This window comes from Perissodus microlepis, chromosome 7 (assembly GCF_051167445.1).
Source record: "Perissodus microlepis isolate ML-2025 ecotype Zambia chromosome 7, ASM5116744v1, whole genome shotgun sequence".
Taxonomy (NCBI): Eukaryota; Metazoa; Chordata; class Actinopteri; order Cichliformes; family Cichlidae; genus Perissodus; species Perissodus microlepis.
The window spans coordinates 14,788,738-14,849,685 of record NC_140467.1 but is presented as its reverse complement, the minus strand read 5'-3'; the positions used below and the strand labels follow the sequence as shown (position 1 = coordinate 14,849,685).

Sequence of the window (60,948 nt, the reverse complement as noted above, 5' to 3'; positions counted from 1 at the left end):
GCATTGCTACACACAAGTGAAAAGGTGTGGAAAGCATTCAAACACCTCAGAAACTTGTTTGATAAAGAAGTAAAATCTCTTTTTGTTGTTATTTTTGCTTTTATCTGTTGATTGCAATGTACATTCATGCCTACTTCATTAGGTATACTTGTTCAGCTGCTCGTTAACACCAATATCTAATCAGCCAGTCACATGACACCAACCACATGGAGCAGGTCGTCTTTACCCTGCTTGGTCAAGATGACCTGCTGAAGTTCAAATCAAGCGTTAGAAGGAGGAAGTGAATTTGCTCTGAGTATTTCAGCGCTCATATGGTAGGGTCAAAATTTGGCATAAACCGCACAAATGAATCATGAATCCATCCTGAGTTGGATCAACAGTTGAAGCTGGTGGTGATTTGATGTTTTCTCAGCACACTTTGAGCATTTTTAAATGCCATAGCCTACCAGGTACTCCTGCTGCTCATGTCCATCCCTTTATAATCACAGTGCACCAATCTCCTGATGGCTCTTCCCAAAATAATAAAGCTCCATTTCAGAAACCTCACATCATCTCAAACTGCTTAAGAGCATGACAATGAGTTCAGGAATAATTGCAGCATCTTGTCAAATCTGTGCTATAAAGAATTAAATTGGTATTAACTAAAAGTGGGTCCAAAGCAGTATTAGTATAGTGTACCTAATAAAGTGGCTGGTCAGTATATTTTATGGCAGTAGACTGACTGATACAGATCTATCAGATGTTTGTGGGCTCTTTTTATGCAGTGGATTTACTGGTCTGGCCAAAAACTGCAGGTTGTTTGTAAAGTATTGTGTTAGTTTGTGTTTTATAAATAATGTGTTTACTGCATTTGTATTTTATAGCTGAAACTGTAAGAATATGGATTAGAATAGTCATTCACTGGTAATGATATCCAGTAATTTGAGATCTAATTAAATAATTGACACACAGGTGACAGAGAGAATCTGACATATGTTTACTTAGCAGGTAGGTTTTCATGTTGTGGTACATGAATTAAACATTTATGGTGACACACAAGTTCATATAAGATACAAGAAAACACGTAAAAACAAACAGTGATTATGCCAACTGTCCAATGTCATATAAAGCAATGCACATCACTTGATAGCATTAATTAACAGCTAGAGTAGTGCAGATCCAGCCTGGTAATCCCCATAAATAAATAGAGCAAAGTCAATACATGATGGTATAGAATTTAAAAAAGTAGAAGGTTTTAATCTTGATTTAAATTGCAGGGGGCGAAAAGTAATTGTTGATTAAGTAGTTTTAAGATATTCACAGGGTTTAAACATAGCTGCCTTTCTTCACATTTTGCTACAAGTGTTCCTCTTGGTTTCTTCTTAGCTGGATGAGCTCGGACAGTCCGGGATCAAGCACACAAAATGCCCCTCGCAGTTACTCTGCAAAGAGAAAAAAGACCGTGTTGGATTCAGAGCGCAATGAAGAAAAGAAGAAAAAAAGAAAAAACAGGGAGAAGTTTGGTTTTTATTATTATTATTTTTCCTTACCTGTAGGTTGTTGTGGCATATGGGACTGTGAGGTGCAGTCAGGTGATTGTGCACACACTTCCCAAAGTGTTGCAGACAGGTGGAATCGGACGGGGCGCAGGTCTGAGAGCACGATGGACGCTTCAGCAGCAGACAGCTGGAGCAGGACGTGTGCTGGCAGGAGCCCTGGCACTCTTTATTCTGCAGAGATGTAGACCTACAGACGAGGAAATTCTGATTATTGCTAAAAACAACAAAAACAACGTGGCATTAAGAGGATGGAGAGGGGGCTCACCTGGCAGAGCAGATTGCAGAGGGGTTGGCCTGGCAGTACTCCTTGGTGCACTCTGGTTGGCAGCTCTCTGCATCCAGCTGTTCAATCACTGCACAGATTTAAAGAAATTACGAATGAGAGTCCCGCATTGTGGAGTCAGACTTTAAAAAAAGACAGGAAAACTGTAAAAGGTCTGATATCGTATTGATAACGGTGACACTTCTTTTCATCGGGGACAGATAAGATGAGTAATTATGGCTGAGGAACCTTTGATTCAAAGGAAGCCTTGACCACACTATCAGTCTTCACAGCTCATAAACCAGATTTTACCGCACCGGCACCATTCCCACTACACAGACTTACAGTCAAAGAATCTCACCAAGTGCATTTTTACGCGTTTAGAGAAGATTTTAGCGCCTTTGTAGTTCCCGCCAACTTTATTTCCAGAAGGAAGAGTTAAATATTGCATTTTTGCTTACAGAGCCTTCTTTTAATTAGCATGATGGTTTCTGTACATGTGAATAAATCAGAACAACTCGATAACTTTTTTGTGCTGCTGTAAAACTTTTCATTTCCCCACTATTGCATTTCACGAGTGATTAAAGCATCACCCGTGGATCTGATGCGCAGTGGCTGCTTGTCATCATTTTAGAGTAATGGTTACAATCTCACCTGCTTTGCAGATCCCTTTGCGCTCTGCGTCTGGTTTGGCAGCTGCTGTGTCCTGAAAAACGCACACCAGCCCCTCGTCGCACTTCCCCAGGTAGTCCCACGTCCCCCCGCAGGTTTCCCCCTCCGTCTTGGCGCACACGGGGCAGCATCCACAGACACCCGTCGTCACGCCCCCTTTACACTGGAGCTTCAGCGCACGCCGGGAAGAGCAGTGTATCCGCTCGCAGGGCGGGCACTGAAGGGCCCGAAGCTGCTGGGTGTCCACGGGGGACGCTTTCTCCAACCCGAACACCCCCAACAGCGCACTGAGAAATAGCAGCATCCGCATCGTTGATAGACCTGACGTTATCCTGAGGGGAGAGCACCTGTCTGCACCTTTTATATCCCCGGGCACCCCGGCATTGTCACACCACATGCTTCGTAGTTTATGAGCCACAACCTCCTCCCACCAGCAGCAGCCAATAGATGGATGGATTTAGTCTAAAATATACGGTTAATTATCCCCACGTCTTATCTCCACGCTATCAACAGTGCGATTTTGTTTTGAAACAAGTCTTCCGTCCGAACATTGTTAGATAAACTCGGATGAAGGTGAATTCGGAGTCACATGACCTCTGAAAGGGGCAATTCGGTGTGCACCTGTAATCAGATAATGTCCCATTTCCCAAAAGAACAAAAGGTTTAACACATCAGAAGGTTATCTCATCCGGACGCCTCACAAGGTTCTTAGCTGAATGAAAAATCTCGCAGGTTGTGTGCATGCCAGTAAAATGTGGCCGCGCTCACTGGGTGTCTGTCAGTTGACATTGCAGCTGCTGTATGTCATTTCTTTCCTTTTGAAGAGGGAAACATCTGCTTAAAAGTAGGATAAACTGCTGCAGAAACATACTTAGTCCTCGGCAAGTCACAAAAAGGTAAATTGTTTTGTTTTATTGTAGTTTATGCTGCAGTTAACATATTAAAATTAGCCGCTTTGGATATTAAACACTTTTTGCATTACTTTTTATTCAATTTTTGAATGAAAAAAAGGCCCACAATAACCCCAGCCACAAGAGATATTTAATGACTTTACTTTGAGGAAGTGTTCTGTGTAAAATCCTGGAGGACAGAAAAGGATTTCTTTAGCTTTGGCTCTTAATATGCTCTATGTTCATTTGGATCCATACGAACTGTTAGTATGATGGTCCACAAACGAGAAACATAGCGAATTGGAAACACGTCCAGGTTTACTGAGTGCAGAGAAACAATTTAACAAAGGAAGATAAAACTACAATAAAAAAAAATATGAAGAGGCTAGACATAATGCACACAAGGTGCATTACATAGGAAGGTAAAGACCCTACAGTAATGCAGATAAAACCCCAGCAATCAGATGACCCCCCCCCCCCCCCCCCCATGAGCAAGCATTTGGAGACAGTGGGAAGGAAAAAAATCCCTTCTAACAGGAAGAAACCTCTGGCAGAACCAGGATCGGGGAGGGGTGGCCATCTGAGAGACCAGTTGGGGACGAGGGGAGGAAGACAGGACAAAAGTGAAAGAGAGCCACAGGTTTATTATTTTTAATAATACTAATAATTTTATAATTATTAACCTCTCACTTAATTTTAATTATTCAATTAAATCTTTTTACACATTAGTCCTCATGTCCTACTGCTTAGTCGTTGACATAGCCAAAGAAGAGAAGCCCATATAGGATAAATATGCCCCGTCTAGTCCCCATAACCTTCAATGTTTTTGAAGGTTATGTCATCTGATGAGGTCTAGGAAACAAAATAAAGTTAAAAAAAGAAAAAGAAAAAAAAGACAGTTTCAAGTATCAAAATGATGCTTTGATCAGAAAAAGCAAACCAAAGAACTCCTGCTCCTCTTTCCTGTTGCACTGATCCCAGAGGAGCATCTCCACATTCACTCGTCCACCTCTGTATCAATTTGCATAATCCTGCAAGCTGTCTTCACTTTAAAAATAAAACTATAATGACACTCCCGAAACATCAGCTTCTGTTCTATGGGAAGCAGGGAAAGCTGTGATGAGAGGTAAAATAATTTCTTTCTCATCACATAAAAAGAAAAAAGAAAACAAAAATATTCAGGAATTAGAAAAAAACATCAAATCACTAGAAGAAGCCTACGCGTCCCACCAAGATCAGGAAACATTGAACAAAATACGCAAAACAAAACTAGAATTAAATGAGATAATTGATAAAAAAAAACAAAATTCTTAGTACAAAGACTACGCTTACAAAATTATGAACATGGTAATAAATCCGGTCAATTTCTAGCAAACCAGCTAAAAAAAAATAAAGAAAAAACAACTATATGTGCTGTTCAAGATTCATCTGGGAACACAATATATGAACCGATACAAATAAACAACATTTTCAGGGATTTCTATAAAACGTTGTATTCACCACAAATAAACCCATCTAAAAAAGAAATTGATCAGTTTTTGGACAACATAACTCTTCCAAAATTATTAGACACTCAAGCAATGGCACTGGATTCACCACTGACATCAGGTGAACTCCAGGAAGCCCTGATAAGTATGCCCAATAATAAGGCTCCAGGTCCAGACGGCTTTCCTGCAGAATTCTACAAAGAATTCTGGTCGATTCTAGCACCAGTTTTCTACAGAACGTTGTTGGAAATCAAAGAAAAGGGCAGACTTCCATCAAACATGAATTCTGCAAACATTAATCTCCTGCTAAAACCAGGCAAAGACCCTGTATATCCCTCAAGCTATCGTCCAATATCCCTTATAAATGTAGACCTTAAAATAATCTGCAAAGCTCTCTCAAAGAGACTGGAGAAAATAACCCCCCTCTTAATTCATCCTGACCAAACTGGTTTCATAAAAGGTAGGCACTCATCAACAAATACACGTAGATTACTTAATTTGATAGACTACTCATACAGTAAAAACCTAGAAACTACAATATTCTCTTTAGACGCAGAAAAAGCATTTGACAGAGTTAACTGGAAATTTCTATTTGCAACTTTACACAAATTTGGTTTTGGATCCTCTTTCATAAACTGGTTAAAAATATTATATAATTCCCCAACAGCTTGTGTCAGAACAAATGACCAGACATCCTCCAGCTTCTGTCTCTTGAGGGGCACCAGGCAGGGATGCCCACTCTCCCCTTCACTGTTTGCAATTTTTATTGAACCACTAGCAGCAGCAATTAGACAGAATTCAGTAATTAAGGGCATAAAATGCAAGAACGTGGAACATAAAATCAGCCTTTATGCGGATGATGTGTTACTCTTTCTCCAAAATTCACAAACCAATATCTGTGGGGTGATTGAATTGATAAACTCCTTTGCAAGAATATCAGATTACTCAATTAACTGGTCAAAATCTACAGTCCTACCGATTAATTGCTCCCTCCATAATTCCTCTTCTACACCACTGCAATCGGGAAATATAAAATATTTAGGTATTAATGTTTCTCCCAAGCTTGCAGATCTAACTAAATTAAACCATATCCCACTTTTAAAGAAGGTAGAAGGTGATCTGGCTAGGTGGAAATGTATACCCATATCACTCATGGGAAGGGTTGCCGCTATAAAAATGATGGTCTTACCAAAAATAAATTATTTATTCTCAATGATCCCAACTAAACCGCCACAAGATTGGTTCAGATCTCTAGATTCATGTATGTCCAAATTCCTTTGGAAAAATAAACCCCCACGTATAAGCTTAAAAACACTACAAAAGACCAAGGATAAAGGAGGATTAGAACTACCTAACTTTCAGCACTACTTCTTAGCCAACAGGCTTCAGTTTATCTCAGGATGGCTAAAACATACCCTCTTAGATGAACCTTGGCTAGATGTAGAACAAGCACTTTGCAATAATCTAGAGATTTCAGATCTACCATTTATCAGCTCAAACAGCCAACGACATGAATGCTTCAAAAGCGTCAACATCAGCTCTTCTCTGACAGCATGGTGGGAGTTTCTAAAATTGACGGAGTCTTCATTAATCCCATGCAAACGTACACCTATCTGGAACAACCCTGACATATTACAAAACAATAATATGATAAACTTTTCAGATTGGAGTGGTAAAGGAATCAAATATTTAGAACATATACTAGAAGGAACAGAATTTATTTCATTTGACGGACTAGTTACACAATATGGGATCAACAAGAAAAGATTTTTAGAATATCAACAAATTAAATCCATAGTAAAAAAGAAATTTAAACCGGGTCAAGTTGAACTACAAACACCACCAAGTGTGGTTCAATTTCTTACTCTTAAAACCCCCAAATTACTATCCAAAATATACAGAATGTTTTCTAAAACAGATGAATCAATATCACTTCCTATTGCAAAATGGGAAGCAGATTTATCAGTTAACTTAGACCAAAACTTCTGGTCTCAGACTTGCTTAAAAACCTTTCATCTAATCAGAAATCCCAGTCTTCAATTAATTCAATACAAAATATTACATAGAGTGCACTATACAGGTCATCGGATGTTCAAGATGGGCTTTACGACTACCAACAACTGCTCACACTGCCAAACCAATTCACCGGACAATTATATCCACGCTCTTTGGTTCTGTCCACCAGTTCAGAAGTTTTGGCGCGAGATATGTGAAGACTTATCAAAGTGTCTGAAATGTAACATTCCAACTTCCCCCTTAGTGTGTTTGTTGGGCAGCTTAGATAATGTCACTTCAGAAAAGAATATAGCCCATATGGTTTTCACTGCCCTATGCATAGCCAAGAAAACAGTCCTCATGAACTGGAAAAATAAAAATAATCTTAATTCTAACCAATATAGAAATTATCTATTAGATTACATTAGTCTTGATACAGCCTCTGCCACCACATCAGATCAATTGCTCTGGTCTCCTTTGATCAGCTCCATCACCTAGTGGGGGTGGGGGGTCATAGTTTGGTCCCGCCTTCACTGTTGTGATTGGTGTGGGGGTAGGGACAGGCTTAGGGCGTCGGGGGGTTCCCCGGGGGCATCTTTCTTGGGGGGCTCAACCCGGGGTAGCGGTCATGTCCAATTAGGGGCTCTGTTGGCTCTCAGGTGACGGTTTCCTCGTGGCTGCGTGCAGCGGGGCTAGGGGAGGGTCTGTGCTGACGGACGTGGGTTACTGACCTGGTAGCCTGGCTGCCCCTGGGTGGGTCCGGGATGGGCGTGAGGTTCTGGGGGCGCTCCGTCTCTGGGCTGGGGCCCTGGCCGGGCCTCAGGGGCTTGGGTCCTGGTTGGTGTGTTGCCGGGGTTGTGGGCGGGTGGGTGCATGGGGGCCCGGCCCTGGCGCAGGATGCCGCCGGTGCGTCAAGCCACCTGGGGGGCTCTTCAACTGGTGAGGGGGGTTGTCACATCTTGCAGGAGCTTTCCTCTCTTCGGGAACTCTCTCTGCAGGAGGGGGAGATACAGGAGAGGTGGAGGAAGATCTCAGCCTGGGCGTCTATTGTCTTATGTAGTCTGGAAGATGAGTGGATGGTGGGGTGGGTGCAGTTTTCTCTGTGGTGGGGTTGGGTGGACTGTCCCGGGCTCTGTGGGGCCGGGCGGCGCTGCTGCACTGGCCCCGGTCTGGATGGGCCTGGGCCCCCTTTCCCTGGCGGGTCGCGGAGTATGGGGGTGCCTACTGGGGTCAGCGGGGGAGCTGGCCCCAGGGAGGGGTCACTTGCCCCTCCCTTCCTTCCCTCCCCATCTCCAGCTGCCTCCCTCTTCCCGCTCCACCACAACCACCCACACATGCAGGGCCTTGGAGTAGGGGTGTGTCACCAGGGTGCAGAGGAGGCTACCCCCCCCTCTGTCCCCTTCTGGCTGCCTCTGCCTCAATTTTATCCCACAACTTAGACATTCACATTACTCACACTCTCATTACACATACATATAGGATCTTGGGGGTGGGCACGCTACACGGATTCCAAAAGACCATCAGGGTGTACACCTCACCCCTGGCGTCGTTGCCCACCTCTCAATTTTAAATACACGTAGACATTGAGGGCTAGCAGGAGGGACTATGCGCTTACCTGCTGCTCTCTGGCAGGTAGCTCCATGCCCTCCTGGGTTTTAAATGCACCTTAGAACACACATGCATCAACACTACAATGAGCGGGTGGAGGGAGGTTTGGAGTCTTCTCTCACCCCCGTTCTCTGCGGCCTGCTGGAGCGGGGGGCTAGGAGGAGGAGTTGGCCGTCCGACTGCGGTCTGGAATGTGGGGCCTCCCTGCTGCTGCGGAGTCGGGGCGGTCTGCCTCTCCCCACCGCAGGGAAAAGGGTTACACCACCTGGGTCTGGGTGCAGTTCCCCCCTCCAGGGGCAAGGGTACCTAGACCCGGTTCGTAGAGTACGCTTGGGGAGTGTGATCGTGTGTACAGCGTCTCTTTATGTTTGTCTCCACGTTGGTTGAGTGTGGAGTAAGTGCATATGAGAGCATGAGGGTGGGAATGGATGTTTGTATCTGTGTGTGCCTGTATGTCTGTGTCTATATGTCAGGTTGGGTATCAGACGCCACCTCTCTGGGGACATCTCAGGCCCTCCAAGGTTTGGAGGCCTATCTCCCCCCACCACTTCCCCTGCCAGTGGCAGACGCCCTCAGACATCGGTGCATTGGTGGTTCTTTGTGTCCGGGGGTGGGCGTCCAGGTACACACCGGCTCACTCCTTGGTGGCTGCTTGTCGGGGCCTGGAGCATGGGGCTCGCTCGGGCCACTTCGGGGGTGGGGTGCCCTCGGCCTCTCAGCCTGGGGCTCGGTCACTCAGGCACAGCTGGCTGCCGGCGGAGCTCACGGGCGCGTCACTGCAACCCCCCCGGCTTCTGCTCCGCGGCTGCTGGGTGAGCCCTCATCTGGGACTCTCCTCAGCTCTTTCTGGGACAGTGGCGCGGCTGCCCCTCTGTTGGTCTTCCTTGGTCTCTTGTGTCCTGGGGGCCTCTGGATGTCTGGAGTTTTGATCTCCTCCATACCTGCTTCATGCCCTGGAGGACGGGGCAGTGGCTCCCCACACCCTCTAGCAGATCATTACATGAAGGAACCTTTTAAAAAAACAAGCGCGTCCATGCTCACAGGTGTACACACGGGTGCTCACACACACAAACTACACCCTTTTTGGCTCCTACCTCAAAGCACAGTGTTCTGTTGATCTTATGTGCTGCACAATAATGTTTAATATTTAGTATTTACTGTCATATTCCCATATATCATTGTGATGTTGTTTGTTCTATTACTCTTGTTCTCTTCTGCTTGTTTTCTTTTTTCTTTCTCAACAGGTGATCCAGATGATCGATAGATGCATTTTTTTTTCTGCCCATTCTGTTGGTTTTTGTTTTTTGCCCTTGTCCCTCTTCTCAGCTGTTTCTCTTTCCCTCTTTCTTTCTCCCCTTCTTTCCCCCAGTCAAGTCTGTCCCGTATTCAGCAAGTGAAAATAAAATAAACAATAAAAGGTGAATGAAATGGACCATTACGGCAAGGCTGGGATGGTCAATTTGGTAAAGTAAATCCGTTGGGCATCTTTCTTTGCCTTTAGACAATAATTCTGATGGCAAAAGAGCCAAACAGGACAGGCAAAAAATAAATAAATAAATAAAAAATAAAGCTTTAAAAAAGTGTTGCTGAACAAACTAAAATCTCAGTTACTGCTAGGAAGCCTTGTGTCGTATAAAAATGTATTTATTTTCAAGGAAACCATTGAGTAACACTGAATACACCAGGAGTGATCATTCAATAAGTCAATAAAACTCGTGACTCCTACATCAAAGATCCCACATACAAGACGTCTTGGAAAAGAAGATTCAAAGCAAACATGTTGGCAATTTGCTGGTGCTACAATTTCATTTTTCCCCCACATAACAAATTTAGGCGATACACACCTGTGTAGAAAAGTGACAAGAGTTTACATCAACTTACAAAGGGCTGGATGTCAAAGTGCAAGATGCCTGAACCCCACCCACCCCACCCCTCCTGTCAAAGAGGACGATCAAAATGTCGCAACCAGAAGCGGACTCTTAAATAAAAATCTCCAAAATTAAGATTCTGCCATTATGGGTTGGTATTCATTTGAGAACCTAGTCTATCTTACATTTCATAGCTTTAAAATATTATTTCAGAAACATTTTCCTCCCAAAGATACTCATTTCTTTTCTTCTTCTTCTTTTTTTTTTTTAAACTGCACCTTATAAGAGACGACTGCATGTAATGGAGTAAAGCATCACAGGAATTATGCAGGCATACAACAGAAAAGCAGCTGCTTATCAACAAGTTCAAACAAAACAACATTTTATCAGTTAAAAAAAGAAAAAAGCAACCGAGTCAGAGTACATACTAAAATCTGAAGTGAAACTAAAATGACTTAAAAACCTCAGAGAAAAACAAACAAACAAAAAAAACAAAACAATTATGTACATATATTTACAGGCAAATAGAGTGAATATTTTACAGGTTTGACTGGCCACTGGAGGTCAGGAGGAAACCAACAATGTCCTTATAATCCAACACTGTGTGACATTCAGTTTTGTCAAATGACAAAATACCTTCCAGGAGGCCGTCTGCAAGGTCGCACTGAAAACAAGTGAGCTAAGAAACCTCTGCTCTGAGTCTGCCTTCACTGTGTGTGTGTGTGTGTGTGTGTGTGTGTGTAGAAAAACATCCAGGACTTTTTTTTTGTGGACTCGAACATAATTTTCATTTTTTCTTTTTTTTGTATGACTTAAAAAAATTATAATAATGGCAATGTTGTGTATGCAGCATTGCCATTCAGAGCTGAATCCACTGAATACATCCTTCTATGAGTCAGTTTGTTTTTTTCCTTCTTCCACTGCGATCTTGTAAATGAACATTAGCACGTCAGTCTGGAGGGAGGAGGTCGTGCAAACGAAACCGCTCTCGGATGTGCGGTCTGACGTCTTCATTCTGGGACAAGACAGACAAGGTGAGACTGATTTAAAAACTGTAAATTATTAAAATTTCATTTTGATCACACATTCAGGATGTCTTCTTCTCTGCACGAGAAACAAGTAAAGACAAACTTTCACTAAATGCACTGTGTTTAGAGCTGGGCTGCTATGGGGGGGGGGGGGGGGGGGATCTAAGAAAAATCTACAATATTTTCTTTTCAAATCAGTCGATACTGATATCACGTTAAAATTAACATCCCTACTTCCGTAAAGCTCAAAGGTTCCCTTTTACACCTAAATGAGATGTTAAAATTTACGGTTGAGCCGTTGAACATGATAAATGCGCTGCAACATTGTACAACTGTATTTTAAATATGTAACATGGGTTTTCTGACAAGGAAAAACCTTCAAGTGTTACAGAAGAACAAAAACGAACTGCAACACTAAATTCTTTGGTCAGGTCCAAAAAAATAAAGCAGCTATTACAACAAAAAATTTAATACAGTATAGAGGTAAAGCATTTTAACTCCACAAACAGAAAATACTAAACATATCAGTACAAATTTTTAAAAACTTTCAAATATACATAAAAGGAGAACATAAGCAAAACTAACACTCAGTTGTGTTCTACTTTTGTATCACTGGGAGTCTCAGTCATGGATGTCTGTGAAGGTTCTCAGTCATCCAGGTCATTGTAGTCTAAGGAGCTTGGAAAGAAAAAAGCGTCTGGAGTTCTTTAAGTTGCTTGAAGACGTTTCACCTCTTATCCAAGAAGCTTCTTCAGTTCTAGGGTCAAATGGTGGAGAGTCCCAGATTTAAGCCCTGTGGGAGTGTCCCCCTGAAGAGGGACAATGGACCCCCTAATGAGACGCCAGACGCTTTAATGCCCACTCACAGCCTGGGCCATCTGACCTCAGTAAATCACAGGATAAGGTGGGGCTAGGTGAAACGTCTTCAAGCAACTTAAAGAAGTCCAGACACTTTTTTCTTTCCAAGCTCCTTAGACCTCAGTCATGGATCAGATGTGTGACTCGTTCCACCACTAATCCGCTGTGGTAGTAAAAAGCTGTTCATCTCTCCCTCTTCTCTCCACATGTAGCAGGATCAAGTCGTCTGAGAGAAACGTTTATAGCCACGAAGTTGGTAACAGGCTCAGTTTCTCTAATCAGCTTCTTAAATCTGACATTTTCGACTCTGCTTACTGGCATCATGCCTTGTCACCTGTCTTTGTGGAAACCTGCTTTCAACACAGTTTGCAGTGTTGGAGCGCACGCTGCTCTGCTCTGAGTTTTCATTTTCTGTTGCCATGTCGTCTTTTACCTTGCCCGAGCTTTTAGCGCAATGCGTGTAGCAGCCCAAACATAAGCTCATGTGCTGCTGCCGGCTGTCTCTCCTACCCCGTGTACGTCAACCCAACCTGTGTGGCTTTGATGTTATTCTACCCACATGACTGTCTTGGCAATACTTATTGTCAATGGCCTTTTGTGTTGTCCGTCAAAACATGGATGGAGTGAGCTCTATCGATTTTATACCGACCATGTTTGATATCACTATTGAGTAAACCTTTTGCATGATAATGTTATCGTTTTATTGCCCAGCTCTAATCATGATATTACTGAGCATGTCAATCCAGCAGAGTTAATGTTACACAGTGCTGTGTTAATAGCAATGTTTGCCTCTCACGTCCGTCTTCCTCTGCTTTACTCACATTACCTAAAACTTCTCTGCACCATTTTATTTTCTGCTCTTTTTTGGTTGCACTACCTCTCAGACCACCTTCTCTTTGCTGACTGGGTTTATACACTTACAAAGCTTTGAAAAAAAATCTAATATTAAAATGTGAGCGTTGTTGACTGAGTTGACACTTACCTTTTTTGTGGTTAAATGCATTGGTTACAAAACTAAACCTGGCACCAAATTAAGCCATCGACAGCTGACTGACAGCTGTTATCTAACCAAGAGTTAGACTACAGCTTTCTAGCCAATCAAAATTTGCGATTTCAGCAGCCATACGCAGCATTTTGTTGGTACAGTGCAGTGGTTTTCAAACCATGTGGAGCAGGAACCAATGCAGATATACAGACTGAAACTCAGTTAAATGAATCAGTAGCAAAGTAAGAAACTTAACTGGTTTGTTTAAATAATTTACACATATTTGTTTATATGTTCTCTATTAGCAAAACTAAATATAAAACTGGTAAGTTTATTACACAGCTAACTCTGTGTGTGGTGAAGAGTGGGTGGAACAGTGACAGCAGACTGCCAGCTGTGGTTATTTTCCACTGGTGTGAATGCACAGATGCAAATATTTACAAGTCCAAGTACATACCAGCTCCACAAGTTTCTCGAGGAAAGGAATAAGCTTTAGAAGCTCGTTGTCATTTCTATCCACAAACCAGCTCTCAATGGGGATTCCATTGGAAAGCTGAAAGAAACAAAAATGCGTGTTTAGATCAATGTGACACAAAATCATGGATAAAAGTGCAGTTTAAAATGAATTCATTCATTTAAAAAAACAAATAAACAACTAATAATAAAATAATTTCTGGTGCAAGAACTTTACCTGATAAGCAAAGGCTTGGGGTGAGTTGTCGATTATTACAGTTTTGGAAAGATCCCGCCCGAGAATGTTTAGGTCTTTAATGTAATTTCCTTGAACGCACACACAGTGCTCACGAAATAGTCTATGTCTAAAAGAAAGAAAGCAAAAAAGAAAAATGCAGCATGACAGATTTATTCTGAGAAAATAACACCAAAGGAAGAAGAGCTCTGGTGAAGTTAATGATGCTTACAGAAAAATTCAAAGGGTCGAAGCAAAAAATACACAAATGATTTACACTGTGCATTTGTCCCGAGGTTGGCGGTAAGGTGACAGAAGGAGAAGAAATAAATGTTTCATGAAAAAATAAAAAAAAACAAATGCAAGCGTCCCGACAGGTATTTCAGATCTGTTTGTTTGAAACAATGAAAAGGGAGTGAATGGTGCTTTCAGAATAATATATTCATGAAACTCTGGACACGCTGAGAGGACCAAATCAGTAATGCTGGTTGTGCTTGAATGAGTGAGAAAAATGATATAAGCTGCATGTTTATGTGCAAGTGATGACCTTCAAATATTAATCATAAATAAATAAATGAATGACACCCACCATCAGTTTGCCAAAATACCAATGCAAGGTGGGTATGACTGGGAAACTGCATGCTTACTGGCTAACAACTCGTGATTGACAAGACACTATTTTGATACATAATATTTGCAAAAAAGAGACTTAGTCCAAGCAAGTCCAGCAATAGCAAAATGGTGAAAAGTGCAACGCTAACTAGAATTGGAGAAAATCTTTAAAATATGATTTCTGGCTCAGTGCTACAGGCAAACTTCAAACTTTTAATTTGAAGGCAAATGATCTCAATTTCTGGTTTGTGTTACACTTTTCACAGCTTCACTACAGTCAGCAGAGCTGCTGAACAGCATTTGTAGAGAGGTCCACGACTTCCATGCAAACTACAACTGCAGCTGCCAAAGCAATCACAAAGAGGGTTTTGCCAATCAGTTGGGGAATGCACATTTATGCTAGCAACAGGTTGTTGCCAGGGAGTTACTAACCACTCTGCAAACCTGTGTGACTGGACCTTAAGCAACTGTTTTTCCAGCGACTACCAGCAACCCCAAAATCACTTGCAACTCAGTTGCGGCCAGAACACTAGTCTTGGTCTGTTGGGCGCTAGCTTCTTCCATCTTCTCGGTTTCGAGTTCGTTGCTAACATCGTCATCTGATACATCCTTTCTGGCTTTTTTAGGTTTAGGTCTATGTTTAATCAGCATCCTGACTGGCTGGGTCGGAGCAAGTGCTAATAAAAGGGTGGCTTTAGCTGCGGTGTAGGTGCAATTAGAGGATGTAAAGATCGGAGCTCAAAGTTTTGCTGCCGTTCAGATACACGAAACAGCTGGAAGCCTTACTAGTTGGGGAATACTGATTTTTTCCCCTCATGACTCTCCAGAGCTGTGCATAGGCTCTGCTTAGGAGCGACACACAACCAAGCTGGTCGCCTGATAAACTGAACCTCTTCTAACAGAGAGCCTAAACAACAACAATGGAGCTTGCTGAGAAGTCCAAACATGAATCTTCAAAGGATTTGTTTACAAAATCAACACAATCAGGAAGGGGGAGGAGCTTTATGGCTTTTCCAGTAAAGAAAACCTGCTGTTAGTTTTACTGGAAAAGGAAACACAAAGAACTTGAATACTGGATAGTACACCTGGTATAAAAAGCAAGGAAGTTCCTTTTTTTTTTCCTGTGTCAAGAGCGATATTTTAAATGTTCATCTTGGATCTTCTCCTAAGGATGACTACAGAATAAAGCTGGTGAACTCTGATGGAATGAATACAGGTTTGTATCCTGTTCATTTCCTCTCTTACTCTACAGCTACAAGACATCTTACAAAGCAGGCAGAGTTCATCTTTGGATGCACGTTCCCACTGACCTTACTAACTGTTTTTTCGGATCCAGGATGTTGAGCAACTTGTCAGCATAGACCTTCTTTGAAGCAGTGAAGAGAATAATCTGAAATTTTAATGGACAGCAATAAATGACTAATATTGAATCTGAGAGCAGGCCAGACTAAACAAACGTCGTATGCATTCTAACAAAAGATGCCTCTTACCTCGTACAACTGAGACATGCGCTCGAGAAACTCTCTGAAAAAGGGCCTCAACCGAACATACACCTGCAGGTTTAAAAAAAAAAGAAAAAAAAAAAAAAAAAAGAAGAAAAAATAGATCAAGAGACAGAAGGTTTAGGAACAGCCATAAAAACGTGAGTCTCTTAAACTGGGGAATGATGCTGAACCTGTACCTGGTATATTACATCTTGAAAAAGCACGGGGAATGTCAGAGCTGCATCTTCGAGCTCATTCAAACTACAATGAACCAGAGTTTCATCCTGGAAGCAAGAGAAGAAAAAAAACAACAATAAAATAAAAATAATTTGTCTTCAATTTGAGTCTTTTTTTATTTTATTTTATTTTGAGATGAAAGCATAAGGGACATTTCGCTGCTTACCAGATCAAGGACAAGAGAAAACTCTGGTGTGCTGCGTGTTTTTAAAGGCAGCGCCGGTTTGCGTGTTAACTGCTCTTCTGTCAGCGGAGGCACGTGCTTGATGAAGAAGTACCTCAAATTTAGAGAAACCAAAAGGAAATATATCAACAGTCAAAAATCACAAGTATTTAAATGTCCCAGTTGAACCTTTGATAGTAATATAACTCATTCACTGTTTCTTTTATAGATGTTGGATAAAAAAATAAAGTAAAACAAAGAGAATATTTAATCTTCACTGGGGGAATCGGGGATGAGCAAACAGTATCCTCCAGTGAAGTAAACACAGAGCCATGCGCAGACTTAAAAGTGTGGTTTTGCTGCCACCAGGTGGCTGAAAGTTTCACAAGAAGCTCAACACCAGCATACAAAGTCACCTTGAATGTGATTTCAAGTGGAATTACACCACAAAACTCAACAAAGACAGGGTTTGCTGCCCAAAGTGCAAGCTCAAATTTAACAACAATGCAGCACTTATTCTATTAGCACTAAGTCTATTAATGTTTACTTAATTAACACTGAAAGGAATTATATTAAATTTAGAGTTTGTTTAAAAAAAAAAAAAAATTTGATTAACTTACGGGTCGAAAACTTCCCAGTCCTCATCGTATGAGGGTTCTGCTGGAACTGCAGGTAATGAGTGTGGATAGCTGCCATCTGGCATACACCCAGGAGCTGACAGAGACACATAAGATTTAAGAGAAATTCAAATGCAATGATTCTGAGAAATAACAAGCCTCTACTGTAAAGTTGTCCTTGTTTATGTGAATTAAGTTTTAAATTCAAGGAGGATTAGGCCTAATGTGAGTGGTCGTACCTGTTAACGGGGGCATGTCAGTTTCAGTGACGATCTCTCCTTCTTCTATGGTTGTATCGGAGGTAATGTGGAGCCTCTGTGGTAAAATCGGAGCAGTGTGACACGGAGCGATGCCCTCGGTGGATGTGAGGGTGGATGTGAGAGTGCTGCTCGGCATCTCTTCAGCCTGCTCGATGTCCAGCTGTTTCATGATTTCCTCTGCCTCCATGGCTTGGCCGGGAGAATCAGAGCCAGGAGTGGCTTAACAGAGGGAATACAAATAAGATATGGCTTTCAGTCATATATCGCAGGTTCTTCAGAAAAAAAAACCCTAAAACCATTCAGTTTATGATATTTCAGCATGATTGCTTTGTTATCATTTATTTATTATTTTTTAATTCAGCCTAAATTACCTGTGGATCGGCTACAGAATACTTGTGGACTTTCTTACCAGTTTTAGTTGCTGGTGAGAAAAAGTTGAAGACTGGGGAGAAGATGGTTCCAAGGAGGGTGGTGCGTGGTGGGCTGCTTGTTGAGTCGACGGGGGCCTCCAGTTTACCGTTTGGTTTAATTGGTTTACTATGGCAGGTCATGGTGTCTTTTGAAGAAAAAGGAGGGGGAAAAAATGACATTGTTTTAGTTTGTTGACACTATTGTAAAATTTTTAGGGTTCTTAAGACAGAGCTATAAAACTGCAGTATATACATGAAAGATATGTGAATTGTTATGGTCAGCTTCTACAGACTGGTCTGTCATACCTTTATTTGGACTTTTCCGGCAAACTCTGGATACGGATTTATTAGAGAGACCTCTAGTCTGTGGTGTTGAAGTAATGAGATCACCGTCGGGATTACAATCAATACGACTCCGCTTGGCAGGAATATCCTGCTCCACCTAAAAAGAAACAACACACACACACACACAGTTACAAATGTACATAATTTCAATTTTTCCACAGCTTTAACTTCTTCAGTGTGGAAATCGCTAACATGTTGCAATGCAAAATATATTTAGCAGCACTGAAAGCAGTTGCCATGACATTACCACAGAAAGCGCATCTTTAATTTCTCAATGTGGATGTTTTACAAGCATGTGATGACATTTGATTAAAAATGCGACTTCTGTTCTGGGGCGGAACGGTGCTCAGTGGTTAGCACTGCCACCTCGTAACAAGAAGGTTCTAAGTTTGAATCCACTGGCCGCCCGGGGCCTTTTCTGTGTCTGCGTGGACTCTAGCCTCCTCCCACAATCCAAACACATTCATGTTAGGTTAAATGGTGATTCTAAATTGGCTGCAGGTTTGAGTGTGACTGTCAATGGTTGTGTGGGTCAACCCTGCAATAGACAGGCAACCTGTCGAGGGTACACTCCATCTCTACCCCATGACCTCTAGGATAGCCTCAAGTCTGTCTCACCACTATAAGTGGAAGAAAACTGAAGGATGATCTGTTAAAGGTCAGTGCACTGACATACCTCACTAACCCACTAAACTTGCTTTGTAGTACCCCTCTAAGGACATAACAATGATAACAATACTGGCATGACTGTGTATGTGACAATAAAATTTGAATTTTGGCAGCTGCCAGTGCTACCCCTCAGCTTCCTAGTAGATGCACTTATGAATCAAACTCCCAGTGACCTCTGACCTTGAGGTCGAGGTCACTGAAATTCATGCACCTATGGTATGAATGGCACATTATCAAGTTATCACTTTCACAAACCCGTGTGTGCGCATGCCACACACACAGGTTTGTCTGCAAGGTCCCCATGGACCTTTTATGGCTGAGGGGTAAAAACAGAGTGTGCAAAGTGCTTTGACTGACAGGCAAAAGGAGAACACTCAACACTCAACTCAATGCAACTTGTTAAGTCAAACTGTCCCAACACCACTAAATGAAGCCCTCCTTTGAAATGAATGTGTGACATTGTCACTGCATTTGCATGCAGCTGGTGATGCAGAAAATGTCTACATGTTTTTTTTACATTCTGTTCTACCTGTTTTACACTGCTGGAACTTCAGTTACTAGAACACAGACCAGAAAACTGATTATGGTTACATTATTAGGCCGTTTATCAAACAGGATATCTATTCAATCAATAAAATTGATTTCACTTTAATCTGGTGGCAAACTAAACTGATTTCCATGTCTAATTTATTAGGTTGTGAGACAGAGTCAAACACACAGATTAACCTCTAATGATTTAATAGATGCATTTTAAAGGTTTCAAGCTCTAACGTGTGGCTGCTTGGTCGGAAATAAAAAACAGCAAAGATATTAACATGTTTACTTTACTCCTCAGTATGCTAATAATGATCATGAACTCAGATCTGGGGATTTTCTGCAGCATTGCATTTTCTTGTATTCCTGTAAGTGGCAGTGTTGCATTTTACTGTGATATTTTCATGTTTTTTTACAGAGTAAAATGTCTCTGATTGGAACGAGTGGTGCTAAATCGAACCATTTTTGTGCAGAAGAGTCAAAGGATGTGGGCAAACGCCGCCCCTTTTACATGAGCGTGCAAGCAGAAAGCTTAAGTTTATCTCTGATTGGGGTTTAAGGTATTGTTAAGCCAGCAGACACAAAGAAAACCTGGCTGTGTTGAACTAATATACACCTTAGGATGCATAAGTGTATGTGTTTATTAAGGCTGACATGCCTGCGTAGCATGAACGCTGTGCTTGTATTATAATCCCTATTCTGAACTTTTTAGATCTTGCCCCTGACATTCATCACCTGTGTTATATTAACAAAAATTTACAATGAAAACTAAAAAAAAAACAAATAAAAACCAAGAAAACTAGCACTATGTGAAAACTGTAAAACTAAACAACGTGGAAAAAATAAACTAACCCACTGAAGCCTATAGGAGGTTATGGCAGTCTAAGACAAAAATATCTAACTTTTGTGTGGCCATCAGTAATTTGAGTCAGACTTAAAATAATTGTAAACCTGCTGTTTCGATCTCTAAAAACACTACTAACAGTTACATGCGAGACACAGCTTCCCTTTATCAGCTTTTTGGTTTGTTTTTTTAAGTAGCTGTGTGTGTTCTTGCGGCGTACTATTAGAATGAAGCACATAAAACAAAAAAAGCTGTGCCTACCTTGACTGCATTTCCACGAATGAATTTCTTGATAGTGGAGAACAGGCCTGTCTCATTCTTCTGCATTTTGCCTCGACCTCTCACCGGCGATGGCTCCACTTCACAGTGTTTCCTTTTGGCCTGGGACGGGTGGGTTTGATGGCCTACGCTCGGCTGCTGAGGAGCTTTACGCACTCTCAGCTTCATCATGTACCAACGTCACATAGAAAAATCTGACAAGGAAGGAAAACATGGAGTTAAGTCGACTGAGCGTTTTTGACACTGCACTTCAAACACAAAGGGTAGACACTCAATCCTTTGTGTAATATTATCAGATTTTCTCTGAACATTTCGCATTTTTTAAATGTAAATAAAATATTCACAGGAACAGTTTTTCCACTGTTGAGTGTAAGGGAGTGGATAATAAAAAATCTGAATAATAAAAAAATTCTAAAAAAAAAAAAAAAAAAGTGTGCATTTCAATACCTCCTGCAAGAGGTCTACTACTACAAGACATCAAGTTCCACAGATAACAGTAAACACAATCCATCCATAAATGGTAAAAAAAAAAAAAGAAAAAAAAAAAAGTGTGCTTTACCGCTCTGACAGGAATCGTGCAGTTCCCCATTACTTATGACCAAAAATGCAAGTTACACTCAAGTACATGAAACTCTCCCCCCCTCAAGAAAAAGCCCTCAAAAAACCTAGACTGTGATAAAAACGTAAAAATTATCACTATTTTAATTGTTTTTTTAATTTGTACTTTTTAAAAAAAACAAAAAAAACAAAAACAAAGTGTTTTAATTTACTTGAGTATCAAAAGGGCTTTTGATTACCAAAAGGTCAGAAACAGCAGGAAATTGCACAAGTTCCTCTCCAACCATGTGCCTAAAAATCCTGATAGGTTTTCAGATCTGCTGGGCAGCCAATATCATACAAGACAAGACTTTTTACATAAACACAAAGCACACATTTCTTATCCTGACAAGGACTTGTGCTGAGCAGGATATAGCAACTTCTCTCTTCGGCAGACAAACTGTGTCAGGGTTTTTCCTGGCTTTCAAAAAAATAAAAAATAAATAAAAAGAATTGGCCTTTGGGCGTTACTATGCAAGTACAGCAAGGGCTAAGACTCTGAGTTACCTCATCTATGTACTTTCTTGCTTATTTTATAAACAAAATAATACTAAAAACCCCAGTTAAAAAATAAAAATACACCACAAAGCTAACCATCTTTTTTTAAGCTCTACCCAAAAACCTCTTTAATGTGTTTCAGTTTGTTTTTGGTTTTTTTTTTTTTTAAATGCACGAAAAACACTGATGCAGCTTCTAAATTCCCCTCAGTTTCTAACGCAAATTCTTGTTTTATGAAATACGTGTAAATACAGGTCACATACGTTGACATGACAGTGTGTGGTTCTAGTTAACTATAGCAAAGAAGCAAGTTCCTAAAGTTGTATTTATTTATGTTTACAGTTTTCACATCCTCATTCTGTCTCCCTTCGCAGATACAGTCAAATGCGTTTTTATTGGCGTGCTAAAGCTGTGCAACGAGAACCCACGATTTATGGACACTTCACCACCAATCTAGTCAAAATGTGTGCAGACAATTGAGTAACTGTGTTAAGGAAGCTCATCAAATTAGTTCAGATGAAACTCATACCTTTGCCTTTTCTTTTAGCTGTCACGGCCACTCGACTCCGGTATAAATGAAAGAAAAGTTATGAAAACAAAAAAATCGTGTAAGCCGGACCGGTCAGCGGAGTGCGGGGTAAACACCAGAAGTTAGCAAAAATATGAAGCTTTCGGGTTATCCGAGGTTAGCTGCTGCTTAGAGGATAGGCTTTGTGTTTATATATGTTTGCTCAGTTGTTGCTGAATGAGATCTGACAGCAAACAGCACCGCTGTCTGTCGTTATGTAACATCAGACGGGCTGCCTTAACGCCGACGACGTCAGCTACCGCTAACGTTAGCCAACCGCTGACATTTAGCATCAATACTACACAGACAACACCGCTCTGACGCTGATGCCCCGCATTATTTGGCCCACCGCCGACTTTACGTAGTCAGAACTGACACCTGTAGGCTTAACAGAACTGTTGTTAATGCTAGCGTAAAACAGGCGCTGTCTGTCAGTGGGTTCTGTGGCTAACGTTAACCAAACTATAGTTAGCTTGCAAGCTAACAAAACGCCAAAGGCAGCAAAAGCCATTTCGTGACATTACTCCCTCCGCTTCAAAAAACTCCCCTAGTGTGTCTTCCGACAGCATATCTATAGGTAATATGGAAATTACTCTTTAATCCTTCAGTGAAATAAAGGTAATTAAAGCAAACTTCGCTGTGGCTAACGCGTCATTTTGTTCGCTCCCGTAACCATCTTTAGCAATTGAGACTACGCCCCCTTCGGTAGCCAACGTTAGCTGCTAGCTAGCAGGAGTCAGGCTTTCACGGGGGGACAAGCCTTTTTGTTTACATGTTGACGTTGTTCGATGCTTACCGATGATCTAGGAAGCTCTTCAAAACGTCCCGCAGCGTTGTCAGCTCTCGGCCACGACCGTGGCGGCCACGGACAAAGATCGGGCCGTGGTTGTTGCCGCCAGCTGTGTCCGTCGCTCGGTAGCTAGTCACAGATCGACCATGTCTGCGGACGCCATTTCCCGCCTCATCACAAACATAACGTTGCGGTGCGCAGAAGAATGTGACACACACGTAGGTGAACCAACGTGGCGAGCGCAGTCAACAGGAAAATGGCTTTAGTATGTGCGCAGCTGGACCCGGGCTCTCCGTCACACTTTATCCCTGCTGGTGCTGTTGTGTGACTGCAAGAATCCTGTATTAATTAAGCCGAATCTGAACGTTTGGACTGCAAATTGGCATTTTTTGTAGGACAGTGGCCAGGATGGTTCAGACGTTTTAATACTTTCAAAAATCTTGCAAGCAAAAAGCAAAAACAAAATCCCAAAACAAAACAAAAGCAGCTTCTCCACATTATACTGTATAATTTGACTAAAAGCAGGCTCAGCTTTTAGTCAAATTTAGATCATCTCTTGTTGGGGAAAAAAATCAAATAAGTCGGAAAGGAGCAAAAATGAAAGTGAATTAAACTTGGCATTTAACCAAACTCTGGACATTCACGAAATCCGAGACAGTCATTTAAATATCCCTGAAAGTTTCCGACATTTATTGATGTTTTTAACGTTGACATTAAACTGCTGCTGGAAATGTGATCACGAACTGAAGACATATTCTGCCAGTTTGCAATAAGAAGTGTAGTCCTGCTGATGACCTTTAACATGCAGAGAGAAGAATAAAGAGTAGTCCGTTTGAATCCAGTGACCCAGGTCTCTGGATTTTGCAAATTAAATCCAACTTTTATACAAGTACACATCAAAGTCTATTGATAGTGATCAGGTAAAACAGATGATTCAGATTATGCAAAAGTCCTATCAAAAGTGTCTTCATCTGAGAGCCTATCATATTCTTATTTCAGAGGACATACGGGCAATTTTACACAAGTGTGCAATTAAATTTTTGCCTCCCTCCCGTGTCTGAAAACCGCTTTTCAGATTTAACCATTTCAAATCAAAGCTGCTCATTAAAGTCCAATATTGTAATTTTATGAAGTAATAATTAATGCAATAACAAAACAATTCATTTGTTGTTTCATATTATCCTGCAATAACAGTCTGACGTGAGGTTTCATAAGCTTCAGTCATTTTAATGATTATAGGATAATTTTTTTTTGTTTTAATACAATGAAGCTAGCGTTGACTGTACAGCCACCAAGATGTTTCCACCTCAGTTGAGAACTAATAAAAAAAAAAAAATCATCATGTACAAAACTCTACTTCAGACACTGACGTCTAAATGCAAGAAAAAGCACTTGTTGTAGCCTGCATATTAATGTTCAAACACCCCAAATGGCAAATCCTACACAATGTGTGGTAGCTTGATTAGTTTAAAACTCTAAATAAAGCCAAAGACTTGAACACATCTCACGCACAATGACTAACCTGCACACATGTGCACGGTTTTAAATGTAGCAATCTGGGAAAGAGTAATATTTATATGCTGTGCTTAAAGGCTACCCTGAAATAATCTGAATTTAGAGTTGGTTTTTTAATGTCACTATATAAATTTTGCCAATGCCGACCAACTATAACTGAAAAAAACAAAACAAAAAAGCACATAACTGAAATGATCGAACTTACATTCGCATGTGAAGTTTTAATTTTATATTCTTCCACACCAGAGGTGTGGAGTAAGAGTGTTCTACAAACTTTTGTTCTCGGTCCCTATAAAAGCCCCATCTCTGGTTTATGAAAGCATCTCGACCGGCCATTCATTGGGCTGTCAAAAGTACCAATAAACCAAAAAAAAAACAACAAAAAAACCCCCCAGCTGATCTATGAGCAGTTTAGACCCACTCCATCATTCCAGTCGTTTAATTCCACAGTAATATCAAAAACGCTACTTAAATGAGCTTTTCTGTGAGACCGATTAATCATGATGTTCAAAACATTCACATTACTCCTTTATCCATGTGCGTGTCCACCCTTGGGTAGATGATTACACAATGAATTTCCTTTCAGATTCAAACTGAAGATGAGGTTTCATTTCATCCCAAGATGCATGATTTTCCTGTAAGGTCCTGGTCCGCCCCACAGCCCCCTGTCGTGAGACAAATAAAGACAAAGCTGTTGTTGTAGCGGCTTAACTGCTGCTAATTAACTGCTGTTAATTAACTGTAAACATACCTAAGAAGGCCATGCCAATAGAGGTGAGGCATCACATCTGCTTTCATGTGGTACATTAGTCGCCTCTCCTTGGCTTGGTTGAAGGGGAACGTTTCCAGCGGTTGTCCGTTGTAGTCGAACTCTGCCAGGATTACTGTGTTGTAGCTTGTGACCAAGGGACATGAAGTGTACCCATCATACTAAATAAACAAGAAAAGGACAGATTATCAGTTTGTGTGTTTTTCAGTAGACGTATTTCCTAAGAAGCAGCTTTACCATATAGAAAATTAAACACATGAATCATAGCTGTCACACTTACCTTCTTATCTGGTTTTTCTTTTTTCAATATTTTGCTGATAGTTCGGCTCAAGACGGCAGACTGTGCCGCTAAAAACAAACAAACAAAAAGAGTTTAAATTCTGCTTATATCCAACGAGTCCTTATTCGATAAACTGAATTACACCAGCATGTTTATCTTGGTCAAGTTTGCTGGAAGCTGTTGTAGGTCCTAAAATGTACACCATCATTGAGGTGACCTGCACATACAGACAATTACAAAGCTCAACCAAAAACAAAAGTCACGTTTTGTTGGACTATCTTTAGCTCTGATAAGCTTGTGCAACACCACAACATTCATTTCTATCCAGAGTTACATTCCTTTTTTTTGTAAAGAGCTTCCATTGATGATGGGATTAAACTGTTCTCCAGCACATCCTGAAAGTCTGGACTCTGTTGTGGCCAATCCAGGGCAAACAATGTCCCATGCTCCCTCAACCTCAATTTGAGCCAAATAAATTGTTTCCATTTGTAAGTATGTAGAAGAAAATATGCCATTGATGGAAAAGCCTGGTCATTCAGTCTTTACTTTTGGACACACAATGTTGCTGAAACTGACCAACTGAAGCAACCCCAGATCACCACACTGCCCCCACTGACTTTTACAGCAGGCACCAAACAAGATAAGTGAATCACTTCACCCACCTATCTTCTTACCCTGTCATACCTGTTGCTCTGGAACAGGGCAAATCCAGTTCGGACCACCTGGGCCTTGCCCATTGCTCCAGAGTCCAACCTCTATTCTCATTTGCAAACTGAAGGTCCCCCAGTCATACGTGGTTTTCTTAAAGCTACACAGCCATTTAGTCAGAATCGCTTGATTTTGCGTTACACTTTGTGTGTGGAAATGCTTTTACCCTGACTCTTACACATAGCTGTGAGTTTTACTCTTGGTTTTTACCTTCACCAATGAGGTTATTTTTCTCGGTAGAGCCTTTGTGTATTATCAGTCTGTCTGTAAACACATTAGCTCAAAAAGGTTTTGAATGTATTCTGATAAAACTTTGTAGGGCTGTAGAGTGGGGTCATGTTAACAAACCATTAAAATTTTGCTTCCATCCACTAAGGTCAACTCAATGATTTATTGGTTGAAAATTGACAAAAATGCCTTAAAATCTAGAATCTATGATTCTTACAATTTGGTGTGCATTGTTGATATATAGAACCCTACTGTATAAAGACTTAAAATATGTCACTTTTGACTTCTCCTTCAATGTTAATAGTTTGATCTGAAGGTCAAAGTGATAATACTACAAAGAACCATTTAAAACTATGTTTCTTACTGCCATAGAAGCTTATAGGGAACGATATACGGGGACTATTCAGCTATTAAGCAACTTGAGGGTGTGTCCATTTCTTAAATGGGAATTAAAGCCTGAAGTGGAGTACACACAGGAAGTGATTACATCAGAGAGTCAAGAACATTTAGTTGACATCAAGGCATAATGACCTGTGGCGATGCAAAGTGGGCAGGCCACGAGTCAAAGTCTCAACTCTGAGGCGGTCGGAGGTCTTTGTTACAAAATAAGAAATGTGGCAGAAGAATAAAAGACTTCAAACATAGCAAGCAGCATGTAAGGCTACTGTGCTCTCTGACTTCATTAGCCTCAACTAAATTTAACAAGTTCAGGTTGCTTGTTAAAACATCTTAACCAATCAGAAGCCAGAGATGCTTACAGCAGTTACTGTTCCAAATTAAGCAAACAGCAATGAAACTTTTGAGCTCTTATCCTAAAGAAGACTACAGCGAAATCTGAAGAATTTATAGTTAGTGATCTGTTGTTCAAGTGCGTCCATTGTGTATGCCTTCGACCTGTACACCCAAAAGACAGCATAGAGTAGATCCATATTCACTAGATCACCTTCAGAGAAACAAAGTGGCTCTGAACCTAAGATTTAACTATAAATCTGAAACTTGTTCACCTTGTGTAGCATTTTACCGACACACTTCCCTCCAGATCAAACTTCACCCAAGGACAGACAGATGGACTGACCGGCAGATAATGTCAACACTACAACTGTTAGAGGGGCTAAAAACACCCACATCCTCTAGACTGAAAAAAGAAAAGCAGTGAGCGATACATTTACAAAGGTATACAGTCGCTTCAGACTGCATACCCCACCATGACTAAGCAAAAACATGTTTTATACACACACACACACACACACACACACACACACACACACACACACACACACACACACACACACGTGTGTCTGCAAGATCCACCAATTCAAACTGCAATTCAGGACAAAAACAGAGGAACTCTTTGTAGAACTCTATTGGTAAAGTTGGCTGAGCAACAAAGCAGGACACTCCTCGGTTATGGATTCAAACATCACTTTAACGGAAATGCTCTTCACAGGAAAACCTTCCAGAAGGACAACAGTATAGTACCCCAGCTACACAGAAGTGACTCTCAGTAAAAAGCCATTAGACAGCTTTGTAAAGTATGTCATAGAGCTTTTAAAGAACTCCAAACTGAACTATCCAGTCAGAAGTGAACAGACCATGTATTTAACACTCGGCCGCTGCTCATCACCGACTCATATCAGCCTTAATGTCAGCACGTCTCAGCCTGGTTGGAGCTGAAGGAAGGAAAGCAGCCAAAACCAGTTCCAGAGCACAGCAACCGAACACTAAGATGAAGAGTCAAGTTTCTGCACGACAATGGCCTGAATGATACAAACAAGACAAATCTGGAGTGGCTTCAGGACATGTCCGACTCTGCCTGATTAGTCCAGTCCAAACGTGGGCTTAAAACACCTGAGAACATCTGTTCACGTAATCCTTTCATCGCGTGTGACCGTGGCAGGATGATCCAGGAAGAATAGCTAACCTGGCAATCTGTCTCCACACTGAAAAATGAAACTACTGCACAATAAAGTGTGGATATTTTCCTTAAGTGATGAGACACGATATGTTAAATCTAAAGTCTGCGCTGAATTGCTTGAAATGTAGTTTATTATTAACAGAGATTGCACTGGCTGCAATGACACAGGAAATCCAAAATTTGCCAAGTGTGCAGGATTAAAGCTTTGTACCATCTGTTCATGCCAAATACAACCAAAAAAACAAAACAAAAAAGAAAACCTTCTTTGTGAAATGTAAGGATCCAATCAAACTCACAAAACGATACCTGACACACTGACCAACCTACTAAAACAAGCAATGTCCCCACAGAAACAAATTCACTGGGTGTGGTGGTGTTTTTATAGTCTTGTTCCAACAAATGATTGTGTAATACAGCAGATAGTGGCTTTAAAAATAATAAAAATACAAAAACCCAACCAAAAGTCCAAGCAGGTCACACAAGAGGAAGCTGTGGAATGAATGAGCAGAGTTTTCCAGACTTTACTCGGCGCAACGCTCAACCTAAGTGCACAACACACTTACCGACAGCTGCTCCGGTTTTGGATGTGGGAAGGTTGGTGCAGTCTCCGATCCCAAACACGTTTGGATACTTGGTATGTTGGAGAGTTTCTTTGTTCAGATCCAACCAGCCGATCTCGTCGGCCAACGGATTGCCTTTAATCACCGAGCTGGGTCCCATTGGTGGTGTAACATGAAGCATTTCATACTTAAAAAAAAAAAAAAAAAAAAAAAAAAATTCTGGTTATTCTGGGGTTTCTTTTTCAAATATTTTAGATATTAAGATGCAAAAAGAGAAAATGTGTAGCCTAACAGGTTGCAACCCCCCCCCCACCCCCCAAAAACAAACACCCTTTTTATCAGTACTTAAAAAGGACATTTATACATGAAACAAAAGTGAAAGTTGCTGTTACAGTTACCTCGATAACTTTGGTTTCCCCTGGTTTGTCAAGATTTTCAAACACAGCTTCTTGCTTATCTGCGCGCACTTCAATCAGGTTGTGCCTCAGGTTAATCTGTAGGTCACGCTTTTTCACAATCTCCCACAGTGAGTCAGCGTATTTCTTTACCCCGAAGATCACAGGCAATGATGTGTTATAGATCACATTGGCTTTTGCTCTTTTGCCCGTCTTCAGTTGAAGCAGAAAAAAAAAAAAAAACAATCATCAAATTTGAAAAAAAATAAAAAATAAAAAATAAAAAATCACATTTGATTTTTCAACATTGTCTCTTGAATGGATCTCAAAGATTCAAGTACCTTCCTGAGGTAGGCGTCTGACAGGTACATGATCTTTTGTGGCGCTCCAGCACATTTCACAGGAGTATTTGGGAAAGTGAACACAGCATTGCCCTCTTTGAAATCCTGCAATGCTTTCCACGTTTTCTCCACAGTTTGGACAGAGTAGTTAGAGCCAATTTTTGGGTGCCCAAACCCCTCTGGGAGTCCTTTGATCTACAAGTAAAAACAACAGCAAAAAAAGTATGATTATAAATCTCTTAAGATGTAAATTGGCAGAGGCTGATTAAACAAATGGAAAAAAAAAACCCTGTGATTTCACCTTCTCATAATGGAGCTCTAAACCAAGCGCCACAATCAAATATTCATACGAGATCTGTAGGGAGAAAACGAGTTTATGTCAGGTCTTTAAAATAATATTCAGCTTCTCTCTCTCTCACACACACACACACACACACACACACACACACACACACGTGTTTTTAAGCCATTTTATAACTTTACAGTTTCCTGTTGCAAACTTACTTCAGTCCCGTCATCTGTGCGTACAGTATTTGTCTCTGGGTTAATTTCCTGAACCTTAGATTTCACCCATTTCACTCCAGATGGCATAAGACTTGCAGTGGGACGGCTTGAGGACGCTACAGTCTTTGCACCAGCACCAACCAGGGTCCATATTGGCTGATAGTAGTGGATCTGAAAAATACTTTTTTTTTTAAATAAAAAAAACTTTGTTGACACAAGCTTGTGTGCAAGTTTCCTTTCAAGGTTTGAAGCACAGAAATGTAAACATGAAGTCACGGATGAAATGAATGAAAGCCTAAATCTGCAGTGGGTGCTGGGTTACTGTGATCCTCTAGTGTGTCCTTACCTCGCTGGGCTCCACCACAGCTACAGTCTCTGCTCCCACCAGCCTCTTCATCCGGGAGCTCATTGTGATACCGCCAGTTCCTCCTCCCAGCACAAGCATTTTGTAATGCTGTTTGGCAGAGGCAGGGCTGCTTGTGTGAAACTGAGAGATAGCAATGCCCCTCGGGTGGCACTGCTTGAGATGACGCAGTGCAGCCATCCTGTGTCTGAACCATAAGCACAGGTCGTTTTAGATCAGCCTCAGCTACACTGTCTGGGGTTAGGGTAAAAACATGACAATCTCTACTTTCTGCTTTGCTGTTTCCCATTAGCTAGAAAGTAAAGAGCTTAACCTGATACAGGAATGGCTGGTGGAAATAAAACAAGCAGGATTTCAAACTCTCATCACATGTCTGAGCATTATTTGTTATTTGCAAATCAGCCCAAATATCTAGTGTTCTGACATGCACTAATAATGGAGGGGGGGTAGTGAGGTCATGATTTTGATTTTGTGGTTTTTATCTGTGGTTCTACCCACAGGTATTGTTACACAGGCGCCCACCAGGCCACAGAAACAAACATAAACAAACAAACAAACAAAAAAAAAAAAACCCACACAGTGTGCGATACCATAACATTTAACGGTGCTTTAAAGTAACAGGTCCAAAGAAGTTGTACACTGCACCACCACCTCAGAGCTGTTACACCAAAACAAACGTGAACACAGGTCTCAACTATCCGGGTCCAAGCACAGTCTGAACTCAAGGCAGTGCTGCTGCTGTTGCATGCTGCGTAACAAGCTGGCACCCGCACAATCATTCCAGCACAGGCAGAGAGCTGATAACGTGGTGCTCGGGTACACAAGTACGTCAATAAGCACAGGCCTACCTCAGCAGGAGCGCTGTCAACCTCCCGTGTTAATGTCCGTTTAGGCGGAATGCTCTTAGGCTGGGAACAAGTCCGTCTGACCTAATTTCTAATTTCCTCTCAGTGAAGAAGGTACCAGTGCCGCTTTCAAGCCCTACCCGCTGCCCAATTGCAGTTGGCACCTCCGGTCCCGCCCACTCCAGGCGAGTCACCAATCACAATCGACTTTTTTAACCATCAGTTTAAAACTCTAGTGTTAGCTTCTACAGCCACTGTAGCCTAATTAAACTAAAGGCATCAGAATAGATTATTGTGGGTATTTTGGCAAACGGGGTAACGTATATCCCAAAAGTTTAGACTTTTTTTAAGTGTTACATTGTTTTCCTGTGCTGTCGAAATCTGACACTCTACTTAACTAACTTTGGCCTGAAAGCACCTCAGTGTGGGCGGGTTGGGGACATGCCCGCCCCGCCTGCACGTAGTCGGCCTGGAAAGCACTGTTTACGGTACAAACTGTGACTTGTACGTGCTACCCTTTGAGCCGGTGATGGACCAGCAATGTATTTGTTACGTGATGTGCGAGAATGCTTTTATTATTAATAAAGTCATCTGTGACATCTCTGTTACTGTAGGCTTCTAGTAGTACTATACGAGTTTGCCCTTTAAACCATCAACATGCTGTAGGTTTGTTGTTTATGGCTGGTCATTTTCCTGTGGCACGCCCGCAGATTCTTATCACGTAAACTGCTCAGCAGATAAAACGTATAAGCTGGAGGGTTATGTTTATATAGAGGTTAAATTTGGTGCAAAAAGCCTACAACGAAAAGTTTTCATCATTATCATCATGACCGTGCTTGTTTTGTATTCATCAAACTGGTTTTACTGCTTCAGATGTCACCCCCATGTACCATCTGCTTTTGGACCATGTGTCTATAAACCAGTCCAAAGTTTAAATGATGAAAGTTCACTTGTAATTTTCAGCGTTTGCTTCACTCTTGTAAGGACTGTTGTATGGAGTGCATGTGCTACAGGTGGGATTTAGACGTGTCAGTACAGATATTACAATAAAAACAAACTTTTTGAAAGCAGTTGACACATAGTCTTAGCAGACTCAGAGTCTCAGTAAACACATCCATCAAAGCCTCTTCAGGCAAGAATAATAGATTTTTACACATTTAACAAATGCTATAACTAAGGTTTTTCATCCATCCATCCATTCTCCAATTCAGGGTGGGGTATGGGGCTGGAGCCAATCTCAGCTGTCATGGGGCGAGAGACAGAGTACACCCTGGACAGGTGATCAGTCTGGTACAGGGCCAGCACAAACAGAGAGACGCGCTGGCATTCACACCTATAGTCAGTTTTTGGAATCAACAATGAGTGTAACCTAGAGAGTACCATATAAAGATTTAAATGATCATGTCACATTTTACCTCTGACCTCTCCTTCAAGGTCAGTCGACTGGTCTGAAGGTCAAAGTGATAATAATGCTATAGAGCAACTTCAATTTAATTTTCTTACTGCCATTGTTTGTATTGACAACAAGCATATAAGAAATTATATATATGGATATTCTAAATATCACGTAACATTTGACCTCTGACCTCACTTTTATGTTTCACACCTGCCTTTCTTTAAAGTTGACCCCAAATTTGTTATATCTTTAAAGAAAATGTTATCAAGAGGAAGAGATTGAGCTGCTTAGTTTGAAACATACTGTATATTACATAATATAATATATTTTTTCCAAACTTTAGTTTTCATTTGTATTCTACTTGCCTAAAATGCTTTAGTTGTCTGAAAATGTTTAGCTTTAGTTGAGTTTTTATCACCACGCAGTCACCTCGCAGGCTGGAGCCTATCCCGACTGTTATAGTGTGAGAGACAGAGTACACCCTGGACAGGTCGCTTGTCTGGTGCAGTGCCAACACATAGACAGACAACCATTCGCGCTGTACCTACAGTCAGTTTTTAGAATCCCCAATTAACCTAACTCCCATGCACTCCCTTTGAACTGTGGTAGTAAGCCAGAGAACTTGAACCCACGCAGACACGGGGAGAACATGCAAACTAAACACAGAAAGGCCCCAGCCTGGATTCTAACCCAGGAACATCTTGCTGTGAGTGCTAAACACCACACCACTGTGTCACCCTTAACTCAAACAAATATTTATGACCCAAATGCTGACTTTAAGTAATTTTATTACAAGTAATTTTGTTAGATAAGTACAATATAAAAGAAACATGCATTTAATAGAATCTGGATAAAGGAAATTTACGTGACTGACATACATTCAACCTACACTAAGCAAAATTTGCCACTGTAATAACCTTGGTTATGTCTCTCCGAGCTCCTTGATCCCTTTCTAATGAGAGCATCAGGTGCTTTTAGTCCCTGTAGGGTCGACCTCGCCTTCTGCACACCTGTTTTGTGTTATGCAGTACAGGAACACTGTGTTTTAAGCAGTGCACATATGGTGTGATATCGTTTTAAAAACTAAAGATGTTCAGCGGTGAAAACAATGACTGTTAAAACAGTTTCACATTATTTACGTAGAGTATTATTTAACCGGAGCTTGTGCTTTCTAGCATTTAGTCTGTTTTGCTTTATTTGAAATGTTGATGCAACAGACGGTGCACCTCTGTGTTGCATTCATTGTGCTGTAGTTTGCCATGCATTCATGTTCTAATAAAGAAGTCCTCAGTAAACGAGACAGCATTTGAGCGAGGTGCCCAGTGGCACTTCAGTTTACACCTTTAGAAATATTGCTTGATTAAAACAGGAGTGGTGTCTGGAAGCTCACGGCTTGCTTTAGTGTAGAAAGTCTAATGTTGTGATAATGGTGTGACTGTTAAACTGCGCAACTCTGTTCTCTAAATGACAAAACCCCCCATTATTTCCTAATCAGTAGGGATGATTTTCTTTCGTCATTTTAGCCTTTTTGGCCAGGGTGAAGGGAGTATCCGCCATCAAACAAGAAGACAGCCATGTAACTACGCCCCTAGCCCTGCTACACTGGCAGGGCTAGGGACCAGGACTCTCCTCTTCGGGTTTTTGGGGGATGTTGCTAACTCCGGGTCCGATAACAGGCACCACACCCGCAGTAGATGGGCTCGGTGTGAGGTCTCGCAGCAAGCTATCAAATACGGCTCATTTCTCGACTTTTAACAAAATGCTATACGTCGCCAGGTGTTTCATCAGATTCGAGGAGTTACCTCCTTTGCACAGTATCACCTTAAAGCACTTGTTGCAGGGTGCTGAGTTTGCATCTTTTGCTGTGAAGTACAGCCAGACTTTGACCGCTTTACCTTGGGCATTTTTAATCTGTAGCTCTGCTCTAAAAGAACGTACGTACCTGGGCCCGCCTACTACGCTTGCAAAGGTAAAATGATTGGCTGGAATCCAAAGTGTATGACATTTCAGGAAAAAAAAGCACCGAAATAAAGCAGCGAAATGTGCGCTGCTTTTTGGCCTGTCAGAACCGGTACCCATCCCTAGTCATTACGCAGGTTGTAGAAGTGAGGGGTGTGTCTGTACGCAGGTTGTAGAAGTGAGGGGTGTGTCTGTGCGCAGGTTTTAGAAGTGAGGGGTGTGTCTGTGCGCAGGTTGTAGAAGTGAGGGGTGTGTCTGTGCGCAGGTTTTGGAAGTGAGGGGTGTGTCATTACGCAGGTTCTAGAAGTCAGGGGTGTGTCTGTGCACAGGTTGTAGAAGTGAGGGGTGTGTCTGTGCGCAGGTTGTAGAAGTGAGGGGTGTGTCTGTGCGCAGGTTGTAGAGTGAGGGGTGTGTCTTGTCAGATTATAATATTATTTTATGCCATGTTAAACCCTTAATTAAAGATGGTGAAGTATTATGTAGTTTTAGTTTGCATTATTCTCCTGAATTAGAAGAAGGTGATAACTATTGCATTTGTTAAGCTGAGTTGCATTACATTAGACTGCTGGTTTATTGTGAATGAATGATATTGTTTTATGATGCATTATACTGCTGAGTTATGAGAAATACTGTTTGCAGGAAGTCATCGCCTTATTTGTCTGATTAGAAGAGAACAGAACATACTGGAGTTTTCTGCCCCATCTCAGCGGGAGCAGATAAACAGGGAGCCAAGGTCGTAGCTTAGGCACTGTGTGAGAGAAAGAATGTGAATGTTTAGGCTTTTGTGATTAGGTGGGGGCCACTAGAGGCTATAAGAGTTTGATCAATGCTCCACCATTTTGAGATCTGATGCTGTCTGCGTACGGTGTCCATCTCCCACGCGTGTGATCATTAAAATCATCGTTTGACTCAACCCGGCCGGACCAGTGTTGTTATTGTGGTTTTTCCTCTTGTATCCATCCCCAATATTTGAATCCGTAACAGTCTGTACGCAGGTTTTAGAAGTGAGGGGTGTATCTGTGCGCAGGTTGTAGAAGTGAGGGGTGTGTCTGTACGCAGGTTCTAGAAGTGAGGGGTGTGTCATTACGCAGGTTCTAGAAGTGAGGGGTGTGTCTGTGCGCAGGTTGTAGAAGTGAGGGGTGTGTCTGCACGCAGGTTCTAGATGTGAGGGGTGTGTCATTACGCAGGTTCTAGAAGTGAGGGGTGTGTCATTACGCAGGTTCTAGAAGTGAGGGGTGTGTCTGTGCGCAGGTTGTAGAAGTGAGGGGTGTGTCTGTATGCAGGTTTTAGAAGTGAGGGGTGTGTCTGTGCGCAGCTTTTAGAAGTGAGGGGCGTGTCATTACGCAGGTTCTAGAAGTGAGGGGTGTGTCTGTACGCAGGTTTTAGAAGTGAGGGGTGTGTCATTACGCAGGTTCTAGAAGTGAGGGGTGTGTCTGTGCGCAGGTTGTAGAAGTGAGGGGCGTGTCTGTACGCAGGTTTTAGAAGTGAGGGGTGTGTCATTACGCAGGTTGTAGAAGTGAGGGGTGTGTCATTACTAGGAATGGGTATCGTTTAGGTTTTGTCCGATGCCAGTACCAAACCGGTACTTTTGACACGTTGCCGGTGCTGAAACGGTGCTCAAACCGGTTCTTAAAGAATGGAGAACACAAAATTGGTCCAAAAACCTCTCATGTTCAGCTGTTTTTTTGTAAAAAGATAACAATGTTAGCCTTTTCTGCAGCTATAGGGCATATATGGTATCACTCTTGGCTGGAAGCAGTGCTTAATCAATGGAAAAAAAGACAAACTTTGTCCAAAAACCTCTCATTTTTAGCTGTTTTCCACTTTTTCTTTGGTCAGTTTAGCCTTTTTGGCCAGGGTGAAGGGAGTATCTGCCATCAAACAAGAAGACAGCCATGTAAGTACGACGGTGTTTGCTAGTTCACCTTATGCTGGGCTTACACTGTGCGATTTTTGGCCCATTTTGAGACGATTTTTGAGTCGTGCGACCGTTTTGACGATCGGCCCGATTTTGGCCTTCATCGTGCGTCGTGCATCGTGTAGTATACGTGGGGTAACGAGACGCGATTAACACCTCACGACCAGCTCCCGATCATCAATCGCTTGGTCGTGAGGATTTCAAACCTCTTTGAAATCCTCGCGATTGTCGTGAGGCTGTCACCGCAGTTTGTCACACTGCGCACGCGCAAACACAAATGTCAGCGAAAAAGACGGCGCAGCACGGCAGTGCAGCGTGTGATCTGGACACAAGCGATGGAGGCACAACTTGTAGAACTTTGGAAAGCTCATCCGAGCCTTTTCGATGTGGCCTCACAAAATGATCACGACCACAACAACCGTGAAAATAGTTGGATCTACACTGCTGCTCAATCACAGCTGCCTGATCAATGTTTTTCATTAGCAATTTAGCAAAGTTGATGGTGGTGGTGTGCGTGTGTGTGTGAGTGAAAGACAGAGAGGGAGAGCGAGCGACAGAATTTCTGTTATAACCTTCATTTTATGTACGCACAGTGTGAGCACTCAGGTCGCATCAGAGCATTGGGCCGTATAGTGTGAGACCCTGCATCGTGACCTATGAACTTCTAACCCCTGCGAGTGAACCGTACAGTTTTGAGCAGGAGCTGAATCGCGCAACTGAAAAAATCGCACAGTGTCTGCCCAGCATTACGTGCATTAATGTAATAACGTGGTTAGCCTACTCAACGTAAATTACACACGGGCAACACGCAGAGAAGAACGGCTGCTGCTGCCATCAGCTGCCTTTTAGAAGTGAGGGGTGTGTCTGTGCGCAGGTTTTAGAAGTGAGGGGTGTGTCATTACGCAGGTTCTAGAAGTGAGGGGTGTGTCTGTACGCAGGTTTTAGAAGTGAGGGGCGTGTCATTACGCAGGTTCTAGAAGTGAGGGGTGTGTCTGTGCGCAGGTTGTAGAAGTGAGGGGCGTGTCTGTACGCAGGTTTTAGAAGTGAGGGGTGTGTCATTACGCAGGTTCTAGAAGTGAGGGGTGTGTGTGTACGCAGGTTTTAGAAGTGAGGGGTGTGTCTGTGCGCAGGTTGTAGAAGTGAGGGGTGTGTCTGTACGCAGGTTTTAGAAGTGAGGGGTGTGTCTGTGCGCAGGTTCTAGAAGTGAGGGGTGTGTCTGTGCGCAGGTTGTAGAAGTGAGGGGCGTGTCTGTACGCAGGTTTTAGAAGTGAGGGGTGTGTCATTACGCAGGTTGTAGAAGTGAGGGGTGTGTCTGTACGCAGGTTTTAGAAGTGAGGGGTGTGTCATTACGCAGGTTCTAGAAGTGAGGGGTGTGTCTGTGCGCAGGTTGTAGAAGTGAGGGGCGTGTCTGTACGCAGGTTTTAGAAGTGAGGGGTGTGTCATTACGCAGGTTGTAGAAGTGAGGGGTGTGTCTGTGCGCAGGTTTTAGATGTGAGGGGTGTGTCTGTACGCAGGTCTTAGAAGTGAGGAGTGTGTCTGTGCGCAGGTCTTAGAAGTGAGGGGTGTGTCTGTACGCAGGTTGTAGAAATGAGGGGTGTGTCTGTGTGCATGTTGTAGAAGTGAGGGGTGTGTCATTACTAGGAATGGGTATCGTTTAGGTTTTGTCCGATACCAGTACCAAACCGGTACTTTTGACACGTTGCCGGTGCTGAAACGGTGCTCGAACCGGTTCTTAAAGAATGGAGAACACAAAATTGGTCCAAAAACCTCTCATGTTCAGCTGTTTTTTTGTAAAAAGATAACAATGTTAGGCTTTTCTGCAGCTATAGGGCATATATGGTATCACTCTTGGCTGGAAGCAGTGCTTAATCAATGGAAAAAAAGACAAACTTTGTCCAAAAACCTCTCATTTTTAGCTGTTTTCCACTTTTTCTTTGGTCAGTTTAGCCTTTTTGGCCAGGGTGAAGGGAGTATCTGCCATCAAACAAGAAGACAGCCATGTAAGTACGACGGTGTTTGCTAGTTCACCTTATGCTGGGCTTATGCTGGGCTTACACTGTGCGATTTTTGGCCCATTTTGAGACGATTTTTGAGTCGTGCGACCGTTTTGACGATCGGCCCGATTTTGGCCTTCATCGTGCGTCGTGCATCGTGTAGTATACGTGGGGTAACGAGACGCGATTAACACCTCACGACCAGCTCCCGATCATCAATCGCTTGGTCGTGAGGATTTCAAACCTCTTTGAAATCCTCGCGATCGTCGTGAGGCTGTCACCGCAGTTTGTCACACTGCGCACGCGCAAACACAAATGTCAGCGAAAAAGACGGCGCAGCACGGCAGTGCAGCGTGTGATCTGGACACAAGCGATGGGGGCACAACTTGTAGAACTTTGGAAAGCTCATCCGAGCCTTTTCGATGTGGCCTCACAAAATTATCACGACCACAACAACCGTGAAAATAGTTGGATCTACACTGCTGCTCAATCACAGCTGCCTGATCAATGTTTTTCATTAGCAATTTAGCAAAGTTGATGGTGGTGGTGTGCGTGTGTGTGTGAGTGAAAGACAGAGAGGGAGAGCGAGCGACAGAATTTCTGTTATAACCTTCATTTTATGTACGCACAGTGTGAGCACTCAGGTCGCATCAGAGCATTGGGCCGTATAGTGTGAGACCCTGCATCGTGACCTATGAACTTCTAACCCCTGCGAGTGAACCGTACAGTTTGAGCAGGAGCTGAATCGCGCGACTGAAAAAATCGCACAGTGTCTGCCCAGCATTACGTGCATTAATGTAATAACGTGGTTAGCCTACTCAACGTAAATTACACACGGGCAACACGCAGAGAAGAACGGCTGCTGCTGCCATCAGCTGCCTTTTAGAAGTGAGGGGTGTTTCTGTGCGCAGGTTCTAGAAGTGAGGGGTGTGTCTGTACGCAGGTTTTAGAAGTGAGGGGTGTGTCATTACGCAGGTTCTAGAAGTGAGGGGTGTGTCATTACACAGGTTCTAGAAGTGAGGGGTGTGTCTGTGCGCAGGTTGTAGAAGTGAGGGGCGTGTCTGTATGCAGGTTTTAGAAGTGAGGGGTGTGTCATTACGCAGGTTCTAGAAGTGAGGGGCGTGTCTGTACGCAGGTTTTAGAAGCGAAGGGTGTGTCATTACGCAGGTTCTAGAAGTGAGGGGTGTGTCTGTGCGCAGGTTGTAGAAGTGAGGGGCGTGTCTGTACGCAGGTTTTAGAAGTGAGGGGTGTGTCATTACGCAGGTTCTAGAAGTGAGGGGTGTGTCTGTACGCAGGTTTTAGAAGTGAGGGGTGTGTCATTACGGATGTTCTAGAAGTGAGGGGTGTGTATGTGCGCAGGTTGTAGAAGTGAGGGGTGTGTCTGTACGCAGGTTTTAGAAGTGAGGGGTGTGTCATTACGCAGGTTCTAGAAGTGAGGGGTGTGTCTGTACGCAGGTTTTAGAAGCGAGGGGCGTTTCATTACGCAGGTTCTAGAAGTGAGGGGTGTGTCTGTACGCAGGTTTTAGAAGTGAGGGGTGTGTCATTACGCAGGTTCTAGAAGTGAGGGGTGTGTGTGTACGCAGGTTGTAGAAGTGAGGGGTGTGTCATTACGCAGGTTCTAGAAGTGAGGGGTGTGTCTGTGCGCAGGTTGTAGAAGTGAGGGGCGTTACTGTACGCAGGTTTTAGAAGTGAGGGGTGTGTCATTACGCAGGTTGTAGAAGTGAGGGGTGTGTCTGTGCGCAGGTTGTAGAAGTGAGGGGTGTGTCTGTGCGTAGGTCGTAAAAGTGAGGGGTGTGTCATTACGCAGGTTTTAGAAGTGAGGGGTGTGTCTGTACGCAGGTTGTAGAAGTGAGGGGTGTGTCTGTGCGCAGGTTTTAGATGTGAGGGGTGTGTCTGTGCGTAGGTCGTAAAAGTGAGGGGTGTGTCATTACGCAGGTTTTAGAAGTGAGGGGTGTGTCTGTACGCAGGTTGTAGAAGTGAGGGGTGTGTCTGTGCGCAGGTTGTAGAAGTGAGGGGTGTGTCATTACGCAGGTTTTAGAATTGAGGGGTGTGTCATTACTAGGAATGGGTATCGTTTAGGTTTTGTCCGATACCAGTACCAAACCGGTACTTTTGACACGTTGCCGGTGCTGAAACGGTGCACGAACCGGTTCTTAAAGAATGGAGAACACAAAATTGGTCCAAAAACCTCTCATGTTCAGCTGTTTTTTTGTAAAAAGATAACAATGTTAGCCTTTTCTGCAGCTATAGGGCATATATGGTATCACTCTTGGCTGGAAGCAGTGCTTAATCAATGGAAAAAAAGACAAACTTTGTCCAAAAACCTCTCATTTTTAGCTGTTTTCCACTTTTTCTTTGGTCAGTTTAGCCTTTTTGGCCAGGGTGAAGGGAGTATCTGCCATCAAACAAGACAGCCATGTAAGTACGACGGTGTTTGCTAGTTCACCTTATGCTGGGCTTACACTGTGCGATTTTTGGCCCATTTTGAGACGATTTTTGAGTCGTGCGACCGTTTTGACGATCGGCCCGATTTTGGCCTTCATCGTGCGTCGTGCGTCGTGTAGTATACGTGGGGTAACGAGACGCGATTAACACCTCACGACCAGCTCCCGATCATCAATCGCTTGGTCGTGAGGATTTCAAACCTCTTTGAAATCCTCGCGACCGTCGTGAGGCTGTCACCGCAGTTTGTCACACTGCGCACGCGCAAACACAAATGTCAGCGAAAAAGACGGCGCAGCACGGCAGTGCAGCGTGTGATCTGGACACAAGCGATGGAGGCACAACTTGTAGAACTTTGGAAAGCTCATCCGAGCCTTTTCGATGTGGCCTCACAAAATGATCACGACCACAACAACCGTGAAAATAGTTGGATCTACACTGCTGCTCAATCACAGCTGCCTGATCAATGTTTTTCATTAGCAATTTAGCAAAGTTGATGGTGGTGGTGTGCGTGTGTGTGTGAGTGAAAGACAGAGAGGGAGAGCGAGCGACAGAATTTCTGTTATAACCTTCATTTTATGTACGCACAGTGTGAGCACTCAGGTCGCATCAGAGCATTGGGCCGTATAGTGTGAGACCCTGCATCGTGACCTATGAACTTCTAACCCCTGCGATTGAACCGTACAGTTTGAGCAGGAGCTGAATCGCACGACTGAAAAAATCGCACAGTGTCTGCCCAGCATTACGTGCATTAATATAATAACGTGGTTAGCCTACTCAATGTAAATTACACACGGGCAACACGCAGAGAAGAACGGCTGCTGCTGCCATCAGCTGCCTTTTAGAAGTGAGGGGTGTGTCTGTGCGCAGGTTGTAGAAGTGAGGGGCGTGTCTGTACGCAGGTTTTAGAAGTGAGGGGTGTGTCATTACGCAGGTTCTAGAAGTGAGGGGTGTGTCATTACGCAGGTTGTAGAGGTGAGGGGTGTGTCTGTGCGCAGGTTTTAGATGTGAGGGGTGTGTCTGTACGCAGGTTGTAGAAATGAGGGGTGTGTCTGTGCGCAGGTTGTAGAAGTGAGGGGTGTGTCATTACGCAGGTTTTAGAAGTGAGGGGTGTGTCATTACTAGGAATGGGTATCGTTTAGGTTTTGTCCGATACCAGTACCAAACCGTTATTTTTGACACGTTGCCGGTGCTGAAACGGTGCTCGAACCGGTTCTTAAAGAATGGAGAACACAAAATTGGTCCAAAAACCTCTCATGTTCAGCTATTTTTTTGTAAAAAGATAACAATGTTAGCCTTTTCTGCAGCTATAGGGCATATATGGTATCACTCTTGGCTGGAAGCAGTGCTTAATCAATGGAAAAAAAGACAAACTTTGTCCAAAAACCTCTCATTTTTAGCTGTTTTCCACATTTTCTTTGGTCAGTTTAGCCTTTTTGGCCAGGGTGAAGGGAGTATCTGCCATCAAACAAGAAGACAGCCATGTAAGTACGACGGTGTTTGCTAGTTCACCTTATGCTGGGCTTACACTGTGCGATTTTTGGCCCATTTTGAGACGATTTTTGAGTCGTGCGACCGTTGTGACGATCGGCCCGATTTTGGCCTTCATCGTGCGTCGTGCATCGTGTAGTATACGTGGGGTAACGAGACGCGATTAACACCTCACGACCAGCTCCCGATCATCAATCGCTTGGTCGTGAGGATTTCAAACCTCTTTGAAATCCTCGCGACCGTCGTGAGGCTGTCACCGCAGTTTGTCACACTGCGCACGCGCAAACACAAATGTCAGCGAAAAAGACGGCGCAGCACGGCAGTGCAGCGTGTGATCTGGACACAAGCGATGGAGGCACAACTTGTAGAACTTTGGAAAGCTCATCCGAGCCTTTTCGATGTGGCCTCACAAAATGATCACGACCACAACAACCGTGAAAATAGTTGGATCTACACTGCTGCTCAATCACAGCTGCCTGATCAATGTTTTTCATTAGCAATTTAGCAAAGTTGATGGTGGTGGTGTGCGTGTGTGTGTGAGTGAAAGACAGAGAGGGAGAGCGAGCGACAGAATTTCTGTTATAACCTTCATTTTATGTACGCACAGTGTGAGCACTCAGGTCGCATCAGAGCATTGGGCCGTATAGTGTGAGACCCTGCATCGTGACCTATGAACTTCTAACCCCTGCGAGTGAACCGTACAGTTTGAGCAGGAGCTGAATCGCGCGACTGAAAAAATCGCACAGTGTCTGCCCAGCATTACGTGCATTAATGTAATAACGTGGTTAGCCTACTCAACGTAAATTACACACGGGCAACACGCAGAGAAGAACGGCTGCTGCTGCCATCAGCTGCCTTTTAGAAGTGAGGGGTGTGTCTGTGCGCAGGTTGTAGAAGTGAGGGGCGTGTCTGTACGCAGGTTTTCGAAGTGAGGGGTGTGTCATTACGCAGGTTCTAGAAGTGAGGGGTGTGTCTGTACGCAGGTTTTAGAAGTGAGGGGTGTGTCATTACGCAGGTTCTAGAAGTGAGGGGTGTGTATGTGCGCAGGTTGTAGAAGTGAGGGGTGTGTCTGTACGCAGGTTTTAGAAGTGAGGGGTGTGTCATTACGCAGGTTCTAGAAGTGAGGGGTGTGTCTGTACGCAGGTTTTAGAAGCGAGGGACGTGTCATTACGCAGGTTCTAGAAGTGAGGGGTGTGTGTGTACGCAGGTTTTAGAAGTGAGGGGTGTGTCTGTACGCAGGTTTTAGATGTGAGGGGTGTGTGTGTACGCAGGTTCTAGAAGTGAGGGGCGTGTCTGTACGCAGGTTTTAGAAGTGAGGGGTGTGTGTGTACGCAGGTTCTAGAAGTGAGGGGTGTGTCTGTACGCAGGTTCTAGAAGTGAGGGGTGTGTCTGTACGCAAGTTTTAGATTTAAGGGGTGTGTCTGTACGCAGGTTGTAGAAATGAGGGGTGTGTCTGTGCGCAGGTCGTAGAAGTGAGGGGTGTGTCATTACGCAGGTTTTAGAAGTGAGGGGTGTGTCTGTACGCAGGTTGTAGAAATGAGGGGTGTGTCTGTGCGCAGGTTGTAGAAGTGAGGGGTGTGTCATTACGCAGGTTTTAGAAGTGAGGGGTGTGTCATTACTAGGAATGGGTATCGTTTAGGTTTTGTCCGATACCAGTACCAAACCGGTACTTTTGACACGTTGCCGGTGCTGAAACGGTGCTCGAACCGGTTCTTAAAGAATGGAGAACACAAAATTGGTCCAAAAACCTCTCATGTTCAGCTGTTTTTTTGTAAAAAGATAACAATGTTAGCCTTTTCTTCAGCTATAGGGCATATATGGTATCACTCTTGGCTGGAAGCAGTGCTTAATCAATGGAAAAAAAGACAAACTTTGTCCAAAAACCTCTCATTTTTAGCTGTTTTCCACTTTTTCTTTGGTCAGTTTAGCCTTTTTGGCCAGGGTGAAGGGAGTATCTGCCATCAAACAAGAAGACAGCCATGTAAGTACGACGGTGTTTGCTAGTTCACCTTATGCTGGGCTTACACTGTGCGATTTTTGGCCCATTTTGAGACGATTTTTGAGTCGTGCGACCGTTGTGACGATCGGCCCGATTTTGGCCTTCATCGTGCGTCGTGCATCGTGTAGTATACGTGGGGTAACGAGACGCGATTAACACCTCACGACCAGCTCCCGATCATCAATCGCTTGGTCGTGAGGATTTCAAACCTCTTTGAAATCCTCGCGACCGTCGTGAGGCTGTCACCGCAGTTTGTCACACTGCGCACGCGCAAACACAAATGTCAGCGAAAAAGACGGCGCAGCACGGCAGTGCAGCGTGTGATCTGGACACAAGCGATGGAGGCACAACTTGTAGAACTTTGGAAAGCTCATCCGAGCCTTTTCGATGTGGCCTCACAAAATTATCACGACCACAACAACCGTGAAAATAGTTGGATCTACACTGCTGCTCAATCACAGCTGCCTGATCAATGTTTTCATTAGCAATTTAGCAAAGTTGATGGTGGTGGTGTGCGTGTGTGTGTGAGTGAAAGACAGAGAGGGAGAGCGAGCGACAGAATTTCTGTTATAACCTTCATTTTATGTACGCACAGTGTGAGCACTCAGGTCGCATCAGAGCATTGGGCCGTATACTGTGAGACCCTGCATCGTGACCTATGAACTTCTAACCCCTGCGAGTGAACCGTACAGTTTGAGCAGGAGCTGAATCGCGCGACTGAAAAAATCGCACAGTGTCTGCCCAGCATTACGTGCATTAATGTAATAACGTGGTTAGCCTACTCAACGTAAATTACACACGGGCAACACGCAGAGAAGAACGGCTGCTGCTGCCATCAGCTGCCTTTTAGAAGTGAGGGGTGTGTCTGTGCGCAGGTTGTAGAAGTGAGGGGCGTGTCTGTACGCAGGTTTTCGAAGTGAGGGGTGTGTCATTACGCAGTTTCTAGAAGTGAGGGGTGTGTCTGTGCGCAGGTTTTCGAAGTGAGGGGTGTGTCATTACGCAGGTTTTCGAAGTGAGGGGTGTGTCTGTACGCAGGTTTTAGAAGTGAGGGGTGTGTCATTACGCAGGTTCTAGAAGTGAGGGGTGTGTATGTGCGCAGGTTGTAGAAGTGAGGGGTGTGTCTGTACGCAGGTTTTAGAAGTGAGGGGTGTGTCTGTACGCAGGTTTTAGAAGTGAGGGGTGTGTCATTACGCAGGTTCTAGAAGTGAGGGGTGTGTCTGTACGCAGGTTTTAGAAGCGAGGGACGTGTCATTACGCAGGTTCTAGAAGTGAGGGGTGTGTGTGTACGCAGGTTTTAGAAGTGAGGGGCGTGTCTGTACGCAGGTTTTAGATGTGAGGGGTGTGTGTGTACGCAGGTTCTAGAAGTGAGGGGCGTGTCTGTACGCAGGTTTTAGAAGTGAGGGGTGTGTGTGTACGCAGGTTCTAGAAGTGAGGGGTGTGTCTGTACGCAGGTTCTAGAAGTGAGGGGTGTGTCTGTACGCAGGTTTTAGATGTAAGGCGTGTGTCTGTACGCAGGTTGTAGAAATGAGGGGTGTGTCTGTGCGCAGGTCGTAGAAGTGAGGGGTGTGTCTGTGCGCAGGTTGTAGAAGTGAGGGGTGTGTCATTACGCAGGTTCTAGAAGTGAGGGGTGTGTCTGTACGCAGGTTTTAGAAGTGAGGGGTGTGTCATTACGCAGGTTCTAGAAGTGAGGGGTGTGTCTGTACGCAGGTTTTAGAAGTGAGGGGTGTGTCATTACGCAGGTTCTAGAAGTGAGGGGTGTGTCTGTGCGCAGGTTGTAGAAGTGAGGGGCGTGTCTGTACGCAGGTTTTAGAAGTGAGGGGTGTGTCATTACACAGGTTCTAGAAGTGAGGGGTGTGCCTGTGCGCAGGTTGTAGAAGTGAGGGGCGTGTCTGTACGCAGGTTCTAGAAGTGAGGGTTGTGTGTGTACGCAGGTTTTAGAAGTGAGGGGTGTGTCATTACGCAGTTTGTAGAAGTGAGGGGTGTGTCTGTGCGCAGGTTTTAGAAGTGAGGGGTGTGTCTGTACGCAGGTTGTAGAAATGAGGGGTGTGTCTGTGCGCAGGTTGTAGAAGTGAGGGGTGTGTCATTACGCAGGTTTTAGAAGTGAGGGGTGTGTCATTACTAGGAATGAGTATCGTTTAGGTTTTGTCCGATACCAGTACCAAACCGGTACTTTTGACACGTTGCCGGTGCTGAAACGGTGCTCGAACCGGTTCTTAAAGAATGGAGAACACAAAATTGGTCCAAAAACCTCTCATGTTCAGCTGTTTTTTTGTAAATAGATAACAATGTTAGCCTTTTCTGCAGCTATAGGGCATATATGGTATCACTCTTGGCTGGAAGCAGTGCTTAATCAATGGAAAAAAAGACAAACTTTGTCCAAAAACCTCTCATTTTTAGCTGTTTTCCACTTTTTCTTTGGTCAGTTTAGCCTTTTTGGCCAGGGTGAAGGGAGTATCTGCCATCAAACAAGAAGACAGCCATGTAAGTACGACGGTGTTTGCTAGTTCACCTTATGCTGGGCTTACACTGTGCGATTTTTGGCCCATTTTGAGACGATTTTTGAGTCGTGCGACCGTTGTGACGATCGGCCCGATTTTGGCCTTCATCGTGCGTCGTGCATCGTGTAGTATACGTGGGGTAACGAGACGCGATTAACACCTCACGACCGATCATCAATCGCTTGGTCGTGAGGATTTCAAACCTCTTTGAAATCCTCGCGACCGTCGTGAGGCTGTCACCGCAGTTTGTCACACTGCGCACGCGCAAACACAAATGTCAGCGAAAAAGACGGCGCAGCACGGCAGTGCAGCGTGTGATCTGGACACAAGCGATGGGGGCACAACTTGTAGAACTTTGGAAAGCTCATCCGAGCCTTTTCGATGTGGCCTCACAAAATGATCACGACCACAACAACCGTGAAAATAGTTGGATCTACACTGCTGCTCAATCACAGCTGCCTGATCAATGTTTTCATTAGCAATTTAGCAAAGTTGATGGTGGTGGTGTGCGTGTGTGTGTGAGTGAAAGACAGAGAGGGAGAGCGAGCGACAGAATTTCTGTTATAACCTTCATTTTATGTACGCACAGTGTGAGCACTCAGGTCGCATCAGAGCATTGGGCCGTATACTGTGAGACCCTGCATCGTGACCTATGAACTTCTAACCCCTGCGAGTGAACCGTACAGTTTGAGCAGGAGCTGAATCGCGCGACTGAAAAAATCGCACAGTGTCTGCCCAGCATTACGTGCATTAATGTAATAACGTGGTTAGCCTACTCAACGTAAATTACACACGGGCAACACGCAGAGAAGAACGGCTGCTGCTGCCATCAGCTGCCTTTTAGAAGTGAGGGGTGTGTCTGTGCGCAGGTTGTAGAAGTGAGGGGTGTGTCTGTGCGCAGGTCGTAGAAGTGAGGGGTGTGTCATTACGCAGGTTTTAGAAGTGAGGGGTGTGTCTGTACGCAGGTTGTAGAAATGAGGGGTGTGTCTGTGCGCAGGTTCTAGAAGTGAGGGGTGTGTCTGTACGCAGGTTTTAGAAGCGAGGGACGTGTCATTACGCAGGTTCTAGAAGTGAGGGGTGTGTGTGTACGCAGGTTTTAGAAGTGAGGGGTGTGTCTGTACGCAGGTTTTAGATGTAAGGGGTGTGTCTGTACGCAGGTTGTAGAAATGAGGGGTGTGTCTGTGCGCAGGTCGTAGAAGTGAGGGGTGTGTCATTACGCAGGTTTTAGAAGTGAGGGGTGTGTCTGTACGCAGGTTGTAGAAATGAGGGGTGTGTCTGTGCGCAGGTTGTAGAAGTGAGGGGTGTGTCATTACGCAGGTTTTAGAAGTGAGGGGTGTGTCATTACTAGGAATGGGTATCGTTTAGGTTTTGTCCGATACCAGTACCAAACCGGTACTTTTGACACGTTGCCGGTGCTTAAACGGTGCTCGAACCGGTTCTTAAAGAATGGAGAACACAAAATTGGTCCAAAAACCTCTCATGTTCAGCTGTTTTTTTGTAAAAAGATAACAATGTTAGCCTTTTCTGCAGCTATAGGGCATATATGGTATCACTCTTGGCTGGAAGCAGTGCTTAATCAATGGAAAAAAAGACAAACTTTGTCCAAAAACCTCTCATTTTTAGCTGTTTTCCACTTTTTCTTTGGTCAGTTTAGCCTTTTTGGCCAGGGTGAAGGGAGTATCTGCCATCAAACAAGAAGACAGCCATGTAAGTACGACGGTGTTTGCTAGTTCACCTTATGCTGGGCTTAGTCTGTGCGATTTTTGGCCCATTTTGAGACGATTTTTGAGTCGTGCGACCGTTTTGACGATCGGCCCGATTTTGGCCTTCATCGTGCGTCGTGCGTCGTGTAGTATACGTGGGGTAACGAGACGCGATTAACACCTCACGACCAGCTCCCGATCATCAATCGCTTGGTCGTGAGGATTTCAAACCTCTTTGAAATCCTCGCGCTCGTCGTGAGGCTGTCACCGCAGTTTGTCACACTGCGCACGCGCAAACACAAATGTCAGCGAAAAAGACGGCGCAGCACGGCAGTGCAGCGTGTGATCTGGACACAAGCGATGGAGGCACAACTTGTAGAACTTTGGAAAGCTCATCCGAGCCTTTTCGATGTGGCCTCACAAAATGATCACGACCACAACAACCGTGAAAATAGTTGGATCTACACTGCTGCTCAATCACAGCTGCCTGATCAATGTTTTTCATTAGCAATTTAGCAAAGTTGATGGTGGTGGTGTGCGTGTGTGTGTGAGTGAAAGACAGAGAGGGCGAGCGAGCGACAGAATTTCTGTTATAACCTTCATTTTATGTACGCACAGTGTGAGCACTCAGGTCGCATCAGAGCATTGGGCCGTATAGTGTGAGACCCTGCATCGTGACCTATGAACTTCTAACCCCTGCGAGTGAACCGTACAGTTTGAGCAGGAGCTGAATCGCGCGACTGAAAAAATCGCACAGTGTCTGCCCAGCATTACGTGCATTAATGTAATAACGTGGTTAGCCTACTCAACGTAAATTACACACGGGCAACACGCAGAGAAGAACGGCTGCTGCTGCCATCAGCTGCCTTTTAGAAGTGAGGGGTGTGTCTGTGCGCAGGTTGTAGAAGTGAGGGGCGTGTCTGTACGCAGGTTTTAGAAGTGAGGGGTGTGTCATTATGCAGGTTCTAGAAGTGAGGGGTGTTTCTGTACGCAGGTTTTAGAAGTGAGGGGTGTGTGTGTACGCAGGTTCTAGAAGTGAGGGGCGTGTCTGTACGCAGGTTTTAGAAGTGAGGGGTGTGTGTGTACGCAGGTTCTAGAAGTGAGGGGTGTGTCTGTGCGCAGGTTGTAGAAGTGAGGGGTGTGTCATTACGCAGGTTTTAGAAGTGAAGGGTGTGTCATTAAGCAGGTTCTAGAAGTGAGGGGTGTGTCTGTACGCAGGTTTTAGATGTGAGGGGTGTGTGTACGCAGGTTCTAGAAGTGAGGGGTGTGTCTGTACGCAGGTTCTAGAAGTGAGGGGTGTGTCTGTACGCAGGTTCTAGAAGTGATGGGTGTGTCTGTACGCAGGTTTTAGATGTAAGGGGTGTGTCTGTACGCAGGTTGTAGAAATGAGGGGTGTGTCTGTGCGCAGGTCGTAGAAGTGAGGGGTGTGTCTGTGCGCAGGTTGTAGAAGTGAGGGGTGTGTCATTACTAGGAATGGGTATCGTTTAGGTTTTGTCCGATACCAGTACCAAACCGGTACTTTTGACACGTTGCCGGTGCTTAAACGGTGCTCGAACCGGTTCTTAAAGAATGGAGAACACAAAATTGGTCCAAAAACCTCTCATGTTCAGCTGTTTTTTTGTAAAAAGATAACAATGTTAGCCTTTTCTGCAGCTATAGGGCATATATGGTATCACTCTTGGCTGGAAGCAGTGCTTAATCAATGGAAAAAAAGACAAACTTTGTCCAAAAACCTCTCATTTTTAGCTGTTTTCCACTTTTTCTTTGGTCAGTTTAGCCTTTTTGGCCAGGGTGAAGGGAGTATCTGCCATCAAACAAGAAGACAGCCATGTAAGTACGACGGTGTTTGCTAGTTCACCTTATGCTGGGCTTAGTCTGTGCGATTTTTGGCCCATTTTGAGACGATTTTTGAGTCGTGCGACCGTTTTGACGATCGGCCCGATTTTGGCCTTCATCGTGCGTCGTGCGTCGTGTAGTATACGTGGGGTAACGAGACGCGATTAACACCTCACGACCAGCTCCCGATCATCAATCGCTTGGTCGTGAGGATTTCAAACCTCTTTGAAATCCTCGCGATCGTCGTGAGGCTGTCACCGCAGTTTGTCACACTGCGCACGCGCAAACACAAATGTCAGCGAAAAAGACGGCGCAGCACGGCAGTGCAGCGTGTGATCTGGACACAAGCGATGGAGGCACAACTTGTAGAACTTTGGAAAGCTCATCCGAGCCTTTTCGATGTGGCCTCACAAAATGATCACGAACAACAACTGTGAAAATAGTTGGATCTACACTGCTGCTCAATCACAGCTGCCTGATCAATGTTTTTCATTAGCAATTTAGCAAAGTTGATGGTGGTGGTGTGCGTGTGTGTGTGAGTGAAAGACAGAGAGGGAGAGCGAGCGACAGAATTTCTGTTATAACCTTCATTTTATGTACGCACAGTGTGAGCACTCAGGTCGCATCAGAGCATTGGGCCGTATAGTGTGAGACCCTGCATCGTGACCTATGAACTTCTAACCCCTGCGAGTGAACCGTACAGTTTGAGCAGGAGCTGAATCGCGCGACTGAAAAAATCGCACAGTGTCTGCCCAGCATTACGTGCATTAATGTAATAACGTGGTTAGCCTACTCAACGTAAATTACACACGGGCAACACGCAGAGAAGAACGGCTGCTGCTGCCATCAGCTGCCTTTTAGAAGTGAGGGGTGTGTCTGTGCGCAGGTTGTAGAAGTGAGGGGCGTGTCTGTACGCAGGTTTTAGAAGTGAGGGGTGTGTCATTACGCAGGTTCTAGAAGTGAGGGGTGTGTCTGTACGCAGGTTTTAGAAGTGAGGGGTGTGTCATTACGCAGGTTCTAGAAGTGAGGGGTGTGTCATTACGCAGGTTCTAGAAGTGAGGGGTGTGTCTGTGCGCAGGTTGTAGAAGTGAGGGGCGTGTCTGTACGCAGGTTGTAGAAGTGAGGGGCGTGTCTGTACGCAGGTTTTAGAAGTGATGGGTGTGTCTGTGCGCAGGTTGTAGAAGTGAGGGGCGTGTCTGTACGCAGGTTGTAGAAGTGAGGGGTGTGTCATTACGCAGGTTCTAGAAGTGAGGGGTGTGTCTGCACGCAGGTTTTAGAAGTGAGGGGTGTGTCATTACGCAGGTTCTAGAAGTGAGGGGTGTGTCTGTACGCAGGTTTTAGAAGTGAGGGGCGTGTCATTACACAGGTTCTAGAAGTGAGGGGTGTGTCTGTGCGCAGGTTGTAGAAGTGAGGGGCGTGTCTGTACGCAGGTTTTAGAAGTGAGGGGTGTGTCATTACGCAGGTTCTAGAAGTGAGGGTTGTGTGTGTACGCAGGTTTTAGAAGTACATGCTTCCCTTAGGCAGCATCATTAGAAGACATAGCATACATTTTCACTGCTATGCAGATGACACCCAGCTCTATCTGTCCATGAAGCCAGATAACACACACCAATTAGTTAAACTGCAGGAATGTCTTAAAGACATAAAGACCTGGATGGCCGCTAACTTTCTGCTTCTTAATTCAGATAAAACTGAGGTTATTATACTCGGCCCTGAAAATCTTAGAAATATGGTATCTAACCAGATTCATACTCTGGATGGCATTACCTTGGCCTCCAGTAACGCTGTGAGGAACCTTGGAGTCATTTTTGACCAGGACATGTCCTTCAACGCACATATTAAACAAATATGTAAGACTGCTTTCTTCCATTTGCGCAACATCTCTAAAATTAGAAATATCCTGTCTCAGAGTGACGCTGAAAAACTAGTTCATGCATTTATTACTTCCAGGCTGGACTACTGTAATTCATTATTATTAGGATGTCCAAAAAACTCACTGAAAAGCCTTCAGCTAATCTAAAATGCTGCAGCAAGAGTACTGACAGGGACTAGAAGGAGAGAGCATATTTCTCCTGTTTTGGCTTCCCTTCATTGGCTTCCTGTTAAGTCCAGAATTGAATTCAAAATCCTGCTCCTCACATACAAGGTCTTAAATAATCAGGCCCCATCTTATCTTAATGACCTTGTAGTACCATATCACCCTATTAGAGCACTTCGCTCTCGCTCTGCAGGCCTACTTGTTGTTCCTAGAGTATTTAAAAGTAGAATGGGAGGCAGAGCCTTCAGTTTTCAGGCCCCTCTTCTGTGGAACCAGCTTCCAGTTTGGATTCGGGAGACAGAAACTATCTCTACTTTTAAGATTAGGCTTAAAACTTTCCTTTTTGCTAAAGCATATAGTTAGGGCTGGACTGGGTGACCCTGAATCCTCCCTTAGTTATGCTGCAATAGACGTAGGCTGCCGGGGGATTCCCAAGATGCATTGAGTTTTTCCTTTCCAGTCACCTTTCTCACTCACTATGTATTAATAGACCTCTCTGCATTGAATCATATCTGTTATTAACCTCTGTCTCTCTTCCACAGCATGTCTTTTATCCTGTCTTCCTTCTCTCACCCCAACCGGTCGCAGCAGATGGCCGCCCCTCCCTGAGCCTGGTTCTGCCGGAGGTTTCTTCCTGTTAAAAGGGAGTTTTTCCTTCCCACTGTCGCCAAAGTGCTTGCTCATAGGGGGTCATATGATTGTTGGGTTTTTCTCTGTATCTATGAAGCGCCTTGAGGCGACTTTTGTTGTGATTTGGCGCTATATAAATAAAATTGAATTGAATTGAATTGAATAGAAGTGAGGGGTGTGTCATTACGCAGGTTGTAGAAGTGAGGGGTGTGTCTGTGCGCAGGTTTTAGATGTGAGGGATGTGTCTGTACGCAGGTTGTAGAAATGAGGGGTGTGTCTGTGCGCAGGTTGTAGAAGTGAGGGGTGTGTCATTACGCAGGTTTTAGAAGTGAGGGGTGTGTCATTACTAGGAATGGGTATCGTTTAGGTTTTGTCCGATACCAGTACCAAACCGGTACTTTTGACACGTTGCCGGTGCTGAAACGGTGCTCGAACCGGTTCTTAAAGAATGGAGAACACAAAATTGGTCCAAAAACCTCTCATGTTCAGCTGTTTTTTTGTAAATAGATAACAATGTTAGCCTTTTCTGCAGCTATAGGGCATATATGGTATCACTCTTGGCTGGAAGCAGTGCTTAATCAATGGAAAAAAAGACAAACTTTGTCCAAAAACCTCTCATTTTTAGCTGTTTTCCACTTTTTCTTTGGTCAGTTTAGCCTTTTTGGCCAGGGTGAAGGGAGTATCTGCCATCAAACAAGAAGACAGCCATGTAAGTACGACGGTGTTTGCTAGTTCACCTTATGCTGGGCTTACACTGTGCGATTTTTGGCCCATTTTGAGACGATTTTTGAGTCGTGCGACCGTTTTGACGATCGGCCCGATTTTGGCCTTCATCGTGCATCGTGTAGTATACGTGGGGTAACGAGACGCGATTAACACCTCACGACCAGCTCCCGATCATCAATCGCTTGGTCGTGAGGATTTCAAACCTCTTTGAAATCCTCGCGACCGTCGTGAGGCTGTCACCGCAGTTTGTCACACTGCGCACGCGCAAACACAAATGTCAGCGAAAAAGACTGCGCAGCACGGCAGTGCAGCGTGTGATCTGGACACAAGCGATGGGGGCACAACTTGTAGAACTTTGGAAAGCTCATCCGAGCCTTTTCGATGTGGCCTCACAAAATTATCACGATCACAACAACCGTGAAAATAGTTAGATCTACACTGCTGCTCAATCACAGCTGCCTGATCAATGTTTTTCATTAGCAATTTAGCAAAGTTGATGGTGGTGGTGTGCGTGTGTGTGTGAGTGAAAGACAGAGAGGGAGAGCGAGCGACAGAATTTCTGTTATAACCTTCATTTTATGTACGCACAGTGTGAGCACTCAGGTCGCATCAGAGCATTGGGCCGTATAGTGTGAGACCCTGCATCGTGACCTATGAACTTCTAACCCCTGCGAGTGAACCGTACAGTTTGAGCAGGAGCTGAATCGCGCGACTGAAAAAATCGCACAGTGTCTGCCCAGCATTACGTGCATTAATGTAATAACGTGGTTAGCCTACTCAACGTAAATTACACACGGGCAACACGCAGAGAAGAACGGCTGCTGCTGCCATCAGCTGCCTTTTAGAAGTGAGGGGTGTGTCTGTGCGCAGGTTGTAGAAGTGAGGGGCGTCTCTGTACGCAGGTTTTAGAAGTGAGGGGTGTGTCATTACGCAGGTTCTAGAAGTGAGGGGTGTGTCTGTACGCAGGTTTTAGAAGTGAGGGGTGTGTCATTACGCAGGTTCTAGAAGTGAGGGGTGTGTATGTGCGCAGGTTTTAGAAGCGAGGGGCGTGTCATTACGCAGGTTCTAGAAGTGAGGGGTGTGTCTGTACGCAGGTTTTAGAAGCGAGGGGCGTGTCATTACGCAGGTTCTAGAAGTGAGGGGTGTGTATGTACGTAGGTTTTAGAAGTGAGGGGTGTGTCATTACGCAGGTTTTCGAAGTGAGGGGTGTGTCTGTACGCAGGTTTTAGAAGTGAGGGGTGTGTCATTACGCAGGTTCTAGAAGTGAGGGGTGTGTATGTGCGCAGGTTGTAGAAGTGAGGGGTGTGTCTGTACGCAGGTTTTAGAAGTGAGGGGTGTGTCATTACGGATGTTCTAGAAGTGAGGGGTGTGTATGTGCGCAGGTTGTAGAAGTGAGGGGTGTGTCTGTACGCAGGTTTTAGAAGCGAGGGACGTGTCATTACGCAGGTTCTAGAAGTGAGGGGTGTGTGTGTACGCAGGTTTTAGAAGTGAGGGGCGTGTCTGTACGCAGGTTTTAGATGTGAGGGGTGTGTGTGTACGCAGGTTCTAGAAGTGAGGGGCGTGTCTGTACGCAGGTTTTAGAAGTGAGGGGTGTGTGTGTACGCAGGTTCTAGAAGTGAGGGGTGTGTCTGTACGCAGGTTCTAGAAGTGAGGGGTGTGTCTGTACGCAGGTTTTAGATGTAAGGCGTGTGTCTGTACGCAGGTTGTAGAAATGAGGGGTGTGTCTGTGCGCAGGTCGTAGAAGTGAGGGGTGTGTCTGTGCGCAGGTTCTAGAAGTGAGGGGTGTGTCATTACACAGGTTCTAGAAGTGAGGGGTGTGTCTGTACGCAGGTTTTAGAAGTGAGGGGTGTGTCATTACGCAGGTTCTAGAAGTGAGGGGTGTGTCTGTACGCAGGTTTTAGAAGTGAGGGGTGTGTCATTACACAGGTTCTAGAAGTGAGGGGTGTGTCTGTGCGCAGGTTGTAGAAGTGAGGGGCGTGTCTGTACGCAGGTTTTAGAAGTGAGGGGTGTGTCATTACACAGGTTCTAGAAGTGAGGGGTGTGCCTGTGCGCAGGTTGTAGAAGTGAGGGGCGTGTCTGTACGCAGGTTCTAGAAGTGAGGGTTGTGTGTGTACGCAGGTTTTAGAAGTGAGGGGTGTGTCATTACGCAGTTTGTAGAAATGAGGGGTGTGTCTGTGCGCAGGTTTTAGAAGTGAGGGGTGTGTCTGTACGCAGGTTGTAGAAATGAGGGGTGTGTCTGTGCGCAGGTTGTAGAAGTGAGGGGTGTGTCATTACGCAGGTTTTAGAAGTTAGGGGTGTGTCATTACTAGGAATGAGTATCGTTTAGGTTTTGTCCGATACCAGTACCAAACCGGTACTTTTGACACGTTGCCGGTGCTGAAACGGTGCTCGAACCGGTTCTTAAAGAATGGAGAACACAAAATTGGTCCAAAAACCTCTCATGTTCAGCTGTTTTTTTGTAAATAGATAACAATGTTAGCCTTTTCTGCAGCTATAGGGCATATATGGTATCACTCTTGGCTGGAAGCAGTGCTTAATCAATGGAAAAAAAGACAAACTTTGTCCAAAAACCTCTCATTTTTAGCTGTTTTCCACTTTTTCTTTGGTCAGTTTAGCCTTTTTGGCCAGGGTGAAGGGAGTATCTGCCATCAAACAAGAAGACAGCCATGTAAGTACGACGGTGTTTGCTAGTTCACCTTATGCTGGGCTTACACTGTGCGATTTTTGGCCCATTTTGAGACGATTTTTGAGTCGTGCGACCGTTATGACGATCGGCCCGATTTTGGCCTTCATCGTGCGTCGTGCATCGTGTAGTATACGTGGGGTAACGAGACGCGATTAACACCTCACGACCGATCATCAATCGCTTGGTCATGAGGATTTCAAACCTCTTTGAAATCCTCGCGACCGTCGTGAGGCTGTCACCGCAGTTTGTCACACTGCGCACGCGCAAACACAAATGTCAGCGAAAAAGACGGCGCAGCACGGCAGTGCAGCGTGTGATCTGGACACAAGCGATGGGGGCACAACTTGTAGAACTTTGGAAAGCTCATCCGAGCCTTTTCGATGTGGCCTCACAAAATGATCACGACCACAACAACCGTGAAAATAGTTGGATCTACACTGCTGCTCAATCACAGCTGCCTGATCAATGTTTTTCATTAGCAATTTAGCAAAGTTGATGGTGGTGGTGTGCGTGTGTGTGTGAGTGAAAGACAGAGAGGGAGAGCGAGCGACAGAATTTCTGTTATAACCTTCATTTTATGTACGCACAGTGTGAGCACTCAGGTCGCATCAGAGCATTGGGCCGTATACTGTGAGACCCTGCATCGTGACCTATGAACTTCTAACCCCTGCGAGTGAACCGTACAGTTTGAGCAGGAGCTGAATCGCGCGACTGAAAAAATCGCACAGTGTCTGCCCAGCATTACGTGCATTAATGTAATAACGTGGTTAGCCTACTCAACGTAAATTACACACGGGCAACACGCAGAGAAGAACGGCTGCTGCTGCCATCAGCTGCCTTTTAGAAGTGAGGGGTGTGTCTGTGCGCAGGTTGTAGAAGTGAGGGGCGTGTCTGTACGCAGGTTTTCGAAGTGAGGGGTGTGTCATTACGCAGTTTCTAGAAGTGAGGGGTGTGTCTGTGCGCAGGTTTTCGAAGTGAGGGGTGTGTCATTACGCAGGTTTTCGAAGTGAGGGGTGTGTCTGTACGCAGGTTTTAGAAGTGAGGGGTGTGTCATTACGCAGGTTCTAGAAGTGAGGGGTGTGTATGTGCGCAGGTTGTAGAAGTGAGGGGTGTGTCTGTACGCAGGTTTTAGAAGTGAGGGGTGTGTCTGTACGCAGGTTTTAGAAGTGAGGGGTGTGTCATTACGCAGGTTCTAGAAGTGAGGGGTGTGTATGTACGCAGGTTTTAGAAGCGAGGGACGTGTCATTACGCAGGTTCTAGAAGTGAGGGGTGTGTGTGTACGCAGGTTTTAGAAGTGAGGGGCGTGTCTGTACGCAGGTTTTAGATGTGAGGGGTGTGTGTGTACGCAGGTTCTAGAAGTGAGGGGCGTGTCTGTACGCAGGTTTTAGAAGTGAGGAGTGTGTGTGTACGCAGGTTCTAGAAGTGAGGGGTGTGTCTGTACGCAGGTTCTAGAAGTGAGGGGTGTGTCTGTACGCAGGTTTTAGATGTAAGGCGTGTGTCTGTACGCAGGTTGTAGAAATGAGGGGTGTGTCTGTGCGCAGGTCGTAGAAGTGAGGGGTGTGTCTGTGCGCAGGTTGTAGAAGTGAGGGGTGTGTCATTACGCAGGTTCTAGAAGTGAGGGGTGTGTCTGTACGCAGGTTTTAGAAGTGAGGGGTGTGTCATTACGCAGGTTCTAGAAGTGAGGGGTGTGTCTGTACGCAGGTTTTAGAAGTGAGGGGTGTGTCATTACACAGGTTCTAGAAGTGAGGGGTGTGTCTGTGCGCAGGTTGTAGAAGTGAGGGGCGTGTCTGTACGCAGGTTTTAGAAGTGAGGGGTGTGTCATTACACAGGTTCTAGAAGTGAGGGGTGTGCCTGTGCGCAGGTTGTAGAAGTGAGGGGCGTGTCTGTACGCAGGTTCTAGAAGTGAGGGTTGTGTGTGTACGCAGGTTTTAGAAGTGAGGGGTGTGTCATTACGCAGTTTGTAGAAGTGAGGGGTGTGTCTGTGCGCAGGTTTTAGAAGTGAGGGGTGTGTCTGTACGCAGGTTGTAGAAATGAGGGGTGTGTCTGTGCGCAGGTTGTAGAAGTGAGGGGTGTGTCATTACGCAGGTTTTAGAAGTGAGGGGTGTGTCATTACTAGGAACGAGTATCGTTTAGGTTTTGTCCGATACCAGTACCAAACCGGTACTTTTGACACGTTGCCGGTGCTGAAACGGTGCTCGAACCGGTTCTTAAAGAATGGAGAACACAAAATTGGTCCAAAAACCTCTCATGTTCAGCTGTTTTTTTGTAAATAGATAACAATGTTAGCCTTTTCTGCAGCTATAGGGCATATATGGTATCACTCTTGGCTGGAAGCAGTGCTTAATCAATGGAAAAAAAGACAAACTTTGTCCAAAAACCTCTCATTTTTAGCTGTTTTCCACTTTTTCTTTGGTCAGTTTAGCCTTTTTGGCCAGGGTGAAGGGAGTATCTGCCATCAAACAAGAAGACAGCCATGTAAGTACGACGGTGTTTGCTAGTTCACCTTATGCTGGGCTTACACTGTGCGATTTTTGGCCCATTTTGAGACGATTTTTGAGTCGTGCGACCGTTGTGACGATCGGCCCGATTTTGGCCTTCATCGTGCGTCGTGCATCGTGTAGTATACGTGGGGTAACGAGACGCGATTAACACCTCACGACCGATCATCAATCGCTTGGTCGTGAGGATTTCAAACCTCTTTGAAATCCTCGCGACCGTCGTGAGGCTGTCACCGCAGTTTGTCACACTGCGCACGCGCAAACACAAATGTCAGCGAAAAAGACGGCGCAGCACGGCAGTGCAGCGTGTGATCTGGACACAAGCGATGGAGGCACAACTTGTAGAACTTTGGAAAGCTCATCCGAGCCTTTTCGATGTGGCCTCACAAAATGATCACGACCACAACAACCGTGAAAATAGTTGGATCTACACTGCTGCTCAATCACAGCTGCCTGATCAATGTTTTCATTAGCAATTTAGCAAAGTTGATGGTGGTGGTGTGCGTGTGTGTGTGAGTGAAAGACAGAGAGGGAGAGCGAGCGACAGAATTTCTGTTATAACCTTCATTTTATGTACGCACAGTGTGAGCACTCAGGTCGCATCAGAGCATTGGGCCGTATACTGTGAGACCCTGCATCGTGACCTATGAACTTCTAACCCCTGCGAGTGAACCGTACAGTTTGAGCAGGAGCTGAATCGCGCGACTGAAAAAATCGCACAGTGTCTGCCCAGCATTACGTGCATTAATGTAATAACGTGGTTAGCCTACTCAACGTAAATTACACACGGGCAACACGCAGAGAAGAACGGCTGCTGCTGCCATCAGCTGCCTTTTAGAAGTGAGGGGTGTGTCTGTGCGCAGGTTGTAGAAGTGAGGGGCGTGTCTGTATGCAGGTTTTCGAAGTGAGGGGTGTGTCATTACGCAGGTTCTAGAAGTGAGGGGTGTGTCTGTACGCAGGTTTTAGAAGTGAGGGGTGTGTCATTACGCAGGTTCTAGAAGTGAGGGGTGTGTATGTGCGCAGGTTGTAGAAGTGAGGGGTGTGTCTGTACGCAGGTTTTAGAAGTGAGGGGTGTGTCATTACGCAGGTTCTAGAAGTGAGGGGTGTGTCTGTACGCAGGTTTTAGAAGCGAGGGACGTGTCATTACGCAGGTTCTAGAAGTGAGGGGTGTGTGTGTACGCAGGTTTTAGAAGTGAGGGGTGTGTCTGTACGCAGGTTTTAGATGTGAGGGGTGTGTGTGTACGCAGGTTCTAGAAGTGAGGGGCGTGTCTGTACGCAGGTTTTAGAAGTGAGGGGTGTGTGTGTACGCAGGTTCTAGAAGTGAGGGGTGTGTCTGTACGCAGGTTCTAGAAGTGAGGGGTGTGTCTGTACGCAGGTTTTAGATGTAAGGGGTGTGTCTGTACGCAGGTTGTAGAAATGAGGGGTGTGTCTGTGCGCAGGTCGTAGAAGTGAGGGGTGTGTCATTACGCAGGTTTTAGAAGTGAGGGGTGTGTCTGTACGCAGGTTGTAGAAATGAGGGGTGTGTCTGTGCGCAGGTTGTAGAAGTGAGGGGTGTGTCATTACGCAGGTTTTAGAAGTGAGGGGTGTGTCATTACTAGGAATGGGTATCGTTTAGGTTTTGTCCGATACCAGTACCAAACCGGTACTTTTGACACGTTGCCGGTGCTGAAACGGTGCTCGAACCGGTTCTTAAAGAATGGAGAACACAAAATTGGTCCAAAAACCTCTCATGTTCAGCTGTTTTTTTGTAAAAAGATAACAATGTTAGCCTTTTCTGCAGCTATAGGGCATATATGGTATCACTCTTGGCTGGAAGCAGTGCTTAATCAATGGAAAAAAAGACAAACTTTGTCCAAAAACCTCTCATTTTTAGCTGTTTTCCACTTTTTCTTTGGTCAGTTTAGCCTTTTTGGCCAGGGTGAAG

General features: G+C 44.3%; 3 protein-coding genes across 4 annotated transcripts; all 3 read right to left on the bottom strand.

The window, feature by feature from the left end:
* Positions 1 to 1,099: 1,099 nt before the first annotated feature.
* Positions 1,100 to 3,042, bottom strand: LOC146382796 (uncharacterized). Its single transcript, XM_084932520.1, has 4 exons — positions 2,455 to 3,042; positions 1,804 to 1,891; positions 1,530 to 1,725; positions 1,100 to 1,421 (listed from the first exon to the last, which is right to left on the bottom strand). The coding sequence occupies exons 1-4, from the start codon at positions 2,867 to 2,869 to the stop codon at positions 1,362 to 1,364; spliced, it is 759 nt and encodes a 252-aa protein (XP_084788646.1). The 5' UTR covers positions 2,870 to 3,042; the 3' UTR covers positions 1,100 to 1,361.
* Positions 3,043 to 10,075: 7,033 nt separating this feature from the next.
* ctdspl2a (CTD (carboxy-terminal domain, RNA polymerase II, polypeptide A) small phosphatase like 2a) lies at positions 10,076 to 23,131 on the bottom strand. Of its 2 annotated transcripts, none has more exons than XM_084933719.1 (13): positions 22,793 to 23,131; positions 20,316 to 20,527; positions 17,969 to 18,104; positions 17,662 to 17,808; positions 17,232 to 17,471; positions 16,996 to 17,089; positions 16,379 to 16,490; positions 16,173 to 16,259; positions 15,982 to 16,044; positions 15,802 to 15,881; positions 13,883 to 14,009; positions 13,649 to 13,744; positions 10,076 to 11,335 (listed from the first exon to the last, which is right to left on the bottom strand). In XM_084933719.1, the coding sequence occupies exons 2-13, from the start codon at positions 20,502 to 20,504 to the stop codon at positions 11,270 to 11,272; spliced, it is 1,437 nt and encodes a 478-aa protein (XP_084789845.1). In that variant the 5' UTR covers positions 20,505 to 20,527; positions 22,793 to 23,131; the 3' UTR covers positions 10,076 to 11,269. The 2 variants fall into 2 exon arrangements, with proteins under 2 accessions (XP_084789845.1, XP_084789846.1); XM_084933720.1 differs by lacking the exon at positions 22,793 to 23,131 and adding an exon at positions 21,958 to 22,689.
* Positions 23,132 to 23,447: 316 nt separating this feature from the next.
* On the bottom strand, positions 23,448 to 31,380 carry sqor (sulfide quinone oxidoreductase). Its single transcript, XM_084933722.1, has 10 exons — positions 31,214 to 31,380; positions 30,348 to 30,552; positions 30,002 to 30,172; positions 29,799 to 29,852; positions 29,498 to 29,692; positions 29,160 to 29,369; positions 28,765 to 28,948; positions 25,351 to 25,418; positions 25,053 to 25,231; positions 23,448 to 24,966 (listed from the first exon to the last, which is right to left on the bottom strand). Exons 2-10 carry the CDS (start codon positions 30,543 to 30,545, stop codon positions 24,909 to 24,911), a joined length of 1,317 nt encoding a protein of 438 aa, XP_084789848.1. The 5' UTR covers positions 30,546 to 30,552; positions 31,214 to 31,380; the 3' UTR covers positions 23,448 to 24,908.
* Positions 31,381 to 60,948: the final 29,568 nt, after the last annotated feature.

Excerpts from the sequence above, each read along its gene's own strand:
- LOC146382796 (XM_084932520.1), bottom strand. The coding sequence starts at position 2,869 with ATGTGGTGTGACAATGCCGGGGTGCCCGGGGATATAAAAGGTGCAGAC. Across the intron at positions 1,726-1,803 it reads TCTGCAATCTGCTCTGCCAG|GTCTACATCTCTGCAGAATA; the intron begins GTGAGCCCCCTC and ends CCTCGTCTGTAG. Across the intron at positions 1,422-1,529 it reads TATGCCACAACAACCTACAG|AGTAACTGCGAGGGGCATTT; the intron begins GTAAGGAAAAAT and ends TTCTCTTTGCAG.
- ctdspl2a (XM_084933719.1), bottom strand. The coding sequence starts at position 20,504 with ATGATGAAGCTGAGAGTGCGTAAAGCTCCTCAGCAGCCGAGCGTAGGC. Across the intron at positions 16,045-16,172 it reads TTCAAGATGTAATATACCAG|GTGTATGTTCGGTTGAGGCC; the intron begins GTACAGGTTCAG and ends TTAAACCTGCAG. Across the intron at positions 13,745-13,882 it reads CCCAAGCCTTTGCTTATCAG|CTTTCCAATGGAATCCCCAT; the intron begins GTAAAGTTCTTG and ends TGTTTCTTTCAG.
- sqor (XM_084933722.1), bottom strand. The coding sequence starts at position 30,545 with ATGGCTGCACTGCGTCATCTCAAGCAGTGCCACCCGAGGGGCATTGCT. Across the intron at positions 29,853-30,001 it reads GCACAGATGACGGGACTGAA|ATCTCGTATGAATATTTGAT; the intron begins GTAAGTTTGCAA and ends TTCTCCCTACAG. Across the intron at positions 24,967-25,052 it reads TATTGGCATGGCCTTCTTAG|GGGGCTGTGGGGCGGACCAG; the intron begins GTATGTTTACAG and ends GTCTCACGACAG.